The sequence below is a fragment of the Bactrocera latifrons genome, unplaced genomic scaffold (genome assembly GCF_001853355.1).
Source record: "Bactrocera latifrons isolate USDA-ARS-PBARC rearing strain unplaced genomic scaffold, ASM185335v1 scaffold_54, whole genome shotgun sequence".
Taxonomy (NCBI): domain Eukaryota; kingdom Metazoa; phylum Arthropoda; class Insecta; order Diptera; family Tephritidae; genus Bactrocera; species Bactrocera latifrons.
This window is the reverse complement of record NW_017537201.1, coordinates 286,235-354,577: the sequence shown is the minus strand read 5'-3', so window position 1 is coordinate 354,577 and position 68,343 is coordinate 286,235. Positions and strand designations below refer to the sequence as shown.

At 35.5% G+C, this 68,343-nt stretch overlaps 12 protein-coding genes and 1 pseudogene across 16 annotated transcripts; 9 read left to right on the top strand and 4 right to left on the bottom strand.

The window, feature by feature from the left end:
• Positions 1-4,191: 4,191 nt before the first annotated feature.
• Positions 4,192-10,775, top strand: LOC108974246 (aminoacylase-1-like). 3 transcript variants are annotated; one of them, XM_018941959.1, is made up of 7 exons: positions 4,192-4,333; positions 6,093-6,191; positions 7,433-7,777; positions 7,960-8,106; positions 8,176-8,459; positions 10,332-10,465; positions 10,534-10,775. In XM_018941959.1, the coding sequence occupies exons 2-7, from the start codon at positions 6,107-6,109 to the stop codon at positions 10,736-10,738; spliced, it is 1,200 nt and encodes a 399-aa protein (XP_018797504.1). In that variant the 5' UTR covers positions 4,192-4,333; positions 6,093-6,106; the 3' UTR covers positions 10,739-10,775. The 3 variants fall into 3 exon arrangements, with proteins under 3 accessions (XP_018797504.1, XP_018797503.1, XP_018797502.1); XM_018941958.1 differs by having other exon boundaries at positions 6,042-6,191; XM_018941957.1 differs by having other exon boundaries at positions 6,024-6,191.
• A 2,996-nt stretch (positions 10,776-13,771) lies between these two features.
• On the top strand, positions 13,772-16,869 carry LOC108974203 (aminoacylase-1-like). The gene is made up of 6 exons (XM_018941907.1): positions 13,772-14,099; positions 15,416-15,760; positions 15,821-15,967; positions 16,032-16,315; positions 16,432-16,565; positions 16,639-16,869. Exons 1-6 carry the CDS (start codon positions 14,015-14,017, stop codon positions 16,847-16,849), a joined length of 1,206 nt encoding a protein of 401 aa, XP_018797452.1. The 5' UTR covers positions 13,772-14,014; the 3' UTR covers positions 16,850-16,869.
• Positions 16,870-20,718: 3,849 nt separating this feature from the next.
• On the top strand, positions 20,719-22,634 carry LOC108974217 (aminoacylase-1-like). Of its 2 annotated transcripts, XM_018941925.1 has the most exons (7): positions 20,719-20,811; positions 20,900-20,986; positions 21,057-21,401; positions 21,545-21,691; positions 21,755-22,038; positions 22,102-22,235; positions 22,302-22,634. In XM_018941925.1, the coding sequence occupies exons 2-7, from the start codon at positions 20,902-20,904 to the stop codon at positions 22,504-22,506; spliced, it is 1,200 nt and encodes a 399-aa protein (XP_018797470.1). In that variant the 5' UTR covers positions 20,719-20,811; positions 20,900-20,901; the 3' UTR covers positions 22,507-22,634. The 2 variants fall into 2 exon arrangements, with proteins under 2 accessions (XP_018797470.1, XP_018797469.1); XM_018941924.1 differs by having other exon boundaries at positions 20,719-20,986.
• A 2,053-nt stretch (positions 22,635-24,687) lies between these two features.
• Positions 24,688-26,218, bottom strand: LOC108974216 (band 7 protein AGAP004871-like). The gene is made up of 6 exons (XM_018941922.1): positions 26,138-26,218; positions 25,933-26,083; positions 25,513-25,878; positions 25,287-25,452; positions 25,053-25,221; positions 24,688-24,876 (listed from the first exon to the last, which is right to left on the bottom strand). The coding sequence occupies exons 1-6, from the start codon at positions 26,175-26,177 to the stop codon at positions 24,791-24,793; spliced, it is 978 nt and encodes a 325-aa protein (XP_018797467.1). The 5' UTR covers positions 26,178-26,218; the 3' UTR covers positions 24,688-24,790.
• A 1,192-nt stretch (positions 26,219-27,410) lies between these two features.
• Positions 27,411-28,634, bottom strand: LOC108974213 (erythrocyte band 7 integral membrane protein-like). The gene is made up of 5 exons (XM_018941918.1): positions 28,522-28,634; positions 28,312-28,462; positions 27,872-28,237; positions 27,636-27,801; positions 27,411-27,583 (listed from the first exon to the last, which is right to left on the bottom strand). Exons 1-5 carry the CDS (start codon positions 28,577-28,579, stop codon positions 27,494-27,496), a joined length of 831 nt encoding a protein of 276 aa, XP_018797463.1. The 5' UTR covers positions 28,580-28,634; the 3' UTR covers positions 27,411-27,493.
• Positions 28,635-29,047: 413 nt separating this feature from the next.
• Positions 29,048-37,521, top strand: LOC108974236 (cell division cycle and apoptosis regulator protein 1-like). The gene is made up of 13 exons (XM_018941946.1): positions 29,048-29,475; positions 29,544-29,784; positions 29,853-30,184; positions 30,255-30,758; positions 33,399-33,837; positions 34,628-34,730; positions 34,805-35,112; positions 35,308-35,496; positions 35,686-36,230; positions 36,302-36,483; positions 36,558-36,793; positions 36,855-36,952; positions 37,017-37,521. The coding sequence occupies exons 1-13, from the start codon at positions 29,048-29,050 to the stop codon at positions 37,306-37,308; spliced, it is 3,897 nt and encodes a 1,298-aa protein (XP_018797491.1). The 3' UTR covers positions 37,309-37,521.
• A 550-nt stretch (positions 37,522-38,071) lies between these two features.
• On the bottom strand, positions 38,072-40,484 carry LOC108974231. Of its 2 annotated transcripts, none has more exons than XM_018941938.1 (5): positions 40,211-40,479; positions 39,969-40,092; positions 39,275-39,482; positions 38,957-39,203; positions 38,072-38,854 (listed from the first exon to the last, which is right to left on the bottom strand). In XM_018941938.1, exons 2-5 carry the CDS (start codon positions 40,089-40,091, stop codon positions 38,767-38,769), a joined length of 666 nt encoding a protein of 221 aa, XP_018797483.1. In that variant the 5' UTR covers position 40,092; positions 40,211-40,479; the 3' UTR covers positions 38,072-38,766. The 2 variants fall into 2 exon arrangements, with proteins under 2 accessions (XP_018797483.1, XP_018797484.1); XM_018941939.1 differs by having other exon boundaries at positions 38,770-38,854; positions 38,939-39,203; positions 40,211-40,484.
• Positions 40,485-40,780: 296 nt separating this feature from the next.
• Positions 40,781-44,473, top strand: LOC108974230 (peptidyl-prolyl cis-trans isomerase-like). Its single transcript, XM_018941937.1, has 2 exons — positions 40,781-41,212; positions 43,971-44,473. The coding sequence occupies exons 1-2, from the start codon at positions 40,946-40,948 to the stop codon at positions 44,397-44,399; spliced, it is 696 nt and encodes a 231-aa protein (XP_018797482.1). The 5' UTR covers positions 40,781-40,945; the 3' UTR covers positions 44,400-44,473.
• A 301-nt stretch (positions 44,474-44,774) lies between these two features.
• On the top strand, positions 44,775-45,444 carry LOC108974227 (peptidyl-prolyl cis-trans isomerase-like). The gene has a single exon (XM_018941935.1). The coding sequence runs from the start codon at positions 44,775-44,777 to the stop codon at positions 45,207-45,209; it is 435 nt and encodes a 144-aa protein (XP_018797480.1). The 3' UTR covers positions 45,210-45,444.
• Positions 45,445-45,531: 87 nt separating this feature from the next.
• Positions 45,532-46,292, top strand: LOC108974228 (annotated as a pseudogene).
• A 142-nt stretch (positions 46,293-46,434) lies between these two features.
• LOC108974229 (peptidyl-prolyl cis-trans isomerase 1-like) lies at positions 46,435-47,306 on the top strand. The gene has a single exon (XM_018941936.1). It carries the CDS (start codon positions 46,592-46,594, stop codon positions 46,907-46,909), a length of 318 nt encoding a protein of 105 aa, XP_018797481.1. The 5' UTR covers positions 46,435-46,591; the 3' UTR covers positions 46,910-47,306.
• Positions 47,307-48,054: 748 nt separating this feature from the next.
• On the bottom strand, positions 48,055-53,938 carry LOC108974204 (synaptic vesicle glycoprotein 2B-like). The gene is made up of 7 exons (XM_018941908.1): positions 53,715-53,938; positions 51,005-51,329; positions 49,960-50,332; positions 49,581-49,901; positions 49,371-49,509; positions 49,156-49,312; positions 48,055-48,424 (listed from the first exon to the last, which is right to left on the bottom strand). The coding sequence occupies exons 1-7, from the start codon at positions 53,770-53,772 to the stop codon at positions 48,217-48,219; spliced, it is 1,581 nt and encodes a 526-aa protein (XP_018797453.1). The 5' UTR covers positions 53,773-53,938; the 3' UTR covers positions 48,055-48,216.
• A 4,341-nt stretch (positions 53,939-58,279) lies between these two features.
• LOC108974250 (cytokine receptor-like) lies at positions 58,280-68,093 on the top strand. Its single transcript, XM_018941967.1, has 12 exons — positions 58,280-58,672; positions 59,800-59,882; positions 59,984-60,132; positions 60,203-60,314; positions 60,414-60,544; positions 62,380-62,554; positions 62,632-63,097; positions 63,167-63,470; positions 64,349-64,799; positions 64,859-64,970; positions 65,038-65,252; positions 65,316-68,093. The coding sequence occupies exons 1-12, from the start codon at positions 58,668-58,670 to the stop codon at positions 66,425-66,427; spliced, it is 3,315 nt and encodes a 1,104-aa protein (XP_018797512.1). The 5' UTR covers positions 58,280-58,667; the 3' UTR covers positions 66,428-68,093.
• Positions 68,094-68,343: the final 250 nt, after the last annotated feature.

Below are 68,343 nucleotides of genomic sequence, written 5' to 3'. Positions count from 1 at the left end.
CGCTTGCTTTTTATCCGGATGAAACTGATAAAAGGCATGTTGATTCGCACTTATTGGCTATGTTGCAATAATATACCTTTTAATATATAATATAATTTATAATAAAACAATATGTTTATTTTATCTAATTTGAGTTTTTGCTAGAGACATATAGACAACATCTAAGACGTGCAACAAAGGGTTTTTTGTAGTCCGATTTCAAATGATGGCTGGTTAGTTAAAGTTATATTTCGAAAGGACAATTGAGTAGCACTTAAACCGTCAATGTAATCAGATTATGGTGCTTCTCAAGTATAGTTATGTACCAATCTGAACAAAATGATTTGTAGTTATTTTCAATTCGTCAAAATTTTGAGAGTAGTAAATCGATCAGCAACTGACATAAATCACAATATTTTAGCATAATCAAATCGCTTCAGAATAAAAACAGAATATGTCATTTCCATATAATACTAACGATTTCGAGGAGACGAGCCGAAATAACATGGAGACGATGATTTTTATCAGCGTTCGGGGCTGTTCAATGCAAAATACGTGTTTTTTGATTCCATATATATGTCAATAAATAAAACAAAGCTGTAGCATTTCGTTCCCGTGGTCACTCGACAATGACTCAAGTGGACCACATACAATAAACGGAATCCAAAACTTGGAAAAACGCAATTGTTATGTACCAAAGTCTGGGCACCTATATTTTGGAATAACCTTCAACTACTGACTTGAAAAACACCAACATCGACTATTCTAAAACCTTATCGGAACGTTTGTGCCGCGAAAAAAATTACAAATTCGAAAAAGAAGAATTCCTGCTGTATCAAGACAATCGATTGTGTCTTAAACCAATGAATACGATCGCAAAATAGAACGAATTGAGTTTAGAATCGCTTCCGCAGCCACTGTTTCTCCGCATCTGGTCCGCAGCGACCTTTTAAGATTCTCAGATTTCAATAGAACGTTGTCAGGAAAGAAATTAAAATACCATGAAGAAGTAGTCGCCGAAACTTATTTTGTGTTAAATAAATCGTACGACTAAAGTTAATAGTTGGAAGCTCCTCTACTTATTTTAATCGACCTCGATTGCAAATTGATGGAATAATAAAATCGAATTTCAACGAATGTAATCATTATTAATTATATACATAACACGAAGAGGCCAGCGGAGTCGCGAGTTTAGGCGGTTTAATATAAAAACAAAAAGGCGTTGACTTTGGTTGCATCGAAGCTATAATACCGTTAACAAAACCAAAAAACAAAAAAAGATCCTTACAAGAACTCGATTTCAATCATCATCCATTTCAGTCGATATTTGAGAACTCGCATGGTCGTGATGAAGAGTGATCTGTCTTCAGCGGTTGGCTTCCCAGCCTTGTTCCAATGACATGGTTGCGACATGTCCAGGTTTTTCTAAAAAACGGACAACCCTTTGCTTGGAAGTGCTTCGTGCGTGAACAACTTTTGTTAGATTCGGCTCGTCTTGAAACACTCATACTGTTAACTGCCGATTTATCTCCTTTAACATTTCTTGCGACTAATCCACACGACCCTTTTTTTGAGCGATTGTCAAACTATGTAGAATCCAATTTTGGGCGACATTCCCGAAATTTGTTTTGGAGTAATCTACGACTTCGATTGAATTCACCATACCATAAACACAAACACTGGTTCTTGATCGAACTTGCTTCATTGTCAAAAATCCTCGTCGAAAGCTGTAAACAACAGTCGCTCGAAAATGTTCGCGATTATTTTCCATTTTTTGCTAGAGAATATTTTAAATTACTGTAAATAACCTAAATAGCGTTCGTGTGTTAAAAAGGTCTGAGTGTGCATGCCATTAAAAATGTCACACTTTACAATAAAATTGTGAGTTTTCGGATCACTAAATATAAAAGGCAACCTTAGTATATTGTCTTCGATGTTTTCTCCTGGGTATTACAAACTTCGTGGCAAATTTAATATACTTTGTTCAGCGTATACAAGTAACCAATAATTTATATTTTCTCATAACACTAACGAATTTACTGTAAAAATTTCGAAATTTGAATTTAAAAATAACTTAATAATTAATTACACTTTGATTGCAAAATAAAAGAGAAATGCTCTTAAAGGTAAGTTTTGAAAATGTATTGAACAAAGAGTAAAACACTCGTTTTATTTATTAATGCGATCATGCTCTCTCTATATCTAATATTTTTCACGTCGCTTCTTACGTGCACTGAGCAGTAAATGTTTACAGGTGGCTGTTGTTTTTGTTTCTGCTCAATGTAATGAATGCCGGTTTGCATTTTCTCAACAAAACAAAAATCCAAAATAATAATAACACTGATAAAAGCAAAAAACAAAGGTGAACAAAGGTATGTTAAATGCTTTGTAATGTTTGCTTTTATTTTGAGAAGAAAGGTGGTAGCTGTGTACATATGTTTATATGTATGTATATACGCATAAATACATACATAATTAGCAAAGAATTATATGTACAAAATTAAATTTTATAGTTTTCGGTTATTATTTGCCAGTAATAACTACATAAAAGATGTCTGAGGGCAGAGTAAAAATTTATGGATCCATATCACCTTCACGCTTCTCTAAATCTCTTCTGATAAGATTTGTTAAGGAATTTAAATAATCGTATAATGTATATACTACATACATACATACATACATATTTATATAGATATTTGCTTATAATTCAAATGTTGCCGTTAGGGTATACATAGATAAACCAAAATACTGCTTTCAAATGAGAAAAGCCAAAACAGAGGAGTATGAATGAGTAGCGGGTGGTCCAAAAACAAATGGTTATTGAAAATTGCAAAAATAAAATAGTTTCACTGGTGGGATACATGTATTAAAAAATATATTTATGCATATACTTACATTTATGTACCTATATTTAAGGTGTTATAGCTACACAGTTAGAATTAAAAAAAACGAATTATTTTTATTTTCATAACGTACTACATTTATTTAAGAATACATATAGAAAATTTCATATCGTTCCGGTGAATATGTATTTTCAAAGATACAAGGAAATTTGAAAAAGCGTTTCAAAGTGCTTGGAAGTACAGGGCCAAACATTAAACGCGTTTTTCTCAAAATGGTCAAAGCCGCTGACCACTCGAAACGTCTAAAACGATTAATCTCAAATTTTAACACGAGTTTCTTAAAACTTTTACTAATTAATCGAAATTTTTTCTCATCGATTTATACATAATTTTTTATAAATAATTTAATGCCGAAATTTTGGTAAAAATCGATTTTGATTTTTTTTATAGTACTAACGATATTAAATTTGTCGGAACAGCCGATATCGAACCACCAAAGTATATAGATGTCAAATAAACAGAAATATCGGTTTGCAAAACATGCAAGCTGCCCAACCAAAATCAAGTTCTAGCTTATGTGAATTTTATCAAATATACAAATGAGTAAATATCACAGCCACCCATTATAACTCTCACTGATCTCATAATTGTTCGTGTCGTGTGAATATACGTTTAACTGCCATGTTAGTTAGGGGCATATAACCCGGCAAAAATTTGAGACCCAGGTGGGTCAATTGGGCAATATTTTGAAGTGACATGGTGGTATACTTACACATTTTATGCTACATTGGACCATGTCAAAAATTGAATAATTAATTTTCGTGATTGTTCGGCTATTTGATTCGCTTATGTTATACTGTGTATATAATGACAAATTGTATAAATAAAATATTTATATGGTGATTTAACACGATGTCTCAAGAATTGACGAACACATTTTTATGATCGCTAAAAAAACTTCTTCTTAAAATCGCTCGCTCGAAAATGGTTTTAGGCCCACAGCCTTTTAGACAAAGTTGTTCAGAATAATCCGTAAAACATTTCCCGCATACGCGATTTTTCTATAATATACATTTATACATTTTGTACTTGTATAACCTAATTAATTAATTACATTTTTAATATTAATATTTTGTTCTTAATTTTAGAAAAATTAATACGAGCATATTGTCATCTGAAGTTAAATCGTTCGATTAACATGACAGGCAACTAGTGGCTTTCCCTAAAGGGTACATTACACACTGACGGCATTATACTCGCAGATCTCATAGCTTCGTATGAGCACTCGTAAAGCGTATGGCTGCTTATCGACCGGCGCAAAATGCTTAAATACTCTGACGTATAGGTCCAACTCTCCAGTATTAAAAGAGCCGTCGCGATTTCTGTGTATTTTGCAAATATATTAGAGAAAGTGTAGTAATAGAAAAAAAAACATTTTTCCTACGCAAACACAGCTGATTTGTGAGACTGTGCCCATTCCGATATTACTTAATACAATACTATATAAGAAGGTGATTTGGCGTTTATCGCAAATATAAAATGTGTAAAATTCCTACACTTTTCCAAAAATATGTGTTTACTAGAAACGATAAAGCGCCGAGATATTGCTGTTTTCCATATAGAAATTGACGTTTGTCGCAACGATCGCAATGTTATCCTAAAAAGCTTCGAGTGTCACCCATTTCTTTGCTTTGTTTTTAATTGTGAGCAACTTAATAATGTCAATATGGGGTTTAGCTAGAAGCGTCCGCCTCTTGTCTGTACTTGTATGTTTGGTTTTTGGATCAATCATGAGCACTATTCAATATAGCAAAGTGTGCCGATATTTTGCATAAAAACGACATTTACCGCTGCACACTGCAAAATTGATCCAATGGGATTTTCCATTATTTACTTTGTTGTTGTAACTATATAATTCATTAGCCATAAGCTTTTGCTAAATGCCGCTGGAATAGTATGCCCTGACCGGAAACAAATTTAGGTCAATTCGGTAATTGTCGTGGGAATATCGCGATAGTCTAAATGTGTGCCAATGGCCACTTAAATTTGTTGATCGTTATGAAAAAACTGTAAAGAATGTGTAGAAAATAGTACAAAAACAAAATTGTGCTTAATTGTACATAAATACTTTGCTTATAATCCACCCTGAGCGACTGTGTTCTATAAGAAGTATTGAGGGGTTATTGGTTTTCAAAACTTCCATAAATTCTAGGCGCTGTTCAGAACCATTTGTCTGTCTTATCGATGATAGAAATCTTCTCAATTAGTCATAGTTTTGTAGGAAATTTACTGCTCTATAAAAATGGTCCCTTATTACGTTTACGAGATATTCATCGTCAAACATCAATGCTTATTAGGGTGAATCAAAAAAAAATTTTTTTTTATTTTTTCATTTGGTACTCTGACAAATAGGTTCCTAGGCACCTCTCAGAAAGCCTCTCCAAAAACCAATAAGTTTCATCATTAATAATAATTTAGTTCATTGAGTTATAAAATTAATAAGAAAAAAAACAAATTCCCAAAAATAATCAAACTTTAACTGTTAATATCTTTTAAACGGTTGGGTTTACGAAAAAATCGTACAGACCTTTTTTGTAGAGCATTCAATTTCCTACAAAATCTAAGGAACAAGATATTTTTTCGAGTAGTTGGAAGCGAGATATAAAGTTTTCTATATGATAATAAGAAAAAATCGAAAATTGTAAGTAGGGGGACCTTCCCGTTACAATTAAGAACTCATTCTTGGAGAGTACCACTATCTATATTTCAGAGTACCAAACGAAAAAAAAAAAATTTTTTTTAATCACCTTAATGACCATATTACATAAGTGCCTCTCGAACCTGCAATGACCGTTGTATATAGAGAAAAAAACTTGAACTTATCTTTAGGAAGGTCTATTAGTTGACAAACTATTACCAGAGCATCTTCCCCATTCCTAAAGCTTTTTAATTTGATTCGCCACACCTTTCAGAATGTTTTAAACACTACTCTTAGTAAACATTTCTAAAAAACCTCGTCAACACATTTATATTCAAGACTTTTTATCTCTCATTTAATCAGTAACTATTGTTCCTTTCTCTTCTAAAAGTGGTATCATATATCTAGAATATTCTGCTAAGAGCCGATTGTTCATCTATTCGATATTACTATATACTATTTGAAAAGCTTTTAGCGAAATTTTACCTTTTGCCAACTTACAGTTCTCTGGAATTTTATAGAAAATAGTGAAGAGCTCCAGTTATTCATAACATTAATTGTTTTGTATATAGTGTTTGCCTATAAAATGAGCTCTTGGGAGAATAATCAAGAGATCGAAATATTTCGTGAATACCTGCGTATACCAAGTGTGCATCCGGACGTTGATTATGGTAAGTATAAAGTGTATATACACATGTACCAGAAATTAGAAAGCAATCGTAGCTGGAATTTTTTACATTCTCTGTAAAACGTATATTACATACAGGTTGTTAGGTTAGATATAGATGTTTCCAATAATCATTATAGTGTCTTTCTTTAGTGATATTTCGGTATTAATACTGGAGTTCTTAGCTCGGCCGTCAGAAATCAAAATATGATTAGTTTTAACTTTCGCAAAAGATTTCTGTTATTTTTCATTTATTCGGCTCGCACCGTCGTCATAGATATGCTTCAGAGTTATCAAAAAATGTACAGGTTTTGTCGTTTATTAGCAATCTAAGCTATTGTTCCTCTCTGTCCATCCGGTATGAACTCCAGCTTTAGGCTTCCTGACTATTGTAGTGTCTCTAAGATGAGGTTGCAGCCATTAAGATAGCATTGGATTTACTGCTTCGAAATGCAGCTTCCTTCAGAGAAGTGACCATCCAATCAGATAGAAGAGCGGCGATACTAGCCTAGAACTCATTAATAGAGCCTTCAGGGTGCCTAACCTCTTTATCAATAGAATCGAGTGTCTTTGTGATAAAAATGGCATGAGTGATAAGCCACAGCGGAATCACAGAAAACAAGCTAATAAGCTAGCAAGAAAAGGCACCCTAGAATCGCTTTCGGTAGTATAGGAGCGGGTCGGTGCTCCTGTATCCTCTTGTGTTCTACTACTGGATAGTTGGGTTTCGCAGAAGCTTAGCCAGCGCTGGGCCAGATCTAGGGATCTCGTTGCACTCAGTAAAGCTCTTCCTAGTTTTGGGTCTTTTACAAACCATTGCCCTATTTGCGTTCACGCAGTAAGGCTGGAAATCATAACAGTCGTCATCTGCAGATGCTGTATGGAAGAAGATGAAATGGAAACAACTCAATAATTTCTTCTTGACTGTCTCGCGTTTGGGTGGTCAAGACTTAAATCCTTGAGAGCGCATAACTTCAGACATCCTACCGAGCTGGTGGGAATGAAAATTAAACGCCCTTGCAAATTTCTATTTGCTACAAATTTATAAGTTCGAAGATAGGAGTTATTCTTTCCTAAGGCTTCACAAAAAAACTACGTATAACAGTCCACGTGCGATCTTTGATCAGCCGTCTAACCTAACTTACCTACCGTGCTTAGTCCAGCGTATTATAAAAATGACTGCCTCAAAACACTATCTAAACCACCATGATTTCAAAAACTCATAAAATACATCACTCTCCTCAGCACCCTGCGTGGAATTCCTGAAAAGACAGGCAATCGATTTGGGATTGCCTATTGAAATTTACTCTCCCGCGGGCCCGACAAAACCGGTTGTTGTCATAACATGGGTAGGCAAGCAACCAGATTTGCCTTCGGTGGTCTTGAATTCACACATGGATGTTGTGCCCGTGTTTCCCGAGAAGTGGACTCACCCACCATTCGGTGCCGACATCGATAAGGAGGGCCGAATATATGCGCGTGGCGCACAGGACATGAAATGTGTGGGCATGCAATATCTGGCAGCGATAAGGGCGCTGCGCAAAAACGATGTGATCTTAAAGCGCACCATTCATGTGATTTTTGTACCAGGTAAGTAATTATGTATGATATGAATGTGCTCGCAAACATCACGTAAGAGCATTAAACTCAGTAATCTCAGTGCATAAGTATATACGCTAAGAGTTTTATGATTTGTTCGTATCGCGTTCGCATTTGTGATAAACCTTTTATCAAACAATAAACTTGACTACAAAACAATTATATATTTACAGATGAGGAAATTGGTGGCGTCGAGGGCATGCGCGTGTTCATCCAATCGAAGGATTATGAAAAACTAAATGTGGGCTTCTCACTGGACGAAGGCATCGCCTCGGCCGATGAAACTTTCCCAGTTTACTATGCGGAGCGCAGCATCTGGCGTAAGGATGGAATGCTTTCTTTGATTTGTTCATTACAAACTGTAATTTATGTTATCAATTTTATTTCAGATGTCCACTTTATATTTAGCGGCACAGCCGGTCACGGTTCCTTGTTACATAAAAATACCGTTGGCGAGAAACTTCATTTCATTCTAAATAAACTGATGGAATTCAGACAGCACGAAGTGAAGCGTTTAGAAAACGATAGTTCGCTTTCTATTGGTGACGTCACAACCATCAATTTAACCAGGCTAAATGGCGGTGTGCAGAGCAATGTGGTGCCACCGACGTTGGTTGCTGTTTTCGACATGCGTTTGGCGTTGAGCGTTGATCATGATCTCTACGAGAAACAGGTATTTCGAAAATATTTTGTAGCATCAGCAAATAGTGTTCTAAGTAAATGCAGTGAGGTTTACAAAACTTTTATGAAGATAAAAAAATGTGGCATTTGACCAATAAGCGTTAATACGTAGGAAAAGTGCGGCTTATGATATCCGAAAATCCCTCGTAGCGTTCTAAACTATTAATAATCTCTGAGAGAACTGAAATAATCCGTTATAGCAATTTTTTCTTAAAAGAAAAATATTTTCTTAAAAAAAAATATTTTCGGAAGTTCTTCTATGCTGTTGCATTGCCAGGAAAAAACTATTATTTCAGTACGTTCCTTTAAGCAGCTCTCCCTTAGTTACATAGTTACCTTCGATCAGATGGTTGTCTACAAGGATTTAAGAACGCATAAGATAGAAGACGGAAGATAGAATATTTTCCAACGTAAGTTTGCATTCATCAGTTAACTGGCATTCCTTGATCACAAAAACCGTATTGTAACATAATATCTGCCCGACTTTCCAAGCTTCTTTATTAACCCAACTTAAAAATACGTTTTCAGAAAATCGGTGATAACTTTCTCATATGACTAAAATTTCTGTTCGCCGATCACAATAAATCTCACGGTTATAAAATCTGGTCTGTTGGTGGGAGTTTTCGAGCCATTTAGCCATGGCAACAGCAGAAGTCTTTTTTATACTTTTGCTAGAGGTTGCTACAGAGTATGATAGATTTGTTCACCTAAAACTAAGCGAGATAGATATTCGGTATACCATATAGTACCTATAAATGATCAGGACGGAGGACGAGTTGAAATCAGGGGGACTGTCTGTCTGTCCGGCCGCTGTGCAAGCTGCAACTTGAGTAAAAATTGAGACATCTTGAACATCTTCGGCAAAAAAAAATTACGAGTTCGTAGATGGGCGTATTGGAAACACTGCCACACCCACAAAATGACATTAACCGAAAGAATAAAAAGTGCCAAAACTCTAAATTAAGATATATGTAGAACTTTCATTTGGCAAGGGTATCGCAATAGCAAGGGACACCTAATATAATGACTTTCAAAATTACGGCTGACTTTATACCGCTTACAACAGCCAATATATAATGAATAAAATCAGGTGAAAACTCGCCCTAGACATCATATTGCTAAGATGATTTCTTTACCTGAAGACATTGCCCTGACTTTAATCCTGGCAAGTTGCCAGAGTGTGAAAAGTTGGCTTATACCTGGACTCACTTGTTTGTACTTGTTCTGTCTTGTGATCATCCCAGTAGTCAATATAAATAACGCCTTGTGAAAATGGTAGCCTATCCATTAGTGGTTGGCGCTGGAAGTTCCCTGTTTCGACTATTTCTTCGTCTTATTGTAAATTAATGATTTCGTGCTCAATTGACGGTTACCAGACAAAACAGAAACTCTTTCGGATTGCGTTGCAGACACTGCTTTAACGTTGTTTCTACATTGCACTTCTTATTCGGAGTGGGCGAACGCACCATATGGGATATTTTATTGTCTCAGCGTTTAATCCACACCTTGTGGACTTCGATCGCGTTATCCAACCATACCTTGATCCACATTTTGCCATTGGAGCTGCACTGTTTGATTTCATTACGCAATTTCACTTCCAAAAATAAAAATCGAAACATCGACCGATATTGCTATTTTTAATTTTTTTTAAATTCCGCGTATACACACGCTGCCACGCGTAGTCAGAACAAAACTGTGAATTCGATTCGGCTTAACAGTAGTGCTCGATAGTAGAAGTTTTCTTACGAGTAGTTATCAGACTGCCCTCATATTCTTAATCTGAATTTTATGCTGCCACGATGTGTGTCTAAATATCTTCTTCTTTTTTACTAACTTATTTTACTTTTCTCCCCAAAATATGCAGCTAAATAAATGGTGTGAGGAAGCTGGTGGTGGCATCGAAATAAAATTTGAACAAAAGCAACCAAAAGTTGAAGCCACGAAAATTGATGATTCCAATCCCTTCTGGTTGGCATTCAAAAAAACGACAACGGAACTGTAAGCACGAACATCAATTAAATTTTGTTAATTTAGTTAATTTATTTTATTTCATTTGTGCTGTTTAGTGGCTTGAAAATCACGCCTCTTGTATTCCCCGGTGGCACCGACAGCCGTTATATTCGTCAAGCTGGCGTTCCAGCCATTGGATTCTCACCAATGAACAACACTCCCGTGTTGTTGCATGATCACGATGAGTTCTTACAAGCGGATGTTTACTTGAAAGGAATTGAATACTATAAAAAAATCATACCAGCTGTTACAAATGTTTAGTTTATTTTTTTTTTTCTCATTGTTTAATTGTATAATATTGTTGATTTGATGGTGTTAAATATAAAATTTAAATATAAAAATTATTGATTTATAGATATTATTGTAGAATTACTATTTTTTTTCTAAAAAAAATATGCTGGTGGGTTGGTTCTTGATCGGTTGAATAGTGCCAAAAGAATTCTCTCTGGTTCTTTGATATTATTTGTACATATTATATTATATGTACTTACAAACTTATTTACTTAAGTATGTGTGTAATTGCTAGCAATTGCGCATGCATTTATTAAGTACTTTCCCATGCTAGCTATCTATTCGCATTGCATTATCAGAACAATAATTGTTATATGCGTTATCATACAGTTAAATTGTGGTGTCACAACGATAAGAGCAACAATAATTCAATTCTCTTGCAAATTGAGTGCAATAAACTTCGTGTAGATTAACTGTGAAATTGTATTCAAATATAATTACTTATTAACACATATTCATGTGAAGCTATAAGCTATTAAACGTCACCGGAATCTACATACATATGTATATATAACGAAAAATACTTTTACACTTACGATGTTTGGATTTTATTTTTTATCAGTTGATTGGCAGATAAATACTTATATTATATATATTTGTGTATACATTGTGACAAAAAAGAATCCGGAAATTATAGTTAAATTCTCCGGGTAAATGATATTTCAAAAATATATATACTGCTAAGCTGGTAGGATTGTCCTTAATTACTAAGCCAAATATGAGCGCAGCAGCTGCTTTCATAAGTCGGTACAACTCAGAAGTGCGTTGGGATTTTTACAATGAATAAAAATATACACAAATAATTTGTCTCAAACTTTGTATTTCTAACCAAATTTTGTGTGCGGAATCATTGTGTATGTTGAAAAAGTCTTACGGTGATTCAGTTTTATCAAAAACACAAGCCTACGAGTAGTACAAAGCCTTCAAAGACGGTCGAGAAATGGTTGAAGACACATCTCGTTCTGATTGATTCTCGACCTTTTCAATTGGTGACAATATTAAAAAATTGAAAAACTGAAGGAAAATCTCTTAGGCCAGTGTTAGAAAGATGGCAAAAGAGAGCTCGATATTTCACGAGTCAGTTCGAATGATTTTGGTGGATATTTTGGGTATGAAGCGATAAAGCTGATTGTTTTTCAAAAATGTTACCGTAAACAAGTCTCTTTAATAATAATAATAATACCCAACGATTACCCTCCTCCCGCCCAACCGACGCGAGGGGCGCAATCCGCGAACGAGCGGAATTAGCCGAGTCATAAAAGGCAAAAGAGTTTTAAGCGTTGCGATCTTAAGCTGCTCAGCTACAGAAACAAAAATTTCAACAGCCAAAACTAAGAATTTGATTAAAGATTATAATTTTTAAATGTTATTTGTTAAGAGTAGATAAAATAATTTTTTTAATGGTAAAGAGTGAATCTGTTAGATCAAATGTGCTGGAATGAAAATTGAAATCGTGACATATACGGCGGAATGTTTCGTTTAACTCGAAATTTGTTCTAGAAAATTTTAAAAGYAAAGGTYTAAACTGCCTGGTAGAGHGAGCGGGAATGTTAAAATTAATATCAGACAAGAGAGATGGGCTACAGACTGACCCATTGATGAGTTTTACAAGAAATATTATACCAAGCATTTCCCTACGACTAGCGAGTGTAGGGAGATCTATAAGCTTTAAACGGTTAGTGTAAGGGGGAAGATTTAAATTGAAATCCCAATTCAAATGATTTAAGGCAAGAAGTAAAAATTGTTTTTGAACGGACTCTAGTTTCTCAGAATCAACTTGATAACAAGGGTTCCATACCACGGAAGCATACTCTAATATAGGCCTCACCAAAGATGTAAAAAGAATTTTTGTGGTAAACGGATCTCTAAATTCTTTAGACCAACGTTTAACAAAACCAAGAGCACCTTTAGCTTTAAAAACCATGGAAGATGTGTGAAGATTAAAATTGAGGTCCAAAAACTCAATGAATACCATTGTTCAACCACCGTATTTACCAGATTTGGCTCTGTGCGATATTTACTTCTTCCCCAAACAGAAAAAAACTGACGAAGACATAAAACAAAATTTGCTGAAGGAGCTGAAGGTCATCACAAAAAGTGCTGAAAAAATATTTCTCATAAGTGGGGATTACCTTGAAAGCGACAAAATAAATATTGATGAATAATTAAAAATTTTGTGCTTTGTTTACAATTTCCGGGTACTTTTGTCATAATGTATACTCCTTGTTCAGACAAAATAGTTATTTTAATTCTTAGTATGTGATATTAAGGAGAAGATTTAGAGGTGGCATCTTCAGATCGTACTAATTTTGAGTTATTACCCAATCGGAAGCCCCGTGTTATAAGCCTCTCCTGAAATGGCTTCATCGTCTACTGTAAATGTAATTGTTTTTGATTTCGTCTCATTTCTGAAGTGTCATTCGCTAGATTATTGCACAGTTTCGACGTCATATTCATAAATCCACTTCTCGTCCCCAGTAATGATTGATGCGTTTGGTGAATGTAGGATTCTCAACTTACCTCTTCATAACCGTTACGGCCTCTATTCGTTCGTTCAAGGACTGCCCTCAACTGCCCTTATCATCGCCCTATTGTTGTGATATCGCACGATCATGGTGTCTAATCGACCGAAACAAAACGTGAAATTATCTGCTCATCGAAGGGTTCTCTCAGTAAATCCATTAATTGGATCACCCGTTATTTACTATCATTCCTGGATAAATAATAAAATATTCGTCCACCCTCGAACAAGATTTGAAAAACATAAAATTACTTAAACCCTGAATAGAACTCCATCAGGTAGGAGCATGCGGTGCCTGGTTGGTGGTGGTTGAGTAAAATCATTTGTGGTCATGTAATATTTACCACAAAATATATATGTACATATGTTTATAATATATTGTGTTCAAACGTAGTTTTCAGTGGTCAACATTTTACCAAACCCTATAATTGTTCATAAATATTTCAACAAACTGCCACAAATGCTCAGTATTTAAAGTTCTCTCCAACGGGACAAAGCTAAATAAATTGTAATTTTTATGAGTGTGAAAGTCTAATTGTATTTGGTGTGCGAATTGCATCATAAAGATAATAATACAGATAAGAATAAACTTATTTAAAAAGAGTGGGAACTTGAACTTGAAGTTGCAAAAATATTATTATATTCACTGATAATTCACTGAGTGCATTGATATCATCTCGATTTTCATCTAAGCGACTTGTTTTTAGTGACTAATTGTTGTTGCAATGAGCTCTTGGAAAGATAGTAAAGAAATCGAAATATTTCGGGAATATCTGCGAATACCAAGTGTACATCCAGATATAGACTATGGTGGGTAAAACAGAGCTGGAATAAAGCAGTTCGCTTCCTTTCTTTATACATTGTGCCAAAAAAAGTGAAGTAGTTGTAAATAAAATTTATTGACTTGTTTGCACTCTTCTTTAAGAAAATTCACTTTTATCGGGGCGAGTCGAGCAGGAACCATGTCCTTCACTTTTTTAATATTTTTATCAGTTGAAGAGGTCGAAGGCTATTGTCTGAAAAACTTACCATTTACGTGGCTTGACACTTGTATTCATAGCATTAGGCACTTCTAAATTTGCGCAACTGCCGTCTGGCTGTTCTTTTGTACGACATGACAAAGAAAAAAGTCACCGTTAGTCAAATATGGGAAATACGGTTTAGTATTTTTGGTAAAATTGGTATATTTTTCACTTTCTTAGATTACTTGTGTTGCATTGGTATCAATCTTAACATATCAGGTCGAAAAACGAATTAACTATTGAGATCGACAAACGAATTTTTGTGCATCTAAACATCGAGATGGTATACCTTGTTTCGCGTGCTCGAAACCGGTTTTACTTAGACCCATAGTCTCTTAGGCAAAGTTGTTTAAAATGATCCGTAAAACAAATCAAAAAATCGACCTCCTCTATTGAGCATCCCTGCAACATATTTTTTTCCTTCACAAACAAATCGAATTTACATACGTTCTCAAGAATTGGGACTGACGGACTTTGAGAAACGATTTAGGCTTGCTTTCATATAACATTGTTTTCACTCAAGAACTGAACTTTTTAATGGATGCAATTGAAAGAAATTGATTTTGATAACATCTGTTTCCAACAGGACGGGGCTACGTACCACACAGCACATGCAACAACCGAATTATTGCGGGAATAGTTTGGAGATTCGATTATTTCAAGAAATTTTGGCATTGAAAGGCCTCCAAGAAGTTGTGATTTAACATCATTAGACTACTTCTTGTCGGGTTATTTGAAGTCATTGATCTTTAGCAATAAACCTGACTCTCTTCAAGCTTTAGAAATCAATATTACTTTACTCTATTATAAGTACTCGGAAAATTAGTTTCATCGAGTTCGTTGTTTTATTCAGAACATAATTGATCGATTATACTCGTCTAGTCCAAGAACTACTGTATTTTTTTTTTTTTTTTAATAATATCACTCTTATTGGAAAACCCTGTATTGGAACAATCCTCGGAATCACCTCCTCCAACAGTCAAAACAATAAAACCAATCCCAATGCCTAACAGCCTAGAACAACCCTTATATTACATTGTTGTTACTCATATTAATACCCTACCAGATCGTAGTAATTAGTAAACCACTTTTCATAACTTTCAGCACCCACGGTGGAGTTTCTGAAAAAACAGTCCAATGACCTAGGATTGCCAATTGCGGTGCTTCATCCCGCCAGTGTGGAGAAGCCAACAGTTGTAATTACGTGGGTGGGGCAACAGCCGGAACTACCTACCATTATGTTGAACTCACACATGGACGTGGTGCCAGTTTATGCCGACAAGTGGAAACATCCACCTTTTGCTGCCGAAATCGACGAGGAAGGTCGTATATTTGCACGCGGGTCGCAGGATATGAAATGTGTGGGCATGCAATATCTGGCAGCCATACGTGCGCTGCGTAAAAACGGCGTCACACTGAAACGCACAGTACATGTAACATTCCTACCAGGTTCGTATGAACGATATAAGAAGTGAACTGAATTATGTTTGAATTGTGGTAACTTTGCAGACGAGGAAATTACTGGTCCAATGGGTATGAAGGCCTTTCTGCAATCTGAAGACTTTAAAAAACTAAATGTTGGCTTCTGTTTCGACGAAGGCATTGCATCTGCCGATGAGACATTTCCAGTTTTCTATGCGGAAAGAAGTCTTTGGCGTGAGCGAAACCAAATCTCAAATATAATATAATTTTTTTATTTTGAGTATTTTATTACTTTTAGATGTACATTTCATAATTAGTGGCAATGCCGGGCACGGTTCGCTGTTGCACAAAAATACGGTAGGCGAAAAGTTGAACTATATTCTGAGTAAATTGTTTGAGTTTAGACAACACGAAGTCGATCGTTTGGAAAAAGATAAATCTTTGCAACTTGGCGATGTCACGACCATCAATTTAACCGTTGTAAAAGGTGGTGTACAAAGCAATGTGGTGCCACCGGTTATGGAAGCTGTTTTCGATATGCGTTTAGCGTTGAATGTAGACCACGATGTTTTTGATAGACAGGTACGTAAATAGATTTGTAAGTGTGTATATAATTAATATTTTCTATTTGAGATTTAAGTTAGCTTATGTTTACATTGTTTTTGAATCTAACAATTTCTGTATTGTTTGTTGTAAAGCTCAAAGCGTGGTGCGAAGAAGCTGGCGGTGGTGTGGAAATCGTATATGAGCAAAAAGAGCCGCAGGTTGCGGCTACAAAAATTGATAACTCCAATCCATACTGGTTGGCATTTGAGAAAACTATGAAAGATTTGTATGTTTTGAAACTTTGTATTTGACTTCTGGGAAGTTGTAAGATCGAAAACTTTCTTTAAACCCAATTTCAGAAACCTTAAAATCCAACCACTTGTGTTTCCTGCCGGCACAGATAGCTATTATATACGCGGATTGGGCTTGCCCGCCATAGGTTTCTCGCCTATAAATCATACACCCGTGTTGTTGCATGATCACGATGAATTCCTGCAAGCGGACGTCTACTTAAAGGGCATTGAAATTTACAAAAACGTTATATCGGCTGTTGCTAATGTTGAAAAATAAAAAAATAACTGCAATTCTAATTTCTATTCCGATTTGAATATATTATTTCAATTGAAAAAAAATTCGGCCAAACATTCCATTATAATCCAATTTTTTTCCTATGTTTAATTTGAAATAAAAATTATAAATTGTGACGAAAAAATACGCGGAAATTGTAAATATAACACAAAATATTTAATTATTTATTTTGTCGCCTTCAAAGTAATCCCCACCAAATGTAATACACTTATGCCAACAATTTCCTCAGTCCTCGAAACACTTCCCATAAGCACTTTTTGGGATGGCTTTCAGATGCCGAGCTCTTCTGGCCTCTGTGTATCGATTTTCAAGCACCATATCCTTCACTTTTTTCATCAACGATCAACTCGACCTTCTTTGAAGGCTTTGTGTCACTGATAAACTTGTATTTCTGATAAACTGAATCACGGTAAACCTTTTTCAACATTCACAACGATTCCGCTAACAAAATTCAGTTAGAAATACAATATTTGAGACAAACTATTACTCTTTTTATCGCATTGCACTGCTGAGGTGTACCATACTTACTTAAGCAGCTGAAGGTCATCCAGCATAATCTTATTACGTGTACAAGTCTAAGGACATTTACATTAAGCGTTAGCATGCTTGTATTGGCTCAAATACCATAATGAAGATTTGTATTATACGTAGGTTGACTCTTATATTTCAAGATTTGGCAGCCCTAGTGTTACAATCTGGAAATTTACAATTTTATGGTAACGTTTGACATTTTGGTGGTATATTCAGAATATTTTTACGAAACGACCGCTAATTGTGCTGTTTACAGTAACTTAAAATATTCTTCTCGACGAAAAAATGGAATTAAATCGCGAACATTTTCGAGCGATTATTTTTTGCAACTTTCGACATAAAGAGTGCATTAACGATGAAGCTTTATCAAGGACCACTGCAAGAACCAGTGTTTATCAATGGAATGGTGAATTCAATCGAGTTCGTTGAACACTCCAAGACAAATTGCAGTAAGATCGTCTAAAATCAGCTGTTGTTCCGGTATCTAATGATGCTGTATGCAAAGTAATAGAGCAAGATCGTCATGTGACCTATTGTGAGAAAGAGAAAACTTTAGACACTAGTGGGACTTCAATATTGCATGAAAATTTTACTGTAACAAATATTTGTTGACTTTGAACCCAACACAATTTATGAATCGCTTAATGAAAGCCTGGTGTCGATTGGCCGTGAGATATGTTAACGAAGTACGATAGCGATGCTTCGAAACACGTCTTTGACATCGTGACATGTGATAAATCTAAATCCATGATTGACTATGAGTACGATAGTAAACAGCAGTCGTTTGTTTGGGTGTTCTAAAATGAGCCGAATCCAACAAAAGTTGAATGATGCAGGTGGCAAAAGTGCTTCGAAAATGAGTTCAAACGCAGGCATAATTGTGTAGAGCTTAATGGAGAATATTTTGAAAAACAATAAAGCGAATTCCGGTGAACGAAAATTTTTTTGTTCTCGAATCTCGAGATATAAAATGCAGCGTCCGTAATATAATACATCTATAATATACATCCTCCGGTTAATTTTATATCAGATATTAGATACCCATGCCATACCTATTATTTTGTTGTAACATAGTACAATATGGCTTGATAAATCTATAAAATCGGTCAATATTTTCCTACGCCTCACATAAACTTCCGCTGTCCCCTAACTTCAATTTACTTTTTATGCTTGTATGATTATTATATGCAATAATTCTGCCGTATATTGCTGACATGATATTTATGATAAAACTGAAACTAATGGGACAAAAGCAAGAGAAGACATTACATGTATTCTCAATGTTATGCCAATATCATTTCATAGTTTTAACGGTTTTATATGTTTATAAGAACAGTTTAGTTTATGGTACATGAGAGCATACGAGTTTCTTTTAAATAGTACAGCATAATATATATGAGGGATATATTGCATACAAGTATATCAGTGCAGTTTAATATGTGTCTTCACTAGAACAATTTTTTTTTTTTTAACAATGCGAAAACATGCAAAGTCTAATAAAAAAAACATTACTTTTTATAAAACATATTTAGGTTTTATTTAATATTGTTTTAATGTTCCGATTTAGGTTAAATATGCTCAGCTTTGTTCGATGACTAATTGCCATTATGGAGGTTATATCATAATGTCGGCATAGCAACTATTGACTATAAACCAAAACAGTGATTTTGTCGATTTTCATAAACTATTCGTCTTACACCGGAACAGATAATAATCACTAAATGTCGGGTTCGGATTATAGAGTGGCCACATAAGAACCTCTCAAACAAGCTCCCGAAACTTCTAGCGAGTCACTATTAACCTGGTATCCTTCTGTTGGAACACAACTCTACAATTCCAAAGCTGGCCGCTTCCGGACGACTGCTTACTTTAGACAGTTCAATCGTTAACAGTAGAGGTCCGAATTAACTTGGCTGAAGCCAAAAAATTTTAATAAACTGCATGTGGTTACAACTTCGTAGGGTTATCAAACAAATTTTTATATCGACCTTTCTTCTTCATTTGTGTATAACTTGGGTTGATTAAAAGGAATTTCTAAAGTCTTCTCTCATTTTTTATTAAAAATTTTATTATTATTTAATGATATGAGCAAAAATTTCGAGACCTATTCATTCAGTTATCAAAAATGAGAAAAGATGATAAAAAGAATCGAAAAACTCTCAAAATACCTTGTTCGACCGTTTAAATGTGAAATAATTTTACAAAGTGTCCTAATGAAAAATAAAATTTTAATTTACTTTACAGCTTTACTAATCATTTTTTACGGTATAAAAATCGGTTATAACTGTATTATATGCATATGCAGTAAATGCATTCAATTAAGTCTAAATAAACATTTTTAACGATCACTGGATTTTAGTTTAATTGTATAATTACTGTTTATGATAATATGATGGTGATAAGGTTATCCTGAGCTAAATATATGCAAATCATTCCTTATCAATTGTTAACATTACGTCTTTAAAAAAAAATGCAATTCGAAAGTGATAGCGCTGACCTGATATGCATATATATATCGATATATATTTATTATCGGAAAGATACTTATACCCTCAACAGGGTATATTAAATTTGCAACGGATTTTGTAACACCCCGAAGGAAAAGTCGAAGTCCTTATAAAATATACATACATATATATGTATATATATACAAGGGAAATTATTAACTCGGTCGTCATCAAAATGGGGGTTTCTCTTCCGAGGCTGTTGTTAGTTCGTTTCGTGGCGTTTTCTACGTGGCGGCTCCCAAACCCAGCGCACAACTCTAGCGGGGGATGGTTCGCCTTTTCACTTTAGCTTGCTTCAAACGGATCTTCTTTGGCTACCCAGGAGATACTTGGTCTAAGACCGAAAGTCGTGAGCTGCGTGAGTCATATGTAAAAGTATCCAAGTGAATGGGAATCAGAGAACTTTCCTCACTTTCGTGAGCTTCTACATATGACCCCATCCTCCAATGCCAATCCTCCAATAATGCTCCGTCAAAATCAGGAAGAATCTCTTCGAGCCGTCCGATGCCAAACGAGGTTTCAGACTCTCACTCATTCGCGCGCCTTCTTCAATATACTGCTGGAGAACTTAATTTCGTCACACTGATCTATCTTCCCCGAAATAATTGGAGAAATAGTTTATGATGTACAGTATCTTGTTTTCAACCAAATCTCTACATTTTAAATTAATCGATACATTTTGTATTCATCGATATTGTTATCGATACTTATCGAACATTGATTAATCTCAGATAAGTCTGCTAAATATAGAGGCCCTACTTACATGCTGTTCACATTGATAGGATATAATGAGAAGTTCAACGAGATAACAAATAGTTCTACAGGTACTTACTCAGCAATTGGTCTCCCTGAAGTGCAAGTGGGCATAATAAGAGTTAATAACAACAACTTTTTTACGCACTTAAAGTAAAAATAATTTTCACAAAACAAATTACGGCTTAAAATTTAAATTAATTGTTCTTAAATTTTATTTGAAACAAATTTATGGCTGAAAATATGAGCGACTGGGAGAACAATAAGGAAATACAATTGTTTCGCGAATATTTGCGAATACCCAGCGTCCATCCAAATGTAGATTACAGTACGTTAAATAAATAATTTTTTAAAAAGTAAAGTTACTTAAAACTTGATTTTTTTTGCATAAAAAATAGCACCATGTGTGGATTTTTTGAAAAGGCAAGCCAAAGATTTGGGTCTACCTGTACAAATATGCTATCCAGGCGGCCCCACCAAGCCCATAGTAATTATGACATGGCTGGGCAAACAACCTGAACTACCAACAATTATGCTCAATTCGCATATGGATGTGGTACCGGTTTATCCGGAAAAGTGGACGCATCCACCTTTTGCCGCAGAGATAGACGAGCAAGGACGCATATTTGCGCGTGGCTCACAGGATATAAAATGTTTGGGCATGCAGTACTTGGCAGCTATACGGGCGTTAAAAAAGAAAGGCGCGACATTCAAACGAAGTATACACATCACTTTCGTGCCCGGTAAGCGGTCTGTTGTGGGATTCTTATTATTTTAGAATCAAAATTATATGATAATTCGATTTGGAATGGAAGATATTCAGGAATTTTATGTTAGAAATTATAGAGCAAAGTGCTTGAACTACTTAAAATTGCAAATATTTTAGATGAGGAAATAAGTGGTATTCTGGGCATGAAATGTTTCGTACACACCGAAGATTTTCGAAAACTGAATGTCGGTTTTTGTTTAGACGAAGGCGTAGTAAACGTAAAGGATGAATATGTCGTATACTATGCGCAAAAGACTATTTGGTGTAAGTACAAAACCAAAAGGCTGGAATAAATATCACACTATCGTTTATAAACTTTATGTACAGATGTTAATTTCACTATAAGTGGCACAACGGGACATGGATCCTTGTTGCACAAAAATACAGCAGCTGAAAAATTCCAATATATTCTGGGTAAAATGTTGGAGTTAAGGAAAAAAGCGGAAAATCAGTTAAACGGCAATCGCTCGCTGGATCTTGGTAATGTGAATACCGTTAATTTGACAGTAGTGAAAGGTGGCCTACAGAACAATGTCATACCGCCTGTGATTGAGGCAACTTTCGATCTACGCTTGGGTATCGAAGAAGATCTTGAGGCACTACATAAGCAGGTTAGCCAAGTGGTTGCTTATAATTTTTATGGATTTTTAATAATTTGTTCTTGATAATTGCAGCTCCAAGATTGGTGTGAAGAAGCTGGCGGTGATATAACGATCAAATTCCCTACTCAAGACAAAAAAACTCCGCCCACTGCTATAGATGAAACCAATCTTTTTTGGGTTGCTATGCAAAATGCGTTGAAAAAACTGTATGCTCAGGCGTTCCAAAACTTTTTTTTATTATTTATTAGCAATTTATTTAAAATTTTTTTCAGTGGTTTGAAAGTGCGTACCGCAGTTCTGCCAGGTGTCACAGACGGTCGATACGTGCGTCAAGTGAATATACCAACTTTATGTTTCTGTCCGATGGCGAATACGCCGATTCTACTGCACGCTAATGATGAGTATTTGCAGGCTGACATCTATTTGAAGGGCATAGAAATATTCGAAAATGTATTGCCAGCCATAGCTAATGTTTAAACTAAATCATATAAATTTATAGAAAGTATTTTCAACAAAATGTTGCCTTTTAAAATAAATGTAAAGAAGCTGGAAAGAAGGTCCAAGCTTGGGTGGTACTAAATTTTTAGGAACCATAAGCAATAGTAGTCTAAAATATATTTTTGATGCTAACTGCATCGATATTTTTTCGATAACTAAGATTCCAATACGATATAGGGCATTCAGAGTGAGGAGACCATTAAACTTGGCATATGAGCGCTACTCGAAGATTTGGACCTATTTCGTCTCCTTGCACAATTAAAGATTTTTATAAAAATTTTAATTTTTAAAGAGGTCATACTTTTTTCGGAGTTGGTATTTTTGACAGCTATCACGTGTAAATTTATTACCAAAATAATAGTTCAGTTCGTGCGACGCATCGCGTAAAATATATTCAGTCGACATAATCGTCCAGCAGAGGCGGTAATTCGAGCAGACATGGATCAGTTTCGCACCACGTTTACTCTATTGCGTAAAGGGCATCTTCAGAAACGCCGTATAGTGCGTAGTGAAGACGCTTTTTTTGCTGTCGAAGAGAGTACAGAAAAGGACCCGAAAGATTGGCTCTACTCTTATACCGACGCATTAATTGGAACTGTTTCCATCCACTTTATGGAAGATTTTGCGGAAAGATCTTGGATAACGGACTTACGTAATTCAGCCTGATTAAGAATTAAAGCCGATCATCAAGCGCAACGCACGTTCGGTGAATGAACCCAAAACGTGATGGGCACAGATCCTTATTTTCATAAGAAGATTTGGTTCGGCGATGAAGCTCAGATTTGGTTGAATGGGTACGTTTATAAATGTGAGATGATAATCCGCAAGGCATTGTTGAGACGATGTTACATCTTCAGAAATTCACTGTTTAACTAGGATTAATAACCTTTTCGTGTCTGAATTGAAGGATGTTGTTATGGAAGACCTTTTAATCGAACAAGCTGACGCTATATGCTATTTAGCTGACGATAAAATCAATATATTGAAGGAAAACGCGTCTCGTATAGTGAACTCGCTTGCCTACGTTGATAAGTCCGTGATGATTGACGCGTTAGAAAATAATATTCAGCGCGTTATTGCCTACATACGACCCAAATATTCGAAAAAAATTGGTCAAAAATTGAGGCTCTCTGCTGCAAATTATTCTGGCCGCTAGCCGCGGCAATTTTTTACCCGAAATTCTTTTTAAAACAATGACTTCTTTTGATAATAAAGCTAATTTCTTAGCCATATTTTTCATCTTTATGACATAGACATCGCTTACGAGGCTTTAGCCGAGTTTACAACAGCTTGCCTTCTCCACCTGGTCTTTCGCTGCTGTCAATGCCCAACGAATCTTTCTCTCGAAAATTCGTGACGCCGACTTATCGAATATTGTCCTCGTCCATGCCTTTGCACAATATAGTAGTACGGGGATGATGAGTGACTTGTAGCGTTTGGTCTTTGTCCACTGCCAGACCCATTTTCATTGCTTCCTTGTCCAGTCTGGAGAAAGCAAAACTAACGGCGCTGCTGTTATGGCCATGATATCGATGTCAGTGCCGTACGCCAGCAGTTGTACACTCCTATAAAAGATTGCACCTCCTCAATTAAGCTCTGCAGCTCGCATTATTTTCTCCAGCAATAGATTGAAAAAGTCAACCTCGTTTGGTATGGAACGGCTCGGAGAGGTCCACCACGATCCTGACGGAGCTTTTGGTATTGCTCTACGTCAGTTGACATATCCATAATATTTATGCGGGGATCTAATCCGAGACTGGTGTGTTTTTGTCATTGGTTTTTATTTTAGCTGGCGGATGCCAAACCATCCGCCTTCGAACAGATGTGTTTTGGCTACACAGAAGATACTTAGTCTAAGAGCGAAAGTTGTGATCTCCCTGAACCATATGTAGAGGAGCCGTTTCTGGCCGTTCCCAAGTGAATGGAGGTCAGGGAACTTTCCTCAGTAGCAAGAACTTTTACATATGGCCTCGTTCTGTATTCTTAGCCATATCATTAAATTATATGCGTTGACCCAATTAAAAGATGGGCTCAATCCGGGTCAGATTTGATCAGATGGTATGCATCGATCTTTTTTGAAAACCAATTTTATACAGACTGTTATTGAAATATACTATATATTATATTAACAAATTAATTGAGTTCGGTGACTTTTTCAAATAATACGGATACAATTATATTTATTGTACGTTTAGCCAGATAACTTCTATATTACGTATAATTTAAATTACGAAAAACTTTCGCAAGATTTTTTATATTCCTTTTAGCTTTCTTGTGATAATTTTACAATTTTGCAGTCCAAAACTCTATATGCTTCCTCTAAGGCTTCGTCCACCTCTCGATTATATTCTGATTATTAATATTAAACAAATTAATGTCATTAAAAATGCTTTTACATTGCGAAGGGTCGCTTTCTCAATGTCTGCTCGGCAACCCCCGAAAGAAGGAGTATTGACTAAGTTAACCAGAACTTAATTGATGTTGGTTGCTAACCAGGCACTGAAAACACGACCCTGGACATCTACCTAACTCCTCCTTTAGATTAGTTGAAGCTCTTTTCTTTGATGAGCTGTCTTGACTCGGTTCAGTACACTTGCCCATCATTAGCTGTCTTATCAAATTCACGGGGAATGGAAAGATGATATTTTTATTTTGATCACCGGAAATAAGACTCAGGGTTTGCAAATAGCGCAGCTAAAAATAAGATGATTCAAAATCTAAAGTTAAAACTATTTATATACTGTTATATAGATGGTGACCTGCAGCGCTACGGGATTTGCTGCTATAACATCGGATGCGGCTTTCAAGGATTTCGAGGCGCTCAATTCACCTTCGGCTGAAACCACCTTCGCTTTTGCCTCGCGTATAGCTTCTGCTTCAGCGGCCATAGCACGCTGTAATTGGAGTGGCAGGCGTACGTCTTTGCTGGAAATTACCATTGTCGGTAATTTTAACGGTTTATTTTTGTAAAACAAAAATACCCACATTTCAACACGCTCAACAAGTACCCCCCATGGTGTTGTTGCGCTTTTCAGTAACGCCGCCATGGCCATTGAGACCGCATCCTTTTCGGACATCAATTCCAGAACGTGCTTCTGTCCGGCTACATTCCGCAGCGTCGCTTGCGCCAACATGCTGGTGGCTAAATGTACGTTTTCTACTTGTATTACCGCCAGTAAGGGGTCGAATATGCGATAGTAAACCGCAGCGTCCAAGCTGATTGTCACATGATCTTTCGTGAGAATTTCTTGTGCTGGCACATGATACGACGTCGTTCGCAAATCAACTTTTACACAAAAGTCTACACATGGTATTCTAAAGACTAGACCCGGACCACGTGCTCCACCACGTCTGCAACGAAGTAATAACGTCTCTAATAATAACTTCAGAAACAATTAGCAATACCTCAAACGTCCGCATCTAAATATGACGGCCCTTTGATATTCAGATAGGACGATCAGAGACAGAAAGATCGAGAGCGGAAACGTTAGTATTATCAATATGTGACTTATGAAGACAACGGCCTGTTCGATGCCGCTGGGTGGATTGTTTTCACCTGAAAATATTTCACAATCGCAATTATACAATATTTTTGTGTGTGCAATCTCACTTGTTGCAAAATATTTGACTTCTCTTCGCTGACGAGTCATATTTTGTTGACTGAAAATTTTGCGAAACAAATTAAAATAAATGTGAACTCTGAAAAACTTTAATTTTATTCCAGTTGACTTTCTATTTTATATACTTTTTCTTTCAGTTTCTTCAATATATAGGGTTCTCTGTTTATATTTCATGGTCACTAATAATATATCGTGGAATGGTATAGAGAGTTCAAAAGGGAAGCGAGACAAAAAATAAAGAAACCCAAATTCGAGAGTACGAAGAGCTTGACAAGACGGAGCATACTCTTGTAATGCCCCCGATTCCCCAATAGATAACAACGGAGAGGACGTTCAATTGCCTGGTCGTGAAGAAATTCGATTTTCAATTACCCATCTGAAGAACAACAAAGCGGCGGAAGTCGATGGATTGCCGGATGAAAACATCGCATTTAAGGTTCTATCGAGCGTACTGTGTGAAAGATTAAAGCAATAAACTAATTGGACCTTATTAGTTTGGCTTATGGCCTGGAAAATCAATAACTGACCAGATATTGACCATGAGCCAAAAGGAAGGTCGACACACGTCACCTCTCCCTCGATTTCAAAGCTGTTGTTGGCAGCACGATAAAAATGTGCCCTTATGCAGCTATGTCTCCGTCAAATCTGGAAGGACTTCTCCGGGCCTTTCGATGCCAAACGAGGTTTCAGTGAAAGCGACTCTTTATCGTGTGATATCTTCAATCTACTTTTGGAGAAAATAGTTCGAGCTGCAGAGTTTAATGGAGCAGGCACAATCTGCTGGCGTACGCCGATGATATTGACATCCTTGGCCTCAACAACCGAACTGTTAGTTCTTCTGCTTTCTCCAGAATGGATAAGGAAGCGAAGCAAATGAAACTGGCAATGAACGAGGGCAAGAGGAAATAACTTCGAAGTCGTAGATAATTTAATCTATGTTGAAACCAGCAATAATGCCAAATGAAACGTCGGCCTTGAAATCCAATGCAGGATAAGTCTTTCCTACAGATGCAACTATGAACTAAGTAGGCAATTGAGAAGTAAAGTCCTCTCTCGACGAACAAAACAAAACTCAATAAGTATTATTTCCGTCCTGTTATATGGTGTAGAGGCATGGGCGATGAGTTCTGATGAGTGGGTGTTACGAGTTTTTAAGAGAAAAGTTCTGCGAAAATTTATGGTCCTTTGCGCGTTGCCACGGCGAATATCGCATTAGATGCAACGATGAGCTGTTTGAGATATATATGACGGCACTGACAGATGTAGCTTAGCATACGGATAATTTAATGAAATCCATACATATCAATTAAAAAAAAACACTTCGTTTCACAATTCTAATAAAACACCTAAATATCCATCAGCTCAATCGGAAACGGAAATATAATTGTTGAATTGCGTTCCGCCGATATTGTGTTCATAGTTTGCAAGTACCGCAACTGAAAAATAAATATTACAATTTCATCTTGAAAGAAATAGAAGTATAAATACTTGTAATGCAATAGGATTCATTCCGATTATATCCGAAGCCTGCTTTAGCGCAGTCGACGCTTTGTATTCACCTTCTGCAGCAACAATTTTCGCCTTGGCCTCACGTGTGGCTTCTGCTTCGGCAGCCATAGCCCGTTGCAGCGAAAAAGGCAGGCGAACATCTTTGCTAAAATAAGAAAGTAAAAATAAGTGATATGAACTTGTTCCCTATGCATACAGTTAAGCAGTTTAGTTACATTTCGACAAGCTCCACCTTGACTCCCCAAGGATCGGTTGCTACATCTAAAATATCTTCGATAGATTTGGAAATGGATTCTTTATCGGCCAATAGCTCCATGAGCATTTTTGTGCCTGCCACATTACGCAGCGTGGTCTGAGCTAACAACATTGTCGATGACATAACATTAGCAACTTGAATGACTGCTCTTAGAGGATCATCTATGCGGTAGTAGATGACAGCGTCGAGTGTAACTGTCACTGAATCTCTTGTGAGTACTTCTTGCGGCGCCACATCAATTGAAACCGTTCGCAAATCGACACTGACGATACTATCAATGCAAGGTAAAACGAAAAAAATACCTGGACCGCGCGGACCACCCTTTCTAAATATTTACAAATAGTTTAAAGCTATATGTATGTAAGCGTATATTTGAAATAATTGTTAACAGTGGTTTACCTTAATCGCCCCAACCGAAACACAACTGCACGTTGGAATTCCAACATCACAACCAGACATGCAAATATTGAAATCGGGAAAAAGATCAAAAATAAAATGAACGAAGTCACAGAGGCAACTTTTTCGATTGCGCTGTTGGCTTGATTTTCGGCTAAAACACATTGCAATTTAACATTTAAGTACATACACAGGAATTGCAAGGGTACCCACTTGTAACAACAGGACGTCCGATAACATCGCCGCGACTACTTCCGTTTGTTCCGCTCATAACTAGAAATTTTGTATTTCGACTGATATTTTTATTTCAATTGAAATTCAAAACGAATTTGTATTACATTATATTCTCTTCTTCTCTAAGAACAAGTTTTTGATTGCCATATTGCTAAAAGCTACGCAGTTTTGAAAAATTAGTGCAAATAATTTTATTTGTTATTATAAATATGCTAAGTGTCCAATACACACCGTTCAGAGTGTAGTTCATAAATAATATTGCTTGATATCTTTCGAAATACAAACTACCGTTCAAAGTAAAATCCCTTTATCCAATTTTATTTTATTGGACATGAATACCCTTAATATAAATACTACTATTCAAATGCAAAACTGAGCTGCTTAAAAACCACCCTGTTAAGTTTGACAACTGCAATTATCGGCATAGCAAGAAAAGTGTATAAGCGTGTAATTCTACCGAAAAAATTAATTTTCTGCTAATAGAATTGTTTTAAAAAAGATAATAATGTCTTATGGTGGCCAACAAAATCAGCCTTGGCAGCGAAAAGGCGGTTTTTATCAGGGCGGAAATAATCAAAGCGGAATGTTTATGCAGCAACAGCATGCTTCTTCCCAGTCGGCGTTTGGACATTCGGCCATTTTTTCGCAAGGTGGTGGCGGTGCACCCTCTGTATCTTACCCACAGCAGCGGTCGACATCTTTGAACCCAGTTGCTTTTCAGCAACCAAATACCGGTGGACAAACGATGACCAACTCTATAGGCACCGTAACAAAAATCAATAATGAATGCGGACTTATCAACGATGAAGTCTTTTTCTACCGCAACGCTTGTAAGGGAGCCATTCCTAAATTGGGTGATCGCGTAATGTTTGAAGCCTCCTATTCTACAACAGGACAATTTAAGTGGAATGCAACGCTGATACAACTAATGGGGTAAGCTATTAATTAATTTACAATAAAAAATCAAGAATATGTATATATGTTTACCGTTTTTTCCAAAGTGGCAATATGTCGCACCAAGCTCAACAATTGCCATCTTTAATGGGCAGCGGCGGCGGGGGTAGAAGTGGAAGTGGTTATAATGCTGTACCGCCACCAAATGAATACCAACTGGCGCAGATGCAGCTACAACGACATGGTTCACCGCGCCACTCCTCACCTATGCGTGGCGAACGAAGAAATGACAGAGATCGAGACCGCCGCGAACGTGAGCGCAATATTCGCTCCCGTGATAGTGATGATGTAAGTAAATATATCTCGTCAATAAACATACATATATTAACATTAAAAATATACTTTTTTTCTAAAAGCAATTGGAAAGAGACCGTAAGCGGCGTCGTGAAGATAATGAACGAAGTCGTGAACGCACCATGTCCGGTATGGGGCGAGGCCATGATAGGGATCGTGAACATGAGCGCGAAAGAGAACGTGTTCGTCCTGAGGGCAAGCCGGATCACGCTTTGGAACGCCGAGATCGTGAACGGGAGCGTGAACGTGAAAAGGAGCGAGAAAAAGAAAAGGAACGTGATAGAGAGCGAGGAGACCGTGTTGAACGCAGCCCACATCGTCCACCAGCAAAGGGACGTCGTACTCGTGCTATTCGACGCTATATGGTGCAAATACCCAAAAATATATTAGCCTAGTAAGTTAACAAAAACGAATGCATTTACTACAAAATATATTTTACTCCAAAATAATTTGATAATTTCCAGTAATTCAGCTGATTTGCAAGAATTACGTCAACGTTACTCAACATTATACATTCCATCGGACTTCTTTCATGCCAACATCTTGTGGCCTAAAGTTTTCACACCTGAAAATGCTTTCTCACTACGCCGCCCATGTCAGTTTCATATAATGCATCGTATTGTGGATTCGCCATTCGAGCAAAACAATGACGTACTAGAGCCATCAGATGCAGATTATATATATTCTGCTAAGGTTATGCTTATGGCATGCCCACCCATCGCCGACCTTTATCAAAAATGCTTTGAAGACGACGATAACGACAACGAGCAGAACACGGTGCACCCTTCACGCCTTATTAGTTTCCTCGTAGGTACTAGGGGACGAAATGAGCCCATGGCAATTGGTGGTCCATGGAGTCCCTCACTTGATGGCGAAAATCCTGATAAGGATCCGGCCGTATTGATACGTACAGCTATACGCACTTGCAAAGCATTAACTGGCATCGATCTGTCACAATGCACTCAATGGTATGTATTTTCTGTTATTTTTAGGGCGATATTACGATATTTATTAAAAAAGTACGTCATTTTATAAGAAGAGTTATATGTTTGTGTGTAGGATTGGAGTTGAGGGAATTATTTTGGAAAGCAAATATTTCGATTATGCGATGATAGTGTTTGCTTATAACTCAGTTGTTAGTAATTTATGAAATAGTTTAGTAAATAATATTCTAATAGCGAACACGTATGACTCTATCTCAAAAGGATGTTTTGAAAAATAGCAAATTCAAATACAACCTTATTCGGACCGTTAAGGACATCGCAGTTCGATATAACGTATTGAAAAATTAGGTTTAATAGATTATTTCAAAATATTCCAGGCTTGATAGAAAAAGTCAGCAATGTGCAAAGTATATAATCTAGCAAAATACCATTGGTTCCCAAGGAATAGAGTGAGGTTACTTAACTACTGTCTCATCAAATTTGACCCGGACTGAAAAGAAAAACCTTAAAACATTAACTAGGGTTGCATCAAAGCTATGATACTCTTCACAATTACAAATGATTTCATATAAGAACTTCATTTTGATGGGTCAGCTTGTATGGTAGTTATATGCTATAGAGGTCGGATTTGAACAATTTCTGCGGAAATTGTTGTGTCACCTTGGACAATAAAATACACGAAATTTCGTGAAAATATCTTATCTAATATAAAAGTTTCCAATACAAGAACGGGATTGAGATCAAATAGTTTGTATGATAGCTAGATTCCAAAGTACCGTTTACTTGCTTAATAATTTGTGCCGAATTTCGCTAAGATATCTCGTTAAATAAAAGAGTTCCCATATGAGAACTTGATTGATCGATTAGTTTGTATGACAGCTGTATTCTATTGTGGTCCGATCTGAACAATTTCTTCGGAGATTGTACCGTTAACTTGCTTAATAAATTATGCCAAATTTCGTAAAGATATCTCGTTAAATAAAAAAGCTTTCGATATAACCATTTGATTTTTGAGAGATCAGTTTGTATAGTAGGTGTATGCTATAGTAGACCGATATAGGCAGTTCCGATAAATGAACAGCTTCTTAGGGAGAAAGGAACGTGTTGAAAACTTCAAATCGATATCTCAAAAATTGAGGTACTAGTTCGAGCTAATCACTCATGGAGATGAAACTTCAACCGTTCCCACCACAGTGGTTCTACGTAACCGGTACGCTCCAGGATTTTGTACCCGGTCAAGGACTGTCAACTCGACAGAACTCTGCCCCTGCAACAACAACATCAAAGTTCATACGAACATAAAAAATTCTATCGTTTCGTTTAAATGAATAGTCCGGGTCCTATTTGATTAGATGGTATAATATAGTGCATAGTTAGTATTATATTATATTCCATAGACAAGGTTTAAAATTTATACTCTTATGATATAGTATATTTTAGTAAGTAGTGTATTTTTTTTTTTTTTTTTTTTTTTTTTTTTTGTTTTGTTTTTTTTTTTTTTTTTTTTTTTTTTTTTTTTTTTTTTTTTTTTTTTTGTTTTGTTTATGAAAAATGAAATAGCAAAATTTCTGAACCAAAGTGCATTCCCATATATAGTACTTAAGCGATCGCAAATACCCACATACCCACTTTTCGGTATACAAATATTCTCTACGAGTACTCATATTCGGTTAAATAGTATTTATAGGTGTCTACTACGCATTAAATACTGGCAAACAAAATAATTGTGCTGAAAAGTTTACAATTATAATGCGTCCACTAACTTATAGGTTATGTAATTTTCCCTACTTTAAGTTTCAAATGCCTTACGTGCATTAAAAAGGCATATACGACTCTTATTAACAGTATATTATGAATTATTGAATTAAACAAGTATTTTCATTGTATTTATTATTAATAAAGTATAATTCTTTACAGCAAGGTGCACAAAATTTTATGCAACGAATACAAAATTTATTTCCTAACGACAATATACATATGTCTATTGTGATTGTAAACCACGTTTCCCCTCTCTCATTAAAAAAAATTAAATAACTTCAAAACAAAAAAAAAAAAAAAAAAAATCAAATCGAGCATATAAAAATTTTCCACATTCCTTATGATTTTTTTCTTTCTTTTCCATGTTTCGTAAATGCGTCTGCTTTGCTTCACCATTTCACTGGTGATTGCACTCATTATATACAATAACAATAAAAATTATCAAAAAACCAAATTCACAAACTGCATTCTGGACGGACACACACCACAACAACCCAACGGAACGGCCGAAACGAATTTCAACACAACAACTTGCTGCAATGAAACATAAAAATCAACAATTTGAATGCACGCGGCTTGGCTGGCTAATTGGAACCGATGGTGGCTAATTGCAACTGCGTTCCTTCTCTAATATTTTGTTACTTTTTCTCATTGTTGTTCGATGTGCTAAAACTCAACACCCACAAACGATACGGCGTGCCTGCTGGTGAACTATAACTTAACAAAAACATTCCACACACCAACAACTACTCGTCAATGATGCCGCTGCTGCTGCTGCTGCAACTTCCACCAATATGACGGGGGCTGCATGCGATGTGGTCAAATGTCGCAACGGCGCTTGAAAATCGATGATCCATGATTGATGTAATCGCTTGGGGTTTCTTTTGTTCGAAATTGTTTGCATAGGTATCGCTTTGTGGAGCTTCACTATCATCGTCAAGATCACAAGAAGAAGGACGCACCACCGCGTATCGAAACTGTTGTTATGTATTTGCCCGATGTGCATTCGTGCATGCCGAACACCGCCCAATGGCAAGAGCTCAATCAAGTCTACAAGAACGCCGTGGAGAATGTAATCGCGCGTAGAAGTGTCGCTGCAAAGATAGCCACCAACAATAATGCCACTGCTGATTTAGCTGAAGAAGCGTCGCCAAACGGTGAAGGTGACGATGCTGCAAATGCCGACGTTACTGCAACGGATGATGCGGATAAGTCTATGGAAGCTGCCGACAATACAGCAAATAATGAAAATGACGCAGAAGCCACCACAGTCACATCGAACGGAAACGACGAGGCTGCTGCTGCTGCTGCGGACACCACGGTGGAAGTTATTACTATAGAGGAGGTAGAAATAAGCGTTGCTGGCGACAACAGTGATGATCTAAAGGCACACATGCAAATGCTAATTATAAGTTATTAACATAAATACGTTTTTTTTTTCTTGATTCTTTAGTATGTTTTGTATGTATGCCGTTGTAGAAGTACTGAACCAAATTTTTTTTTTTCTGTTTCGTCGATTTCGTTTCTGTACACGTACGATTCGGTTACGCTTTCATATGCTCACTTTCCTATAAAGCGAACATAAAACGAATTGTTATCGAACCGCAGCGCATAGTTTTAGATACAAACGCTTTGTCGTTTTAACAACACCAAAAGAAAGGACAAAGTTTTACATTACATATTAACATATATGCATGTCGTTTTGTAAACCCTTGTAAAGGCGTGCCGTTTATGTATCGCCCACAGCAATGGCATATGTTGTAACGCATGCGCACGCAACTGCGCCTGCTAAAGCAGCATAGCATTTAAGCCTAACGAGCGACTTTCAAACCGAACCGCTCCGTCTAGTTAGCACGCACGCAGCTTATGCGCAAATTCTGTTCAAATTTTAAAATTCATATTCATATCCTTTTGAATATATTTAAATGAAAAAGCAAATGTATCAAAAGTAGCAGCATAGTTGGTCTGCAATCGGTAAAAATCTACACACCTCGTGACCAAGCCCAGTTGTGCATATTTATATGTGTATCGTTAACAATATGCTAAAAATTGAATATGAATAATTGAAAACAAGCAGCAAAATCCTGTTAAAAGCTCAATGCGCATTTCATTTTAATGACTGTCGCTGATTTCAGAACGACCAACCGGAAGCTACACATTATTCCAAATTGGACTTGAAGTCGATGAAGGTGCAGGACATACGCGATGAGTTAGCCGCACGCAATCTGTCACCAAAAGGTTCAATGCTAAGAATGCTTTTTGTATGTTTATAGCCGTCTCTCATGCTTTGAAATATTTTTTATCTGCAACAGGTGCTCGTAATATAGTCATGGCACGTTTGGCCAAGGCTTTAAACACAGAAAAGTCGGAGGATAAGGCTGGAAAGAAAACAGCGCCGAAGACTGAGCCCACCAAAGTCCAACCAACGCCTGTTAAAGCGGTTGAGACTAGCGCTAAGAAAGCAGAAACCAAAACTGAAGTAGTCGAACAGAAAGAAGAAGAAAACGATAAGCCAAAGGATGAAGATAATGAAGAGCAAGAGGAATGGAACGATGTTATTGATGTGGATATGAGTGACATAGTCATACTGGATGAATATGACTCGAGCAAGAACCCGGAGGTAGCAATGCAATACAAATTTTCTTTGTTTTCCAATTTTTCTGGTTATTATTTTTTTTAAATATTTTTTTTTTTTTTGTTTTTTTATTATAAATTTCTTATTAGTAAATAATATTTATTTATCATTATTATTATTATTATTATTATTTTTTTTTTTTTTGTTAAACAAACGTCTAATATACCTTGTTATCCACAGGAAACTCCTAAAGAATTGAACGAAAAGGAGAAAAATCAGTTAATTCGGCGTTATAAATTGCCGACTAAAGAACATATTATTGTACATCCAAATAAAACCGTTAAAGGTGGTAAATTCGATTGCTCAATGATGTCTTTATCAGTGTTGTTGGATTATGGCCCAGCAGATACCAAAGAGCGTTTCTTTGAGGTTAGTACGAGACAAGTAATAGTGAAATAACATTAATAAAGAAGAATGAGATGCTATACTATATTTTTAATAAACTTTTTTTTTATAATTTTTTTTATCAACTTCTATTGCAATCTATCCCCTACCAATTTTTGAAACTTGGACTTATCATATAACCAAATTTTTTTTTTTTATATCTTCTACATCCAGGTGTCCATTTTCGCTGAGTTGTTTAATGAAATGTTAATGCGCGATTTCGGTTTCAACATCTACAAAGAGATGTATCTACACAAAGAGGAAAACAATGAGAGCACAGATGGCACCAAAGACAAACACGAAGAGACCGCTAATGGTGGCAATAAAACGGACGATGCTCAAACCATGGAAGTCGACGAAGAGTCAAAGGTCTCTGCCGATGCAAAATCCAACACTGAAGGCGGCAACGGTAAATCCATATCTGAACGTAGAGCTTCGAAACGTAGTATTGCCGCCGATGACGCTGAAAACGAACGCAAGCACAAGTCGGCGGCCGTCAACGGCAAAGAAAAGGAGCGCGAACATGTTTCGGACAAAAAAATGATTGTCGTGAAGCCACAGCTTTTGCTGTCTTTCATCTACTTCGACACCACACATTGTGGTTATGTCTTTGAAAAAGATTTGGAGGATTTATTCACAGTGTTGGGTTTGAATTTGTCGCGTGGCCAAATACGTCGTGTGCTTGGAAAACTTTCTATACGTCAAGCATTTTATTACCGGTAAATTTTTCTCTTCTAACATTTAGTTTAGTAGTAAATGATTGTGCAATCAATGAATTTGCTACTTTTAGAAAACTAACCGACAAGGAAGAATCCATCGAAGCGCCACCCAAAATTGAGGATGCTGACGATATACCCAGTGAAGAGTTGAGGAAAATTGCGCAGGGCAACTGTATCTACATACCGAAAGAGAATGAGTTTAGCGGTGAAGAGAGCGCCATCGCCTCCAATAATGACACGAATGATAATGATGGTAATTACATAACAGTTAATATTAAATTGCCTCATAAATATTAAAAAAAACAATTATTTTTACTCGCTGCACAGGTCTAGTGAACTATAATGGCATTGTCATACACGTTGGCAAGCTATTGGAGCAAATCAAGCGCACCGAGAAGAACTATGGCGATTTGGAGAAATTATATAACGATCTCAGAAAGCAACATACCGATTTGCAGCGTGATCATTCCAAGTCAAGCACCAAAGTCAAAGACTTGCAATCGGAAATTAAAGGCTTAACACGGAAACTCTCCGATGCAGATCAAGACCTATTCGCGCTGAATGTAAGTAGATTGGAATTACAGTTATAAAACTGAGCAGCACTTAATGCTTTTTTATTTCCAGCGTAAGTATCGAGATCAGCATAGCACACTTTCGCTCATTTATAGCCGTGTAGCACCATACTTCAGTCGTGAGAAGGACAAGGATCACAAGTCGGATAGGTAAAATATGCGGTTAACGGTTGCTTTCATTACAACTAATATTTCAAACGCTCAATTTATTTAGCGCACGCGATAAGGATGCTGAAAAGGATAAAGATAAAGAGAAGGACAAAACTAAAGAAAGTACCAAGTCCAGCAAAGATAAGGAGAAGGAAAAGGATAAGGATAAAGATAAGGAAAAGGAGAAGGAGAAGAATAAGGAAAAAGAGAAATCAAAGGATACTGGCAAAGATGCTGAGAAGGCCAATGAGGCCAAAGATAAAAATGAGGTTAACAAAGCTGACACCGCAAAGGAAGAAAAAGGTCCAACTGAACAGAATGAGCAAGAGGAAGAGCAGGAACCAATGGAAGACTAAACATGCATTTATCGTGGAGCATTGGTATAATAAGTGTTTTTTGCGTGTTGTGGTTATATGTGAACTTAAAAATATTTATATAACATTTACACACTTTGTCCCATCTTCGCGAGAATAACTTTAAACACGACTCGGCTAAGGATTAGATGCATATACACATTAATAAATATTTAATGAATTTTCAAAAATATATATATATATAATAAAATAAAAGGTTGCAAAGGTTTGCTAACGGAAAATATTTCATCACTTTTTTTCAAAGGCTGGTGGAAAACTTGGAGATAATCGGTTTTATCGAAATCGAAGTGAAATGTTGTACTTCATTCGGATGTTGTTGTAGTTATTTTTAGAGAAGGGTTATTGTTGGTAGCTATATCAGCATAAAGAATTGCTGTTGTTGTTGTTTTAGTTGTAGTGCCAGAGTTGAAAGTCCTTAGATTAGATTCTTGGGACGGATAAAAATCCGAGTCCGTTCCGGTTACGTAGACCCGACTGTCGTCGGAACGATGCCTAATTCGTTCTAGTGAATAATACAACGGTAAACGTCTATCCCAGGACATACATCCAAATTATTCGGACCCCACCTTTTTGTGTCAGTTCATCGGTGACTAAGCACTGTGGCTCATGGCAGACACTCTGGGTATTCATATTACAGCAAATAAGATTAAAACCTTTCAAAAGTTGTTGTTGTGCCGGTTATCAAAAGCTCACCTAGAATGCTCGATATTTTTTTATTTAATACAAATAATGAACTACACCGTTATTTGATTTAAAAAATAAGTATTTACGTTATTTTATTGATTATGAAAGCAAATTATGTACGTAATTGAATTACAACAAATACGTTTAGAGTAAAATATTGTTTGCACAAGATAAACAGTTCCAAATGATTTCGAGCTTCGTTTGCGTGTACTGTTCAAGTGCTTTATTTATAAATACTTATAAATATGTGAACTGACATTTTCCAAAAATACTAATAATTTAGAGTTACTTATTTGTAGTTACATAATTCAATTTTTTTTTTTTTTTTTAAATTTTTTTTTATCATTTTAATTTTACACAAATTAATGTGTTTTTGTGTGTGCGTGGATCAACAAATTGCTGAACTTTGTCTAAGCAATAAATAGCAGCTTAACAACTACGAGATTATTTCAATTCTTTTGCTAAATAAGCCAATGTAAAATTCAATTTATTACATAATTGAGAGCTAAAAATTCTTATTCTGTGAAAATTTAATACATCCTGGATGCTTAAGAAGATCAACAGAAATAAAAAAATCTCACTTAATATATTATTTAAAGCATTTGAAATATTAAAAAAGTGTTATTTACCTAATACACCGCTCTAACCAGCTTAACATAATTAAAATTGTAATAATTTAGTGGGTACACAAAATATGAGTACATACTTCGTCAGCCAGCTGCACAATTTGTCCAATTTCCTCCTTTTCGGTCGATCTTAAGCATCGTCTAAGCGACCCATTGGCCGCAAAACAATACGTGGATCTGGTTCCAACATGCGGTCCGATTCTTCAGCGCTACTGAGACTATAAATATTAGAAGAGAACAACATTTATAAATATACATGCTAATAATAGTAAAGTGTGATTCTCTAAAAACAACTTATGTACGATAAATGATAAAATCACCAATCTTTGTTGTCGGGCATCAAATTTCTGCGTTCTTCTTCGTCGCCTCGATGTGGCAGCTCTGATACCGGTGCGTATTGTGTATGTGAAACCAGCGGATCTGTCGAAGGATTTAACGCCATTATGCCTTCGCCACAACCAACTCCATTCTGGCACTGCAGTTGTCTGGCTAATGATTTCTTTTTATCAAATAATGGGCAGCGGCAAACACAATTACGTCGCCAATCAGCAACTGATGCATAGACTCCTAAAAGTATGCAACAATTTAACATGTTAAGAAATGCAATAAGATGAAAAGAATAAAAACTGTGCACTTACCAATGCATACTACACCGGTTACTGTGAAGAATACAACCAGTACAATAATTCTGGTTGGAATTTCTGAACAGGTCACCACAATATCGTTGTCGGGGAGATCTTCGGTATGCCTATTGTAAAACAAATTACGGGGCATGCTTGCTAAAGCGCTAGAAAAGATTGCTACACCAGTTGCAATAGACAACAGTCCAAAGATCAGCAGAAATAGCTGGAAGTAGTCGTAATTAGAATTAAAAATAATGAATGAAGGCAATGAAAATAAATCTTTATTTATAAAGTGGTATGGCATTAAATGCATTTTTACTATAGTATATTAGACACTGCATGGTTACGTTTCTTAGCACGACATACATATGTACATATATGCGTATATAAACATATGTGTGAACATTTATACAGCAGAATGCGTGAACAATTGAGTTTTTCATGATCGTTTGCACAATCCCTTTTAAACAATATAAGTACACACATACATAAGTAAGTGAACGCTCAAAAATAATTTGCTTATTAAAAGCATAAATTTAGGAGGATCCGAAAAATAAATAAAAAACTCAAAAAATATATATTATCCTACAAAACTTATGTTGATTATTTTGTGTAGAAAGCCATTTAAAATTCCACTTTAATCACCAATAAGTAAATTAAGTCAAGCTTAATATCACTTTAGTAATATTATAAAAGTTTTAACCAGTACCTGAAATCGCGAATTCCTCAGTATTTTAAATGGTAGTAAACGGACATTGTTTCTTCCTGGTCGTGGTTCGTAGGAGACCGAGACGGTTGTCGGTTGATAAACAGGCTCTGCTCCCATGGGCATTCTATATAAGAATCAAAGTTTTTCAATTTGTCTTTATGCTTGTCTAGCAATCATTAAAGTGATTGTTATTTACGATATGAGTGAATTATTTTGAAGGTCAACATATCCTGATATCATACCTTAATTTTAGTTTTGAACTTGTAATTTATAACTTTAGAAAGATTTGTGTGTTTTCGTTGACAAACTTGATTTCTTTTCTAGTTTTGAAAAATTCAATATTTTATTTTTCTTACAAAATATATACTCGATTGTCAAATTGGTGTTTTCTTCAACAAAGCAAATGCATCCTTCGAGGTCCAGTATGGGCAACGATGCTGCCAAGTCTGTTGAATGTCATTGGTAAGAGAATATCTTCATAAAAATGTATAACTTGTCAACCCTCAGAGATGCTTAGAGTGTCAAATATACTCAATATGAAGCAGCGGAAAAATATAATTGTTCTTTATTTTAATAATATATTGGTAATGTTTATATTTGAATTAAAAATATATGTGGGTGTTGTGCTATTATAATTTCTAAATTCTCTTTTATTCTTTTTTGTAAGTCTAAATTAATGAATAACTATTTGTGGTTAATGCATTCATTGTTTTATACTCTTTAGGTAAAGGAATTGCAACTCTGTATATTCAAGAACGCTGTCTTGCTAAAAAGCGATAGCAAAATTTCCATCACTAAGAAAAATGATTAGGTAACACTAATCTTGACCGGCAAACGGTAAATAAAATAGCTAATATTTTTTCCATTGTCCAGTAGATAAACCGGCTGCAAGTCTTTTCTTGGGTGTGTTCTGGAATTTGAGTGTACTCAAACATTAATCGGTCTTTTCTATTCGCACGTGTTGTTATCGAGTGAAAATGGCGCTTTTCGGTGCAACAGCAACACTGTTACGAGGCTGCTGCCGCCAGCAACGACCGCTCGCCATCTTGGCAAAAAAATCGAATTTTCTACAAACCGGAATCGAAGTCGGGCAGCTTCATTTTGAATTTCAGTCTCAAATAGGATTTCTTGGTGTTCGTTTCGTAAGTAATAGCAGTAAAAGCAATAAGGGCAAAATGGGTCTTCCCCGTGTATTTTTTGATATGACTGCTGACGGACAGCCGCTTGGACGCATCGTTATGGAGGTAAGCATTGCATTTCCAATCACCATATGTTAATGAAAATTTAGGAGATACATCATTTCATCCATGTAACCTAGAATTTTCATAATTTTAAGTATGTCTAATTAGCCGTCTAGAATTAAATGTGGTCTGAGTGAATAAGTGATGGTGAAAACGTTAAAATGTGTGAGGTTTTTAATCGAAGGAACAGTAACATTTTCAAGTTTGAGGTTATGATGAAATGACCAAATGTAGAAAAGTACGATTAATTTGAGAGAAATGTGTGATTAAATTGTAACTTACAAGTATGTGGATATGTGATATGTAGGTAGTTGCGAATGGCGGGGCCCCAGTGCAATTTCTCTACATCGTTGCGCATATGTATACATACGAGAATACACACGTAGAGCTTGCTTTCGCCGGATTTTGCATGTGTTGGTTATGCGGTGGCCGATGACGCCAACTTTTGGTTAAGTGGCCTGTTTATAATTTATTCTTTAGTATTTATTCTAATTCCATATATTGGAGTAAATCGAGTGATGTTTTTTTTGTTTTTTTATGTTTAAAGGCCGTTCCTTATTCGCTATCAGTATTTGCTATTAGTTCTTGAAGCGGCTGTAGTGGAGGCAAATGGTTTATTTAAGGTAGCGGTGACACGTGTTAATTTGAATAATCTAGAAAGTATTCTTTAAATTGCATTTCAAAGGGCTTAAGTGTTTTGATTATAATCGTTTCTATTTTTATTTAATCAGTTCCAATGATACATATGTCTGTTAATGGCCGGTTGGATACTCGGTGAGTGTTCATGCTGTTGACTTGAAATCGTGTAAATGCCGATGTTTGCAGCTCTGCTTGTATTATATTGAGAATAGGTATATTAATGTGTGAGTAATATTATAAAGGGGAGACTTATAGTAATTTTCCATTGCCTACCTTACCAATCTCACTTTTTAGCAAATCGTAAAAACTACATTATATTGTGTGTTTGATGGGTGTGCATCGATATCAATTTAACATATTTGTTATTTGTATATGCATATTGCACGTGTATACTTAATAAACGTGTATGGCCGAAATGACCATGTGACCTTGAGTGAACAAGTTGTAAATGGCATTGTACGATTCTAGTAAATGGTATAGGAAAGGGATGTGAATATGTCACCTACCTTTTGTATCTATAGTTTCAATGGGCAGTATCCAAAGTTTTAATTTTAAATATTGATTTTTTTGTGGTATACATGCTACATTTTTCGATTGAATTTGGTTTTATTTTATTATTATTATTATTAAATGAATCTCGGGTTATACTTTAAATCTAAACACGCATTTTTTTTTATAAATAACATTTTTTTTTATAAAATAGTAATTTTTTTTTACAAAATACTACATTTACTCAAATTGTATTTTAAAGATGTGTACGAGTAAGTTATCGGAATATCGTTTATTTATCTTTGAATAATATATAGTCTTTAGATGTTCTGTAGGTTCCATCTTTTTACCTTCACAAATTTTTTATCTACATAATTAGGAAGGAGTGATTTAATAAGAACTATTGTTAATGCTAAAAATATGTACATAGTAATTTTATAATAAATTATATTTAAATGTTTCTTCGGATTTTTCTAAAGGTTTATATATAAATTCGTTACCTGTGTACATATGTATATTACAATGTGTGGGTTATTTTAGTTTGATTTCTCGGGTAATCATTGGATTCATTACAATATTTGGTTTATTTATTGACAGACTTAATACCTCTAACCTTGTGAAAAAATTTAAAGTAAAACCCAGTTGACTGAAATTCTTTTACCTAAATAATTGCTGCAATTTCATGTTGGGCCATTACAATATTTGTATATTAATTTCTATGTCTGCGTGCAATTTTATCTCCATATGTATGAATAATGTAGGCAAGTTTGGTTGTGAGACAGCATTTATCAGGCAGTGAATAGTGTCGCGACGTGTCATGAGGCTACGCCTCCTGTCCTTAATTTTGCATGAACCGTTTGTATGTTTGGGCTAAATGTTGGGGCTTAATTAGATACTCCAAATGGTTGTAAATTTGTGTATTTTTATTTGGGAGCATAAAATTGTACTCAGTCATGCTATAACACACCTGCCTACATTAGCATCATTTTAAAATGTTTTGGTTTAAATATCAAATGCATGATCTGTATACCAACTGGAACGGCTTATCGATCGATAACAATAAATGTGGTAACTTTCCAAAGTAAAGGATTTTCTATAATCGAAATTTTTAAATTATTTATGTTATTTACCACCAGAATTATGCCACAACAAGGACAATATCTATGATATATAGTCGTATACAATAAATAATTTAACTATCATGTTAGAACCGATTGTCATTAATGGTTATTTTACCCTTTTTTTTTTGTACCTTTCTACAATTCAACAAATGTCTTTGCTACTGTAGGTGGCTGATTATTGAGTCATAACTGCATACATGTATATGAATGTTTCACTTTGTTGTTTATTATAAACCGCTTATAAAATAGCTTACGTAACGCAAATTTCATTTGATGTCATGTTTTAGAAACAAGTATTCGACAGAGGCTTTGTTTTTTACTTCTGAGATTATTAAACCATGTATGTATGTATGTATTTTGTAAAAATTAATTTATTACAATTGTATTCATGTGAAAATGTTGATATGTAAAAATTATTAGTTTAATAAAATTATAATTTGGTATAATTAGTACTTATGCAGGAGGTTCCTTTATATATGTTTGTACAAAATTCTTATACATCGTTCTTGTAGCTTCGAACAGATGTTGTGCCCAAAACTTCCGAGAATTTCCGTGCCTTGTGCACTGGTGAAAAAGGTTTCGGCTATAAAGGATCGTGCTTTCATCGAGTCATACCGAATTTCATGTGCCAAGGCGGTGACTTCACACAACACAATGGCACTGGCGGCAAATCAATCTTCGGCAATAAGTTTGATGATGAAAATTTCACTTTAAAACATACCGGACCCGGCATTCTATCCATGGCCAATGCTGGACCAAATACCAATGGATCGCAGTTTTTTGTATGTACCGTGAAAACTACATGGTTGGACAATCGCCATGTCGTGTTTGGACAGGTGGTGGAAGGAATAGATGTTGTGAAACGTATCGAAGCACTTGGTAGTCAATCGGGCAAAACATCTAAGAAAATTCTCATCGAAGATTCAGGACAATTGGAATAAAACAATTCAAAGATTTACAGATTTCGAATAATTTGTGTAAATTATGTGAACTTATATTAAATTAAATTAAACTATATAGCTTATCTTATTTCTATGAGATTTTGTAAGGAACACATTTGGTGTGAAATTTAACGAAACTCTTTGTATGCAAATTTGACACTTGGAAATATGTGTGTTTATGTGTAACAATGTTTACAATTTTTTGCTTGCGTTTATTGGAGATTGTTGTGATTTTGTTAATGAATTCATGAATGCTAGTTGCGAAATGTGTTAAATTTGACGTGTGTTGGTGTTTTGTGTAATCCGTAAATAAGCTAAAATTATTAATGAAATCCTAACATCGAAATTGCTAATCTTTATAAATAAACTTGTAATATGTTACAGCTCCGCCCCGATGTTGTGCCCAAAACTGCTGAGAATTTCCGTGCCTTGTGCACCGGCGAAAAAGGCTTCGGTTATAAAGGCTCCTGTTTCCACCGTGTGATCCCCAACTTCATGTGTCAAGGTGGTGATTTCACAAACCACAATGGCACTGGAGGCAAATCAATCTATGGCGCTAAGTTTGCTGATGAGAACTTCTCCTTGAAGCACACCGAACCCGGTATTTTGTCAATGGCTAACGCTGGACCCAACACCAACGGCTCGCAGTTCTTTATTTGTACTGTGAAGACAGCTTGGTTGGACAACAAGCATGTTGTTTTCGGCAAGGTTGTCGAAGGCATGGATGTAGTTAAAGCTATTGAGGGTTTGGGTTCACAATCTGGCAAGACCAGCAAGAAGATTGTCGTCGCTGAGTCTGGAGCGCTTTAAGCAGCGTTATAAACTAAACACAACACACTAAAATATAAATATATATAAAAGCTAAAAGAAATAGCTAAGTATAATGTAACATTCAAGCAGCATTGTCGCATTTAAATTTATCAATACTTCGACTTTCTAGTAAAGTGTTTGGAAACATGAGTTTAATAATGATTCCCCTGCAGTTTATTTTTTCTATCATGAGCGAATAAAAATTCAATTTGGAACTCTATTAGAATAATCACAATTTTTTGTTTTATTTTCAAATTTTTGCGAAGAATAAATTTTTTTTTTTTTTTTTTGTAGGAATAATATTCCTTCTAAACCTAATGTTTGCTGAGTAGTTCTAATATTTGAGCAGACATATCCTGGTATATGATATACATATATTATAATATGAATGAAATAATTTAGATAACTATATACATATTTTTAGTCCGAAAATGTCTATTGATAATGCAAATTTAATTGTTTTGCCAAAAGTAAATAAATTTTTCCGAAATTACAGCTTCGTTCAGATGTTGTACCAAAGACTTGTGAAAATTTTCGTGCTTTATGCACCGGCGAAAAAGGCTACGGTTACAAAGGTTCCGCTTTTCATCGCGTCATACCGAATTTCATGTGTCAGGGTGGCGACTTCACCGATAACAATGGCACTGGTGGCAAGTCTATTTATGGTACCAAATTTAAGGATGAGAATTTTTCTTTAAAACACGAAGGTCCTGGTACACTATCCATGGCAAATGCTGGCCCGAATACAAATGGCTCTCAATTTTTCATTTGCACTGAAAAAACTGAATGGTTGGATAATAAGCATGTAGTTTTCGGCAAGGTCGTCGAGGGCTTGGATATTGTGAAGAAAATTGAAGGTTTCGGTTCGGCTTCTGGCAAGACTAAGCGCAAGATTGTAATTGCCGACTCTGGTGTTTTGGAATAATGAAATTATTATTGCTCTACTGTTTTTAGTTTTAAACACATTTTGTGAGCTTGGTTTGGTTGTTGTGTTGGAATGATCTCGATGTCGACTGCGTTATTTAATGAATTTATTTACAATCTCCATAAATCATTTAAAATAAAATTATAAAATATATCAAATAGTATTAGTTATGATTTGGATTGCACTACTACATAAACATCACAGCTTTTACACGCATGTGCGCATATTTTTTTGGAAGCATTAAGGTACCGTTGAACTAATGGCATCAGCACATATTTTGTAGATCTCAGAATTTATCAAAAGATTCAATAAGTTTTGAGCTCAAGTGGCAAATGGTTATTTCCAGCTCCGTAAGGATGTTGTACCCAAAACTGCTGAGAATTTTCGCGTTTTGTGCACCGGTAAGAAGGGATTTGGCTATAAGGGATGCACATTCCATCGCGTAATACCGAATTTCATGTGTCAAGGTGGTGATTTCACGAACCATGATGGCACTGGTGGAAAGTCCATTTATGGCAATACATTCAAGGATGAAAACTTCAAATTGAAGCACACCATACCCGGTGTTTTGTCTATGGCCAATGCCGGACCGAACACCAATGGCTCACAGTTCTTTATTTGCACTGTAAAGACACCTTGGCTGGACGGGCAACATGTAGTTTTTGGGCAGGTCATTCAAGGGATGGAGGTCGTAAAGGCTATGGAGGCTTTGGGCTGTGCAAGCGGTGGGCCGATGAAGAAAATTGTCATTGCTGATTGTGGTGAATTAAAATAGATTTGAAAATCAATAATGTGATATACGAAGTTATACTGTGACTGTAATAGGTGTGAATTGAAAACACACATACGTAGGTATGCATGTTTGGGTGTGCACTAGCAGAGTAATTATATTTTAATAAGTGTGTTTTAGCGTTGAATTAAAATTTTATGGTATTATTAATCGGTTTCGAAAGTAAGTAAACTTGTATGTCTAATTAAATAGTGTTGAATCAAAGAAGTAAATGTATATTGTATACAAACATACATATGTGAAATAATTGATTCCAAGTTTAAAAAGTTTGAAACAAATTAAATTGGGCTGTGTTTCTTCTCAAAGAAAATAGTGTAAACCAGATTTTTTTTTCGAAATACATACATTTGGACAATAAAACTTTATGTCATCAGGCAGATAATCAGGTTGTAATTTATTTAATATATAATAAGAAAATCCATCATTCCTTCATACCGATTTACAAGCGATTTTATCCGATCAAAGATGGTTTTGTGGGGATTTAACCCCGTCTGGTTCGAAAATAACAATGAAATGGAAAATATATTAGTTTCGACTTCATCGAAGCTATTATATCCTTCATAGGTACATTTCTTATGGAATAAAATAGAAAAAAAAGATCTTTATATCGATTTTGATAGATCAGATTGTATGGCTAAAGTGAACCAATTTGAATTTTATTTTACAGATTATAGCGTTGCTTTGGAACTTTCGTGGTTTTTATCTTAGGCTTTAGTTTGATCGGCAAGTTTGTAGGACAGCTATATGCTATAGTGATCCCATATCGGCGATTTCCTGAAATGATCAGCTTCTTGGGGGAAGAAACGTGTGTGCAAATGAGATCAATATCTCAAAAACTAGATTCTAGATCGCGCTTATACAGACAGTGAGACTTACTATATGCTTTATAAGGAGTCCAATGCTTCCTTCTGATTGTTACAAATGCCGTGGAAAACTTAATATACCCTGCTTGGGGTATAAATGCTGTCCACAATGTAGTATTACTGAAATACAGCGCTGCCTCTGTGCTTCTAATTCTACTTCCGAAGCGCTACTTCCAAATTTCAACTCGGTTAGTTGTAACACATGGACTGGATGACATTATCTAATCTCAGTACTACACATAGTCAAAATAACTGTTACAACAAAAATTTGGACTAAGAAAAATATAAAATATTTATTATTTATGATTATTTAAATATATCTACGCAGTAAATGTTTCATCAAATTATCACCTTTTACTTAAATGAATTTATTCCAAACTACATTTGCGTGTTCAAAAAATTAACAGTTAGCTTGATTTAACAGGTAAGTTATGAAGTACTTTCCAAATCTTTTGGCTTAGCAACGGGGTTGTTGGAGCTCGGCAAAAGGAAACCTAAAGCGCCGGCAATGATTAGCGCCACCGCTGGGCTATAGAGCGCCAGCTCGCAATGTGTTTCAATGAGTAAACCCAAAATATTGGATCCCGAGACGCTGCCAATACGTCCGATCATCAGAGATATGCAAACAGCCATGCCCCTAAAAGAAATTATAGAATTTAATACAAATATTAAATTAAATTTAAATATGTGTACAATATTAGGTGTGACAAGGATACGTTTTAAAAATTTGTAAAATTCATTCATTTGATAGATATATGTAGACTGATTAGTAGATAACTTCGCCTATCTTAGAACCAGTATTAACAGCAACAACAATTCCAGCCTCGAAAACCAAACTCTATAAGTCATTCATTATTCCCGTCCTGTTATATGGTGAAAAGCCATTAACGATGGAGTTTTCTAGAGATAGGTACAGCGGAAGATGGTCCTTTGTGCGTTTGCCAAGCGCGATGCGTGCATTCGATGAAATGATGAGCTGTATGAGATATACGATGACATTGACATAGTTCAGCAAATTAAAAGACAACGGCTGCGCTGGCTAGGTCATGCCGTCCGAATGCACGAAAACACTCGTGCTCTAAAAGTATTCGATGCTGTACCCGCCCGGCGAAGCAGAGGAGTTCGCTTGGAATCTCCAATTGGCGCCACATAGCAAAAAGAAGAAATGATTGACTTATGACAAAGACCTCTGCTTTGAAGATGCTCAAATGGATTTAGTACCTTCACGACTTAACCCTACCTTTACTCAACCTTTACATATTTTATTAAATCCAATGTTCCGTAAACAGACGAAACCCACAAAGTATGCTTAAAATTGTTACATAACCCATTAACTAATTGTGATTTGAGACACATTCTATAATTTACCTTAAATTTGTAGGGAATATTTCGACAGAAATGGCATTGAGCACCGTTGTGCCAAGACCGCAGGAAAGCTGAATGACGAAGAGATAAATGGCCAGCAACGGTATTTGTATGGTAAAGGCTAAAATGCCACAAGTTCCACAAACAAAAAGGATTATAACTACAAGAAATAAATTATTAGATGATATTTGCGGAGAAGTCATATTGTGGGTACTTACAAAGCATTGGCTTTCGTCCAACTCGATTAATGACAAACATAATGGTCAGTAGCAGAGATACATATATAATTTCCAGGAATATGGTATGCATGTATGTTGATAATTCCAAATGCATTGCGCACCCTTCAGTCTGTCCATGCTGTCCATGTAAAAATATCACAACAACATTATAAACTCAACCATGTACCAAGGTCCCATGGTGGTACTTACAACTGCTTCCACACCCGTAAGATTTCCCGAACGTACGAATTTGATAATGTCACAAATGCGCAGTGGCTCGGTAAACTTTTCCGTATATTGCATGGTGTTATTTAGAATATACGGGAACCACATATAGACGCCGTGCGCGCTGAAGAATAATATATATAATATTAGACTACACAGAAAGGTCTTCCTCAAGTGCTCGCGCATAAAAAGTGGTGCGGTCTGTTGCCACATGGACTTCAGTATGGATGTCAGTAGAGATTTGTCCTTTTCTAAACCTTTCACTTTTGCTATCGGCGTGTCGGCGTCCGGCAGTAAGGTGGTAACCTGCAAATATTAGTAGAAAATAAAAAAAAGTCCTAAGGGAACATTTTTAAGCACAAACCTTATACGTGTTGTCACGGTCCTTGCTCTTAAGATTAATACTATGCATACACTTCAAGACTTCTATAGCTTCTTCGGGCCTGCCGGCAGTTAGTAGATACTTCGGACTCTCCGGCAGGAAAAACATTGACAAACCACATATAAATCCTGGCACACCGCAGGCCAAGAAATAAGAACGCCATGGTTTGAAAACTATGTTAATGAAGGGCACGTGGAATTCCCAGTTTTGATTGATGAATAGCCAGGCGATGACGGGGAAGAATATTGAGACAACTGCACTTACCAAAGCACTGCCTAACATTGCGCCACTGCGATATTTTTGGCAATGAAACTCTCCGAGGTAAGCGAAAATCGTCGCGGAGCCGGCCGAAAGTCTGTTGATAGAATTGTAGAAATATATATCTTTTGAACTATTTTGCTGTTTATTATTTTAAAATAATGAGTATGATTATTTTTTGGGATTCCAAGGGATTTACTCCTTTTCAGTTTATTTATCTCTTATTAGTAATCGAAACTTGGATGTCCAACTTCGAATGAACAAAACAGGAAAAAAGATTCCTGCTTTCAAATGTAGATTATTTAAAAAAAGAAGAGTTCAGAAAATTGTGGTTTTGAGAAATTAATAGCTTATGTTACCGGAACGGATCCGGGTTTTTATCTGACCAAGAACTCTCAACTCGGCACCGTAGGCATGGTGCTCAGGGGTGTTTTCAACAACATTGCAGATCATTTTTGGAGTCAAAAAGTCTAGCACATAAATACGAGTAATCTGCTCCACGACAGTCGGGTCTAGTAACCGGAACGGACTCGGATTTTTGTCCGACCAAGGACTGTCAAGACGGCACCATTCCTCTAAAAATTTTCAATAATGTTTTCTGTCGCTACGACAGAGCAATCGTAAGACCGAACAATCCTACCACAATTTTAATGGAGGCTAAATTTGAGCTATGGAATTCGAATGCTCTTCAGCTTCTTCGACCTACCTTGTTAGGCTGTCATTTCAGATAGTCTCATTAAAAATATTTTTATTTGTTTACAATACTCACAGTATGCCATTTAAAAAACGCAGCACAGCGAAGGTTATGAAATTTGGCGACAAACTTGAGAGCGCGGTAATAAAAAAGCCCATAAGTAATGCCGGTTGCATTATTCGCTTGCGACCAGTGGTATCGGCTAGAAATCCCCAAAAGTGTGAACTCGTAATGACACCGGCGAAGGCGACAGCACCTATTATGCCCTGCTCTCGGTGAGATAGATTCAGGTCACACTCTAAGACGGGCAGTGCAAAGCTAACGCCCACCGATTCGAGCACCACATTGTTGAGCACGAAGCCGGAAAATAAAATAACGAGTATGTTAAATTTGCCATAACCTGTGAGAAGATAAAACGTTGAAAAATATTTGTTATTATTATATATTAATTACTATTCTTTTAAATTAGCATAAAAATTTGCTTAGAATTCGGATTCGGTGTCTGTCTAACTGTGAGAGGTATCTTCTCTAGAGAAGTCAACATTTCTCAAGAGTATGCTTAAAAAACTGTCGATGCTTCAACTAATCACAACTTATTACAAAAGAGTATAAGAGGATTGTCCAGAAAGTAATAGGACTGAATCGATTTCAAAATATTTCTTGAACTCATCGTTACAATTCTTTAAAAATTTTCAAACTTGGCCTCTTCTGCGTCGATGCCGATTTCCAAGCATTGAAGGCGTCATGGAAAGCATTCTCTGGAATAGCTTTGAGAGTCGAGGTGCAAGCTGCTTGGATTCCCTCTATCGTCTCAAAATGCTTGCCTTTCATCGGTCTTTTCAGGCAAAGAAACAAAATTAGTCAGGATCATACCCAAACTTCCACACATGTTAAAATTTGTTTGGCACACTTCCACTCGGCGCAATTTCTGGTCGTCAGTGAGCACTTTTGTGATTATCTTTGCGCACACCTTTCTCGTGTTCAAGTTCATTGACCACAGGTTTTGATAAATTTAACATCTGGGCAATTAAATGAATGGTCGAAGTCACGGGTCTGCCAGCACGGTCTCATCAGCGACCTCTTCCCGGACCTTCAAAAAGGGCTGGTGCCACCGAAATACACCACATCTTGCTAAAGCAACATCTGAGTAATCCTGTTTGATCATATCAAACGTCTCTGTCGAGTTTGACACAGAATTTAATCGCGTGCCTCTGCTTTTTGCATTTCGGCTTGTACCACTCAATGATCAAAATGTTTGTCCTGACTCTCCAGGTGCTCGGAGACAACTGACCAGCCGCTCGTTCATTACCTAGGAACGCCCTCCACCGCAAAATAGCGATATTAATCCTATCGAGAACCTGCGGGTTGTTTAAGGGGTCTCGGTGGGACTAGGATCAAGTTTTAATTTTAAGAACTTTGATTTTTTTCGATCTAAAATAGGTTCAAAAACAGCTGTTTTCAGAATCTGAACGCGAATTTTTTTTAATTTTCAACTTTTTTTTTTTTTTTTTGGTTGTAGCGATAGCTGCACTCCTACTGATTAATAATTTATTTGGTGTTTATGTTTCAGATGTTCAGAAGAGTCAAAATCAACAACGGCACCGGGAGTCATCTGTTAAGATAGCTTTGTTTGGACGCCATTTTTAATATTGCAAGAATTTTTTTTTATTAAAAATAGATAATTTTTGTACTTTTCATAAGTGTATATGTAAACTGTAAAAATTTTAAATTGCTTGCTCTTTTTTAAACCTTAAAAAAATCCATGAAACAATTAATTTGAGGGTTCTAGACCATCGAGACTCCTTAAAAAAAATTATGCCAGTCCACCGAAAACAAAGGCGGAATTATTTACTAGATGTGTAGAAGTATGGAACTCCATCACTAAAAAAAATGTGAAGACTTAGTCAAAAGCCCAAGCGCCCAAGTTCCCAAGCGGATTGAAGCGGCAAATGCGGCCAAAGGAGGCTATACTAAATATCAAAGCAGTAAAAACTGCATTGTATCGAAATTGAGAAAGTTTCGTGCAAAATATTTTATATTTTCTTATAATAAATACTGAATAAATTTTTTACTCTTTTATTGTTTCAAATTATAGGCGGATTGCAGATTGTATTTGAAAAAAACTGTAATTCAATTCGCCCAAATTAAATTAACATTGGTGATTTTATTTGCATAATTGCGCTACATACTGTATGTATAAGCTCACAAATATGTAGGTTGACCAGTTGTCCTAAGCTTCTAGACAAGGTGTAAGCACTATGTTTCCTATATTTTGAGGTTATGTTACGTTCTTTTTTTACTTTTTCAGCGAGATATTCACATAACTTTTTTTTTTTTAATATGTACAAAGATAAAAGTAGTAGTAGTATTGCATAATAGATAACTTTTAACAGCAAGAAATTTTGCAAAATTCGGAAGTGTCGAAGGAGAAACTCAAAATTACACTAATTTTGTTTTGATGGGAATACCAAATTTGCTTTTTGTTCTTTCACTTGACGAGACACCTCGATATTATTATCTGCATGGATTCCTCACATAACCGCGGTAGACCGATCGTTAAAAATTGCAATATTCTCGCTTTTTTTCTTGGATATAACGGAAATGCAAAACTAAAATGTATGAATGTCCGTAAGGATCCGATGTTGTTTTACAACTCTTCAGTCTATTATTATTTTTTTCTATATTTTTAAAATTGTACTAAATTGAACGAATGAATTTCACTGTTGATTAAATATTATCCGACACTTATGAATTTCCACTTTATTATTTAGAGATAGAATCTCACCCGTTCTTTCTAGCGCCTCATCTATAACCACAGTATCCTCTTTATTCTCTCTCGCCATTTTGTTGCTCGAGTCACTTTTTTTTAGTTACGCGTTTAAGAAAAAAAAGGAACTTCTACACTTTGTCTACTTTTTAGATTTTTGCACTACGAATTCCCTCGAGGACCGCGACAGATTTATTTTTTGTCATCTGCGTTCAGTTATTCAACCCCATTGTTAACCGCCAGAAAATACCATGAGAGACTCGCTACGGTTTCATTTAAATATCTAAAAGTTAGAGAGATATGAAGCCAGAAGCTGAGATAGCATTTGGGTAAATAACTGTTAACATATTTTTGTTTCTATTTGTGTCGGTGCATCTAATTGTGTGCTTAAAATTTGACTGATTACTTAAGGGAAAAGTTTTATAAACTCTACTTAAGCAGACAAATAAATATAATTACAACTGATATACATTTAACGGTACATATACATATACGGACGTGGGCAAATAAATATGGTCTGCGGTCGGAGATAGGTAAAGCTTCGGCATAAAAAATCAAAACAGTTGTAATGCTATTTATATGAAAGTATTCGCGAAAAGGGGTACAGTTATGTTAAAACAGTACAGCAATAGTACAGTCGGCTGATGTTATATATTTGCCGTACACTCAAATAATAAATTTTGCCGTTAGACTAATGAAATATACTTGTAATGACGGCATTGATGTATGTACATATGAAGATGTGTAAAAATATATCCAAATCTGACGTCCGGTGTAAATCTTCTTGAAAATATGCACTCATATATTTCAATTAAATATTTTGCACGCTAAACCGTTATTCAAATAGTGTCAGAAAGCTTTGTAGTCTCGCAAAATAGCTCGAGTAAGCAAACGAAAGGAGGAGAGTTGTATAACTGCTGGTTTTTCCAGCTCAACGTGTTTAACAACGCTGCTGCTTTTTGTTTGTTCGTTTCGTCAAAACTTGAAGGGTGTAGTGAACAGTTTGTCTACTAGCATGCAGTTGGTATTAGCTTAAGTGTGATGTGACCTCAGCTAAGTTAGGCGATGAATAGTTTATTGTATTGGGAGCCTACGTTACTGCTCTAGCTTGAACCACTCATCACACCATCGCATTGGTATGAAATCAAACAGAATATTTGCTTAGATTGGCGAAAAAGCCGCACACAAACAAACAAAATGAATGTAGCAAATATATTTACATTCTTCGCAGCTTCTCAGACAAATCGTATTGTCTTTATCTTAAAGAGAAACATTTGAATGAAAGTAAACGCCGCCAGGGATTAGAATGGATTTGTTAAAAATAGCTTCTAGTTTGCGAAATTCCTCTGGTTGCTTAGATGTGAAAGTCTAACCTTGGAATTGTTTGTCGAGATATCAAAATTTGATGAAGATTGCCCTAAATGTTTTAAACAGTAGGTTCTATTATTTATTGCACTTGTACCATTACTAGGTAATTGACGGATATCTTCTTCCTGTTTGTACTCCTGAATATTCCTTGGATTCGCGCAGTTGCAGAACAGCGTTGAACATGAAATCATCAGTTTTAACCAAAAAAAAAAGAAAAGCAGACTTCTTTATTAAAGTAGACACCGCTTATGCGTTTATAGCAAAGTTAACAACAGCACGTCAGTCGTTCTTCCTTTTCGCTGGAGATTACAAGCGTAATCAAGATTTTCTCCCCGTGGTCTTTATAACGGAGTGGAGGTCTGCATTTTTTTCTGCATCCACCGGCATATGTTGCGTCAAAAACTTTTAAAGCTGGAGTGTTTTCATGTAATCGGAAGACGTGACCTAGCCTTATCCTCCACAGAATATTTCTCTCGAAAGCTTGTAACGTCGACTCAGCCTTTGTTCATCGAGATAGGACTTTACTTCTCAATTGCCTACTTAGACCGAAGTAGCACCTATTGGCAAGGATTATTCTGCGTTGGATTTCGGGGCTGATTTTATGGTTAGTGTTAATACTGATTCCAACATAGACGAAATTATTTACGACTTCAAACTTATGACTGTCAACAGTGACGTGGGAGCCTAGTCACAATTGCGACGACTGTTTGTCTGATGACAGGAGATATTTCGTCTAGCCCTCGTTCACTACCGGACCCATTCGGTTCGCTTCTTTATCTAGTCTAGAGAAAGCAGAACTAATGACGCGGATGTTGAGGCCATTGATATCAATATTATCGGCGTACAGCCAGCAGCTGTACACTCTAATATAAGATTGTATCTGCTCGATTAAGCTATGCAGCTCAAATTATTTTCTCTAGCAGTAGATTGAAGAAGTCGCACGGTAGATAGTCGCTTTCTCTGAAGTCTCGTTTGGCTCGGAGAGGTCTTTTGGTATTACTCAAAGTCAGTTTACACAGCTTCACGGCTTTTTTTTCAAGATTTGGCACATGGTGAATGCCACACTAATAAGATCCAATCAGTTTGTTGACGGTGCGATTTAATATTTCACACAATGCGCTCGATAGAGCCTTATATGCGATGATGAGGAGGCCTATACCGAAGTAGTTTGCGCAGATCTTGTCTGAAACAAGATAGTGATCCGAATCGATGTTAAGAAGAAAGGAAAGAAAACAGAGTTATCGAAAGTATAAAAAACTTTCCATAAAAAAGAAATTTAACAGGAAAAGAGAATGTGCCGTGTAAATTTTGTTAACCAATGTAATGGTTAATTTAGAATATAAAATTTAACTTTGTTGCTACCCTATATATAAATCACGAAGCGACTTAGGAACTGAGGCGTGGTCAAATCAAAGAGTGATTTTGTTTATTAAATTAAATACAAAATATATACAAATGTCTCATATAAAAAAAGTGTAAACATTTGGTTGTTAGACATCGGTAGAGCCAATTGAACCGACTACCTTCGAGATAAGATACAATTTGGCACGATTATGGAAAGATTCTTTTGCTTTCAGTTAATTGTATTTTTAATTGAGTTGAGCGTCAGATTAAATATGCAAATACATATTTACAGAATAAATAATATGAATCGATTTAGGAATAGTGAAAGTACATATACAAATTTTTTATATTTTTTACAAATTAATTAAACAAAAGTTATCGATTTTCGAGGATTTTAACACCATTTTTGACATACTTGATTTGTTAAAGTTTAAAAGATGCCTGAAAATCTTTACATTTGGTTTATGATGATGAGGGTTTTAGCACTTTCACCGAGTTTAATATTTCACAACTTATCTGAAGCGACGCCGAGCAATATTTACTAAGTGAAGTTATATGTATATAGTGTATCACCCAAATAGTTTATGACATTCGTATATTAAGCGTTAGTAAGGTTTCTAGCACTATATTTTTGCGAAATCGCGTTTTATGAGGGGGCCAAGATCCATCAAAAGATCTAGATATTTACACAAGTTAATTAGTGGACAAACAGTTATACATTACGAAATCAAAGATTTTGAAACACACACATCATTATGTATTTTTGTAACAAAAATTTTAAGACACAACTTGTGCATGTGTTTCAAAACAGGAAGCACACACATACATTTTGAGCAAGTAAAAAAAAATTTAAACGCACATACATTTGTATAAGCAAAATATGAATTGATTTTCTGCTTAGGAATGTCCAAAGACGAACATTCGATGTACGTCCCCGCCATGACCTACACTTCCAGAAACAATTTACTACTTACTTACTTCTCCTCTGCTACAAAATCTGGTCTCTTTTTCATTCTCTTAGGAGACATTTGATGTTAATTTTTGGCGGACTCCAGGCGACTTTTACTATTAAACCCATTTTCCGTTTCCACGACAGTCGTGGCTAGTAACAAGAACGGATCCGGAGTTTAAACAGGGTAAGGATTGTCAACTCGTTTCCATACCTTAAAATTACTTCAGGAACGATCTCTCACTATAAAACAACAACAACAATAATCTCATTTAAAAGAGGCCCCTTTCAAACAAATTTTCTAATTCCTCTGGCTTGCTTAATATGCAGCTACCGCATCTGCCTTAGATGTGTTTCATTTCCGTCTCATAAGAATTTTCTGATTTCAATTGCAGGTTTTCGAGTAAAATACTTAAAATTTTATATTGAGTAATAATAATAACTGACAATTTAATTAACTTTCGTTTATGTAAATGGCACTTTCAAATCAGCTCTTCTCAAGTTTTAGAATGTATTATTTTAAATTTCCACTGTCGACAAAAAATATGCTTTTTGCATTTATTGGTTCTTGTCTATGATAATTAAATGCAGATCTTTCACAGTTCAGAAGCAGAAACAGAAAACGTGTAGCATTCACAATGATGCAAGATTTATGTTGAGAAACTCAATTTATTTATGTTTCTAAAATTATTTTTCTGTTTAGAACAGACAAACTGATTTCATCAATATAATGTTCTTTTGACTTTTGATACAAGTGTCTGCACTTTGGATAAACACAGCCATTCACAGTAAAATATCTAGCGATTATTCAACATACAACTCGGTATCGATTATCATTTGGTATATATCGTGTTATATCAGCAAACACATAAAAAGGTCGTAAACCGCGCAAGCACAAAATAAAACTATGCAACAATCGAAAGTATTCACACACCATCGATAGGTGTTTTTGTAGTTATTCTGTTCGGTCGTACACAGTTCATAACTTAAATAAATTAATATTGTACTGTGCATTAGTGTTAAATATGTATTTTATTTAAACAAAAGAGAACGATTTATAACATGAGTGCCTTTCAAACAACAATTAATTGGTATTGAGTTATAGGCGTGAGAAAAAGCGATAAAAAAACAATTTTAGTGGTGTTGCGCCGTAATGGAGGCGATATTCTTGTGCGTCTCAAATCCTTAAATTTCAGATTTCAAATCGCCCGTGTTCTCAATAAATTCATTCATTGAATTATCTGGCTTTCGTATCGCTTTATCAATTCCAAAATTCGAAGAATAACACAGGAAATACTAGCTATCAAGCTATGAGGTGAGTACGGTGTGATTATTAATTTAGAGGGGCGCCGTAAAATGTATGCATATAAGTATATTTAGATAAAGTGTAGGTAGGTAATATTAAACGCATATGGATATATGTGTGTAAGTGAATGGTACACCAATGTAAATAGTAAGGAACAAAAACAGAAGCGACAAGTAGATATGCGCAAATATGTTTGTGCATAAGTTAATGGCAACAGAGCTACATATATTATGATAATAGCGTTTCTATGAAATAATGTGCAACAGTGGTAAACTTGTTTTTCAATACCAAATTTGAATTTTTTTTTTATTATGATTTCAAATGAAATATGTAGATCGCAACACAAGAAAAACGATAAAGCGAAAACAATAACAAATATGTATAATTCGATGAATTATTAGGTATGGGCTTAATGACTTTGAGTTCGGGGAATCGTTTTTTTTTATGCATATTAAATAAAAAGAAATATATTTTAAAAAGTTTTGAGTGGCGGAATATCACTTAAGAGTATGGCTCTTTAAACATTTTCTGAGAAATGTACTATAAGAGATTTTAGATTTCTTTTTGTTTTCATTAAACGCAAAAGCTTTTATCCATGAACTGTCTACTACAAATTTGTGAATTAATTTGCATGCTCTTGACTTTGTAGAACAAACATTTGCTAATTAATTGTATGCATGTAAGCATACATATGTATATTTTTGTTGTCTTTGAGTACGTTAATGGCGTACAAATTGTGGTAAATATGATAAACAAAGTCAATAAATTATATGGACCTTTTGATAACAGACTTTTTTTTATTTTTGAAGCTTTAGCAACTTACCTGTTTTCATAATTGTCGCTATAAATATTTGCATATTTCATCAACATTATCTTCTATTTTGTTTACCAAAAACATTTCTGTTTTTGTCCATTTTTGTTTTCTCCATATCATGTTATATAAATTTAATATTATGAATGAATAATATTTGAAAATTGTAAACGTGTAATTGAGAAGTCATTTTATAAAGGTTTAGGGTTTCTAATTTTTTAATAAGAGGAAACATTACAGTTTCAATATAATATATCCATCATTACCTATTTTTTACTGCAAAACATATTTTATAAACAATATCTAAAATTATTTTTTTTTATAGTTTCAGATGTCTTCTACTCACTATTATTTATTGCATATGTACACTATGTACAATCTCCAAAATTTTTGCGCAATCACCAGGTGGTATGTATTGCTAATTAATGAAAATATTTAATTGCAATTATAAATTTAATTTAATTATAAATATTTTTACATATTTTATCATCGTGTACCTATCTTTTCAGAAACCAGTCCTCGGATTATAATCGAAATTGGTGACAATGCGAATATCACTTGTCGCATGAATTTGAAAATGTTTGACGGCGAAAATAGTTCGTCATTATACTTCACGTCCAATGAACCAGAACATGAAGCTGCACTCACTAATATAAGGGTAAATAAAACTAAATTTAGCATGCAATGTATTATATTTGTAATTTATTTACTAATCTTATCCGCCATAGATCATTGACGCCACAACGATTGTTTACATGCTGCGCAATGCCAGCGAGCAGTTTACGACTTACACGTGTAAAAGTGGTCAATATGCAATTTCAAGCACAGACGTTATTGTCGGTAAGCTAATTTGTAACAAAAATGTGTTTGTACTTTATATATTTGGTATAATGATATTCAAATAAAATTCTTTACGCATAAATGTAATTTCCTCCGTAGGTACCAAGCCCACAGAAGTTAAAGATTTCAATTGCCAGGCATTTGACTTCACCTACATGACGTGTTCGTTTACAATACCACAAAATATGGTTCCAACCACATATAATTTGAAATATATCACACAAAATGCGGTAAGTTTTTAAAACACAATTTATTTTTAATATGGTATTGTTTTATAAAATGCATAATAATATTTATTGATATTTGTGTTTATACATATGCAGATAATATAGTAATAATTTTATTAATTGTGCTGATCAAAGGTCTTGCATGCGATTATTGCACTAATTGTTATGCATACAAACATTCTAACACATTTTTCGTTTTACATATATTATTATACCCTGAACAGGGTGTATTAAGTTTGTAACACCCTGAAGGAAGCGTCGGAGACCCTATAAAGTATAAAAGTATATATATAAATGATCAGTATGCTGAGCTGAGTCGATTCGATGTCTGTCTGTCTGTCCGTCTGTATATATACGAACTATATCGTTTTGAAATATTGCAAACGTCATTGTCTCTTCAAAAAACTGCTCATTTGTCGGAACTGCCGATATCGGACCACTATAACATACAGCTGCCATACGAATTTAGCAATCGGATTCAAGTTCTTGTATGGAAAACTTTTGCATTTGACGTGATATTTTCACGAAATTTGGTATAGATTATTTTATAAGCCAAGAAGCCAAGTATGTAATCTCCGAAGAAATTGTTCAGATCGGTTAACTATAGCATATAGCTGCCAAAGAAACTGAATGATCGGAATCAAATGCTTGCATGGGAAACTTCCTCATTTTACAATATATCTTCACGCAATTTGGTAAGAGTTATTGTTCATATAAATAATTGTATAGATCAGCTCACTATAGCATATAGCTGCCATACAAATCGAACGATCGGAATCAGGAGCTTGTATGAAAAACTTTTGCGTTTGACACGGTATCTTCACGAAATTTGACATGGATTAATTGTTCAGATCGGATATAGTAATCCTTCATATAGCTTCCATACAAACTGAACACATAGTTTCTAAAAGAAAGTCACCTGTGAATGGTATATTAGGTTCGGTGCAGCCGAAGTTTCTCTTTCTTGTTTCTCTTATGAATTATTTATTTACTATACGTTTGCATCTGGAGTATACATTTTAGACTAATTAATTACAATTTTCTAAGAAAAAATTAAATTTGCTATGTAGGAGTTTTTTTTTTATTTATTCACAGCAACATGCGTTATATAATAGAATGTGTATATGTAAAATTTACTGAATTTCTTAATATTAACTGCTGCTTCTAATAAAAAAGAATTTATTTTAACTTATTATACAAAATTATTTAGAACTAACATTAAATTTCTATAGAACACTTAAATGGTTTTGTGGAAGATACATGGATAAATTACTAATATAAACAATAATAATACGTTTAAAACAAAGGTTTAACACTATTTTAACATAACGAACGAAACATTTTTCTATTTGAAATGCAATTTGGCGGAAAGTAACATTAAGCACGTGAAAAAGCCAGATTTGTTTAATTGTATCCCCATATTGAATTCATACAACGATGTACATATAAGTAGTCATAGTCATATTATTTATATAATTATTTATTGATTTCCTATTACACTAATTATTTTTTTTTTTTTTGTGAATAATTACGACTTTTTATTTCATTTTGGGTTTGCATGTCATTTAATTACGTATATTTTATTACTAACATTGAATGATCGGCACGTTTACCACTACTACTCAAACTACTATGCAACTACTACTCGTTATCACACACACACCCACGCACAAACACACCAACTAAATTTGCATGCACTTGTGTGTCTTGTCTATACAATATAACTTTACTAATATGACACAATCGAAACGTAAACAATAACAAAAAATCAAAAAAAAAAAAAAAAAAAAAAAATTATAAAGGCAAGAACGGCTGATAATCGCACGATATATTCACAGAATTATATACTGAATTGTGTAAAGTTGGTGAAAGAAGGCGACAAAGCCACTTGTAACTTTACCTTGGAGGATGGCAGCTATAAGCCCAACTTTGAGTTTTACAACTTTCGCTTGACAAGCAACAATACACTGGGCGCGCTTACACAGAATTTCACCATCAATCATAAAGAAATTGGTGAGTGCAAAAAGCAACTAAAAAATATTATTTTTATTTTTACAAAATCATTTAATAATTCACACTTTCAATTACAGTTAAACCCGCTATTAGCAATTTACGCATTGAGGACATCTCAACCAACGCTTGTGAGTTAAAGTGGGAAATGGAGCGTTATTCTTCGTATAAGCTGAATCGTCTGCAAATGGAGGTGCATTTACAATCGCCGCACTATGAAAGCACGAGGAACTTCACGTGCAAGAAGTGTAACAATCGTGAAATGTTCAATTTGTCCATCGACGATCTGCCCTACGCCTACTATGAATATAATATAAGTTTGCGGATAAAGATGCGAATGCCAGCGGCAACTTGGAGCGATGCATACAAACTCGTTTTTCGCACGCTGCCGCTGGCGCCCGAAGTGCCGCCTCAAGTGGATGTGAGCAGTTTTTACTTGAACGCCACGCATCTGCGTTTGTTTTGGTATCCCACGGCGGTGTATCATAGAAATGGTACGGATTTCCATTATATTGTGAAGCTTACGCAGCAGGATGGCGTCCCAGTGTAAGTGCGCTATCATTACAAACAACTCTTTATGCATTAACTAACCTTTTTTTTTATTATTTTGTTTAGAAATCAAGCAGCGGTGCCTAGGTCCGTGCCCACTGTAGCCTTTCCCTGGAACAGCGCTCACAGTTATGATTTCAGCATTTGGAGCAGCAATGAAATGGGCGTGTCTTTGCGTAGTAGTCGCATATATGTGCCTGCGCTGCCGAAAAACTACGACGAGCGTACGCCGTTGGGTATTAGAAATGTGTATCACTCTTTGGATCGCACTTACACGTTGCTGTGGAATGCGCCGGAAGATGCGGAGGATTTAGAGAATTATACGGTTTTTTGGTGTCAACCTAAGAGCGTCGCTTCCAATGAGTGTCATGTATGTTTAAGTTTATGAATCTAATAGTTATTTCGAAAGTGTGATAAGTTTATGTTTTGGGGGTTCCAATTTTTTCTTTAAATCGCTTTTGTATTCGTACCTTATTGAAATTTGAGTGCTATTATATTGAAATTTATTAGTATTGACTTTATACGGGAAGTGGTCTTAAATATTTAAATTCCAATTCAATTTTTTCAATTTGAGGTTATATTTAACAAAGTTTGTGTGATATTGCTGCTGAGCTCAATAGTCTGTGTTTGTGTATAAAACGGATTCCGTAGCGATCACGTAAACTCGAACTGTCGTAGAAACGGTTGTGTTATGAAAATTCGAATTATTTTGGTTCTCTCATGTACCTATAAGATGCCCTTCAAAGGCGAGCGAGTCCATATTATTCACATTCCTTTGCTTATCTTTCCAAACACACTGTATGTTTTATTTAAAATTTATTATACATACATATATATAAATTTATTTTGGGGTAAAAAATTGTATTAAATGACAAGCTTATTTTCGTACATTGCAGTTTCACAAGTTCATTGCATTGTATGCACTAATTATGAAAACGAAACAATGCATCAGCTGATTTATACCAGAGTGTCATTTTTTTTTGCTATTTTGTCATTTAAAAAATTGAGCATTTTTGCAGGGTGTCATTTAACATTTGCACAATGTTGTTATATAATGAGGAAATATTTTCATCGAAAAAAACGCCATAATTTGATATCAAAATTTTTTCAGAAAATGCAAAAGAAAATACAAAAATGAAAATTATATACACCAAATCCGGGAACCACACTTCGATGCTTTAATGATAATTGTTTATTGTTAATATATATAAATGATAAATAACCCAAGAACTCCCTTGATATTTGCAGAACATTATCGGATTTACGCAGCTAGATAAGAACGCGCTGAATTTCACAATACAACACAGTGAAGCGTTGATCTTAGCAGTCGCGGGCAATTACCGCGATTATTACACGGGCATGCATTGGGCAAAGTGCACGGCCGACGTATTAAATGACCTCGAGAAATTAGAACCGCAAATTGAAGCAAAAGCATACTCGATAAACGTACGCTGGAATTTCGAGCACACATGCTCCTCGCTTATCAAGGGTTATACAATTAACTATTGCCAAATGAAATCCGCGAAGAAACCAAAGTGCGGGGGTAAATCCGAACGCATTAATGTGGACAAAAGAGACAACAAATATGAGATTACGAACCTAATACCAAATTCCCACTACCAAATGGAGATGTATATTTATTCCGACCTAAAGGAGGGTCCAAAAAGCAATAAGCGGATAATACAAACACAAGAAGCCGGTATGTATAGATTTAAAATTTTTAAAATTGTGAAAGGTTAATCCTTTTTTGTTTTACAGCGCCCACGCCACCAAGGAACCTTACCTTTGAGAACATAACAAGCCAGTCGGTGGCGCTGTCATGGCAGTCACCGCAAGAGGCCAACGGCAAAATACGCTACTACATTGTGACGTAAGTGCACGTCGTTATTTAACTGTCTAAAACCAAACCAACAATTAATGTTTCTTTAACATCGTAGCTATAATCGTGAAAACCAGACTGTGCACTGCAAAAATTTGACTGGTCCGCATTGCTTCGTTGCAAGTAGGCGTGGTGAACGTTACGGCATTGAAAATTTAACGTACACGCTGCAAAACCTAAGCAGCTTCACTAATTATAAAATTTGCATAAAAGCATTCACCGTTGCTGAATCGCTGCCCAGCAATTGCGTGGTTGTAAAAACACACGTGGGCGGTAAGTTTCTCATTAGCAAGCTTATATGTTGTATTTTACTAATTGTTTTTTACCCATTTGCAGTGCCCAGCAGCCCCACACAAATCCTAGTCAACGGAACAAACGAGTATGTGATACGTTGGCATGAGCCCGAAGTGCCGTCGGGGCGTGTGGATTACTACGAAGTGATTGTCGAAGTCAAATTGAGGCAAGTGCTCCAAGGTCGTTATATTTCGCGTATAAAAACTGGCCGTCTATGCACTATGCCCAATAGAAAGAATTGCGATAATGAGGATTACGAGTATTCAATTAGTATACGTAGCGTTAATATCGCCTATGCAAATGAGACCGATACAAAACTCGTGCAGCACTCCAAACAGTATCCTGAATATGACCAATATGTATCGTCCGACAATTATGAGTTGGGTTGCGCTGAGGCGGCGTTAATCTCACCGGTGTCGCCAAGTAGTAAATACATCGAATATAGATCGGATGCTGTTAACTTCTTCAAAAACCTTTGCAGTCCACCTGCCAAAGCTGATAGCAAACTATGGATTATTATATTTTGCATAATAATAGGCGCTTCATTTATATTCATGTGTGGTCTGCTCATTTATAGAAGATGTCATGCGATGGCTGATATTGAATGCAAGATGCCACAAAACTGGGAAGATTTGGCCAATGGTTCTGGCGACAAACTGCGTGAACATGAGAAGTTTATGAACTCCTCTGTCATACAAAATTATTATAATAGTGAAAATGGTAGTTTACTAACAACAAGCATTTCAAATGATTCCAACTACTCTTGCAATGGCACACGCTCTTCGGCTACAACAAAAAGTAGTTATTGTGATAGTAACACGAGCGATTATGGCAACAGCAATGCGACCGAGGATTATTGTATACAAGATCCCTTGACATTATCCAATACAGCATTGCTGACGCCCGTGCCAGAAACGGGCTACATGGCAATGAACACACCGCTAAACACTTCACCGGCGCTATTGAAACCCGCGAATGTGAGTAATATGTTGGATAATGGTTATGTGCTGCCGAATGCCTTGCCAACGGAGGCCAGCGAAAAGCCATTCATGATAGCTTTGGCAGCAGGCGATGGTTACGTGCATCCAAATAATCGGCATTCCTTCAATAATGCGAATATAACCAGCGCAAATTACATAACCGCTATGAGGTAGACGAAATAGCGACAAAAGAAAAGTGTTAAATATTCACTGTAATGGCGTACCAAAAAGAAATAGCAAGTGACTTCTGTTGCTGCGCAGCGCCGAGCGTGCTCGCGCATGTGCATTGTTTGCAGACTTTTGCCGTGCGTTCTCCGCATAGCACAAGTGAAAGCAATAAAAAAGTCAGACGTGTCTATTATTTATAAATTATAGCACAGTGGTGTTCCTTTCTAACAACAAAGCGAAGAAGTGAGGTTAAATTGTTATCCAATTGAGTGGTTAACATTTTTAATTGCCTTCACAGCATTCGATATTCTAATTGTTATGTAATATTTGGTTATAAAAATCTAACGAAAGTATAAAACACACCAAAAACAACAAAACAACATCAAAAAAGTAAGTGATGGTCACAAATCACATTTTACTACATCACAACGGTATTAGTAAATATTTATTATAGCTTTAAATAACAGTGAATTGGCGCTTGTAATTGGGCAACGAAGACTAGCAAATAGCAGAAAGTCATATGGAATTTCATAACCTCAATTTAAAAAAATTAAAAAATTTAGTTGTTTTTTTTTTTTTTTTGCAAATGCCCGCTGAAGTTTCTCTTTTTGCACAAAAAAGTGTTATTGAATGAAAATAATTTTTATTTTCTATTTTAGTCGAAATCAGTTTACTTTCCCCATATGTGTAACATGGTAATTTCTGATGTTTTTTGCGTTAAGCAAGGGAGTCTACAACTTTTAGAAAGTTATTTGCTAAAACAAAATTTTATGCTTTACAAAAACGGTTTTAATCATTTTTTCAATAGACACATTCATTTAAAAGTTATACGCAGTCAAAGTTATACATAAATCTACTGAGTATTTGTAGGTGATCAATACATGCTGTGTTGCTCATACGACATGGTGTACTGTATGAATGCTGTACTTTTGGTGTATAACTTCAACTTCTGAAAGAGTTGTTTAATGATTTGTTGTAGTGGGTGAAAATTCGTTTCAGAACATCAAGGTTGTAGGTTTGCTTTCCTAATGCAAAACAACAAAAAATCTAATATTGTAACCAGTTTAAAGTGAAAATAAAAAACTTTTTGGGAGGTGAAAAATTCTTTTTAAAGCAAAAATTTAAACTTCAGCAGGTGTCTGCAAAAAAGCACTAAATATGGGTAACAAAGCACACGCAATATACATATATATTATATATACAATAGATATTTACCTCGCTTAGCGTGAATGCATTACAAGCCAAATTCACTGTTCGAAAACGAAGTGCAGCTACCAATATAAATACGATATATAAATTATTAAATATATTTATGTATTATAAACACAAAGTCTGTCAAGTGCCTTTATTAAACAAATTATTAATTGTTTAGCTCTTTAATTTAGCTTTATGTATTTCAAGTGAAATACGCTGTATATAAGTATAAATATTATTTTTAAGTTATAAATATTATTTTTAAGCTTTCGATGCATGTAAATATATATAGTATTGTTTTCGTTTGACGTGAAAGTGAACGGAAGAACATAATTTTATTGCTAATTATATAAGTTAATGTGGCCTTTTACGCAATATTTGTATTAGAAATCTTTAGATTTGTAAGCCTCAACAGCATTTTTAGCCTAAATAAAAAAAATGTACTTGCAAGAATTAAAATGTATTTATAAAAACAACCAACAAAATGATAACTTAATATTTCCTGGCAGTTAACGCACGCAGTACGCTTGTTAACTATACCGTTATGTCCAAATTTTTACAAGGGAATTCACTTTAAAGAAAATCGTCGCCTAAAATGCAAAATAACGTAACATCACTTTTCATAAAATTACAGGCGAAGGAAAAACGTTATAATAGCAACCACTCGTATTGAAACATAATTTGAGTTTTGCTTATAAAATGGTTATATTGGGTTATCGAAAAAGTTT

Bases quoted from the DNA above. Each gene is read 5' to 3' on its own strand.
- LOC108974227 (XM_018941935.1), top strand. From the start codon at position 44,775: ATGTTACAGCTCCGCCCCGATGTTGTGCCCAAAACTGCTGAGAATTTC.
- LOC108974231 (XM_018941938.1), bottom strand. From the start codon at position 40,091: ATGCCCATGGGAGCAGAGCCTGTTTATCAACCGACAACCGTCTCGGTC. The intron at 39,483-39,968 runs GTACTGGTTAAA...GACTACTTCCAG, and splicing joins TGAGGAATTCGCGATTTCAG to CTATTTCTGCTGATCTTTGG. The intron at 38,855-38,956 runs GTGATTTTATCA...TAATATTTATAG, and splicing joins ATGCCCGACAACAAAGATTG to TCTCAGTAGCGCTGAAGAAT.
- LOC108974217 (XM_018941924.1), top strand. From the start codon at position 20,890: ATGGCTGAAAATATGAGCGACTGGGAGAACAATAAGGAAATACAATTG. The intron at 21,402-21,544 runs GTAAGCGGTCTG...CAAATATTTTAG, and splicing joins ACACATCACTTTCGTGCCCG to ATGAGGAAATAAGTGGTATT. The intron at 22,039-22,101 runs GTTAGCCAAGTG...TGATAATTGCAG, and splicing joins TTGAGGCACTACATAAGCAG to CTCCAAGATTGGTGTGAAGA.
- LOC108974216 (XM_018941922.1), bottom strand. From the start codon at position 26,177: ATGACTCGTCAGCGAAGAGAAGTCAAATATTTTGCAACAA. The intron at 25,453-25,512 runs GTGGGTATTTTT...GGTAATTTCCAG, and splicing joins CTTGTTGAGCGTGTTGAAAT to CAAAGACGTACGCCTGCCAC. The intron at 25,222-25,286 runs GTCACCATCTAT...TCTTATTTTTAG, and splicing joins CAAATCCCGTAGCGCTGCAG to CTGCGCTATTTGCAAACCCT.
- LOC108974250 (XM_018941967.1), top strand. The intron at 59,883-59,983 runs GTATGTATTGCT...CTATCTTTTCAG, and splicing joins TTTTGCGCAATCACCAGGTG to AAACCAGTCCTCGGATTATA. The intron at 64,800-64,858 runs GTATGTATAGAT...TTTGTTTTACAG, and splicing joins AATACAAACACAAGAAGCCG to CGCCCACGCCACCAAGGAAC.
- LOC108974204 (XM_018941908.1), bottom strand. From the start codon at position 53,772: ATGGCGAGAGAGAATAAAGAGGATACTGTGGTTATAGATGAGGCGCTA. The intron at 50,333-51,004 runs GTGAGTATTGTA...TTCTATCAACAG, and splicing joins CGTTTTTTAAATGGCATACT to ACTTTCGGCCGGCTCCGCGA. The intron at 49,902-49,959 runs GTTTGTGCTTAA...TAATATTTGCAG, and splicing joins ACCGTGACAACACGTATAAG to GTTACCACCTTACTGCCGGA.
- LOC108974213 (XM_018941918.1), bottom strand. From the start codon at position 28,579: ATGAGCGGAACAAACGGAAGTAGTCGCGGCGATGTTATCGGACGTCCT. The intron at 27,802-27,871 runs GTAACTAAACTG...TTCTTATTTTAG, and splicing joins AAGGTGGAGCTTGTCGAAAT to CAAAGATGTTCGCCTGCCTT. The intron at 27,584-27,635 runs GTATTTATACTT...TTTATTTTTCAG, and splicing joins TGAATCCTATTGCATTACAA to TTGCGGTACTTGCAAACTAT.
- LOC108974236 (XM_018941946.1), top strand. From the start codon at position 29,048: ATGTCTTATGGTGGCCAACAAAATCAGCCTTGGCAGCGAAAAGGCGGT. The intron at 35,113-35,307 runs GTAGCAATGCAA...TGTTATCCACAG, and splicing joins ACTCGAGCAAGAACCCGGAG to GAAACTCCTAAAGAATTGAA. The intron at 36,484-36,557 runs GTAATTACATAA...CTCGCTGCACAG, and splicing joins TGACACGAATGATAATGATG to GTCTAGTGAACTATAATGGC.
- LOC108974203 (XM_018941907.1), top strand. From the start codon at position 14,015: ATGAGCTCTTGGAAAGATAGTAAAGAAATCGAAATATTTCGGGAATAT. The intron at 14,100-15,415 runs GTGGGTAAAACA...CATAACTTTCAG, and splicing joins ACATCCAGATATAGACTATG to CACCCACGGTGGAGTTTCTG. The intron at 15,968-16,031 runs GTGAGCGAAACC...TATTACTTTTAG, and splicing joins TGCGGAAAGAAGTCTTTGGC to ATGTACATTTCATAATTAGT.
- LOC108974229 (XM_018941936.1), top strand. From the start codon at position 46,592: ATGTGTCAAGGTGGTGATTTCACGAACCATGATGGCACTGGTGGAAAG.
- LOC108974230 (XM_018941937.1), top strand. From the start codon at position 40,946: ATGGCGCTTTTCGGTGCAACAGCAACACTGTTACGAGGCTGCTGCCGC. The intron at 41,213-43,970 runs GTAAGCATTGCA...TCGTTCTTGTAG, and splicing joins TTGGACGCATCGTTATGGAG to CTTCGAACAGATGTTGTGCC.
- LOC108974246 (XM_018941959.1), top strand. From the start codon at position 6,107: ATGAGCTCTTGGGAGAATAATCAAGAGATCGAAATATTTCGTGAATAC. The intron at 7,778-7,959 runs GTAAGTAATTAT...ATATATTTACAG, and splicing joins TCATGTGATTTTTGTACCAG to ATGAGGAAATTGGTGGCGTC. The intron at 8,107-8,175 runs GTAAGGATGGAA...ATTTTATTTCAG, and splicing joins TGCGGAGCGCAGCATCTGGC to ATGTCCACTTTATATTTAGC.